The sequence below is a fragment of the Populus nigra genome, chromosome 16 (assembly GCF_951802175.1).
Source record: "Populus nigra chromosome 16, ddPopNigr1.1, whole genome shotgun sequence".
NCBI classification, from domain to species: domain Eukaryota; kingdom Viridiplantae; phylum Streptophyta; class Magnoliopsida; order Malpighiales; family Salicaceae; genus Populus; species Populus nigra.
Genome location: NC_084867.1, coordinates 4,996,841 through 5,051,258, shown reverse-complemented (window position 1 = coordinate 5,051,258; position 54,418 = coordinate 4,996,841). Strand labels below are relative to the sequence as shown.

The 54,418-nt window shown below is 31.7% G+C and overlaps 3 protein-coding genes across 8 annotated transcripts; all 3 read left to right on the top strand.

Moving 5' to 3' along the window:
* Window positions 1–3,275: 3,275 nt before the first annotated feature.
* Window positions 3,276–9,005, top strand: LOC133675067 (plant intracellular Ras-group-related LRR protein 7). Of its 3 annotated transcripts, XM_062096344.1 has the most exons (11): window positions 3,276–3,420; window positions 3,545–3,677; window positions 4,303–4,372; window positions 4,511–4,557; window positions 5,062–5,170; window positions 5,335–5,420; window positions 5,772–5,862; window positions 7,045–7,130; window positions 7,959–8,045; window positions 8,164–8,304; window positions 8,821–9,005. In XM_062096344.1, exons 2-10 carry the CDS (start codon window positions 3,579–3,581, stop codon window positions 8,272–8,274), a joined length of 786 nt encoding a protein of 261 aa, XP_061952328.1. In that variant the 5' UTR covers window positions 3,276–3,420; window positions 3,545–3,578; the 3' UTR covers window positions 8,275–8,304; window positions 8,821–9,005. The 3 variants fall into 3 exon arrangements, with proteins under 3 accessions (XP_061952328.1, XP_061952327.1, XP_061952326.1); XM_062096343.1 differs by having other exon boundaries at window positions 3,287–3,677; XM_062096342.1 differs by lacking the exons at window positions 3,276–3,420; window positions 3,545–3,677 and having other exon boundaries at window positions 3,727–4,372.
* A 3,952-nt stretch (window positions 9,006–12,957) lies between these two features.
* LOC133675058 (D-aminoacyl-tRNA deacylase) lies at window positions 12,958–18,105 on the top strand. Of its 2 annotated transcripts, XM_062096330.1 has the most exons (10): window positions 12,958–13,156; window positions 13,264–13,444; window positions 13,575–13,717; window positions 15,780–15,843; window positions 15,981–16,033; window positions 16,318–16,373; window positions 16,835–16,909; window positions 17,081–17,269; window positions 17,696–17,790; window positions 17,874–18,105. In XM_062096330.1, the coding sequence occupies exons 1-9, from the start codon at window positions 13,055–13,057 to the stop codon at window positions 17,781–17,783; spliced, it is 951 nt and encodes a 316-aa protein (XP_061952314.1). In that variant the 5' UTR covers window positions 12,958–13,054; the 3' UTR covers window positions 17,784–17,790; window positions 17,874–18,105. The 2 variants fall into 2 exon arrangements, with proteins under 2 accessions (XP_061952314.1, XP_061952313.1); XM_062096329.1 differs by having other exon boundaries at window positions 12,959–13,156; window positions 17,696–18,105.
* Window positions 18,106–38,916: 20,811 nt separating this feature from the next.
* On the top strand, window positions 38,917–40,977 carry LOC133675011 (protein BREAKING OF ASYMMETRY IN THE STOMATAL LINEAGE). 3 transcript variants are annotated; one of them, XR_009835316.1, is made up of 5 exons: window positions 38,917–39,330; window positions 39,556–39,957; window positions 40,062–40,163; window positions 40,391–40,554; window positions 40,650–40,977. XR_009835316.1 is itself a non-coding variant. In XM_062096275.1 (5 exons), exons 1-5 carry the CDS (start codon window positions 39,243–39,245, stop codon window positions 40,756–40,758), a joined length of 822 nt encoding a protein of 273 aa, XP_061952259.1. In that variant the 5' UTR covers window positions 38,928–39,242; the 3' UTR covers window positions 40,759–40,977. The 3 variants fall into 3 exon arrangements, 2 of the variants coding, with proteins under 2 accessions (XP_061952260.1, XP_061952259.1); XM_062096275.1 differs by having other exon boundaries at window positions 38,928–39,330; window positions 39,556–39,914; XM_062096276.1 differs by lacking the exon at window positions 40,062–40,163 and having other exon boundaries at window positions 38,920–39,330; window positions 39,556–39,914.
* Window positions 40,978–54,418: the final 13,441 nt, after the last annotated feature.

Below are 54,418 nucleotides of genomic sequence, written 5' to 3'. Positions count from 1 at the left end.
AATTTTGTAAATTGTGAGATTATATGTAAATTGATGTATATGTAGGCTTAATTAGTTGTAATTGGGATATAACGTTGAATGATTGCATGCTTTACATATTAAAATAGGAGTTTTTGAAAGTTTGGGAATGGAATTTTGGAACACTAATATGGAAATGTAGAAGGAAAATGATGAAATGAAACAAAATTAAAAGAAAAACATGATTTCCTTGCTTGCTAAGTGATCGATGATGTTTGAGAGTTAGGAATTTTTCTAATTGGGGGATAAATTGTTGAATTGATTTGTATATTGTATGTTTGACATTGAAATTAACACGTTTGAGTAATGAATTGTGAAAGTTATAAATAATTATGAATTTAATAGAAATTGGTTGAATAATTAATTTAAATAACTTTGGAAAATTTGGGAAGTCAAGTGTAATTGTTTGGTTAATTTGTGTTATTTCTATGCTTTGCATGATTGATGAAAACTTTTAATGAAGTTAGATTAAATTAGCATGTGAAATAGAGAATTTGAGTATATAGGTTTGGATAGAATTGGCATGTTGAGCTGGATTCATTTGATATGACTAAGTTATAAGTATCTATGGGTTTGAATTAGACTATCAATGCTTGAATTAAAAGATAAAAGATTGAATTAATATTGTTTTTTTTTTTCTGTTAACATCAAAGTTTAGAAATTATATTTGTTATGAAATCTCGATATAAAAGGAAAATATAAATGTGCTGTATTTTATGGAAGAATAAAAAATCGAATGTTAATTACAAATTATAGTGAGAAATAACTGAATGGTAAATTATAACAATTTAAATGTGTTGGAATTAAATGTGGATAATCATGAGTATGAGATGCTTTGGTATGGACAAAATTGGTTAGTATGAATATGAACTTACAAGTTAAGATAGTGATTTATTGATAAAGATATCTATCTTTGAATTAGAAAGGATATCTGGAGCTGAGACTTTAATATATGGAGCTTATTTGATAAGAGGATCAAGTAGATGATTATCTTTTTTTTTTATTAATAGAAAAAACATTGTATTTAATTGTTTGTTGTGAGAATGAAATATGCAAATCTGTATTTAATGATTGTTGCTATGTAAATTCAAAGTGAATTATGTAATGTAAATTCAAAGTAAAATTATGTAATGTGAATTTATTATGAGATTTATGAATATAAGATAGTTATGTCGAACATGGATATAAATTCCTTATGAAGCATGCAATAGAATAACTTGATAAGAAAGGACACGAGGAAAAAAGAAAAAAAAATTAGTCACACAAGTAGGGCCTAATTTGATTAAATCAAGTTTTCAAAATAGCAGGGACTAAATAAATAAAATTGAGTTGGCTACATGAGCAAAGACTAATTTTAATAAATTAAACCGACTGTAAAAACAAGGGCTATTTTGTGGGATTAAACCAACTGCAATAGTTGATAATACCATAACTAAGGTGTATCATGAGTAAATGTATTGAATGGGTTCAGAGTTGAAGTAAAATATGAATTCATGGAATGTGGTTAATGGACTTATAGATGAGTAGCATTAATATAAACTAGATGTCGTGCACGTGCGATGCCGCGGGCTTGTGGCATGCATATGCATTTTCATGGGTTTGTAGAAAAAATCATTAAAAAAGAGAAATCATATGGAGAAAAACTGTTACCATTCACAATGTTTTCAAGGAAAAAACTACAAAGCTAAATTCTTAACCAGTTTAATATTAAAAAATAAAACCGGCAAAGAAAATTTTGGAAAAAACCATAACAAAAAAAAATGAAAGGAAAAAAAACCATGCAGGGAAATACTGTAGCAATTTATAGTGTTTCATGAGAAAATCTATAGTTGTAATTCTTAATCAACTCAATATTAAAAATAATAAAATCGATAAAAATAATTTTATAAAAAATCATGTGGGGGAACACTGTAGCAATCCATAATGTTTTTTTTTTAAAAAAACTAAGAAGCTAAATTCTTAACCAGCTCAATATGAAGAAAAAAAATTGACAAAGACAATTCTAAAAAAAACAAAAAAATAAAAAAAATCATGTGGGGAAACACTGTAGCAATTTAAAGTGTTTTAAAGAAAAAAACTACAAACCTAAATTCTCAACCAGCTCCACATTAAAAAAAAAATTAACAGCAATAATTCTGAAAAAAAAACACAAAAAATGAAAAAAAAAACAAGAAGACAATTTTGGGGAAAAAAAGCAAAAAAAAATTGAAAAAAAAACATGTGGAGGAAGTTAAAGCTAAATTCTCAACTAGCTCAGTATTAAAAAAAAATTTCGACAAAGATAATTTTGAAAAAACATGTGGGAAAATATTGTAACAATTCACAGTGTTTTTTTTTAAAAAACTACGAAGCAAAATTGTCAACTAGCTCAATATAAAAAAATAAAATCGATAAAAATCATTTTGGAAGAAAAAAAGAAAAAAATCATATAGAGAAATATTATGATAATCTATAATATTTTAAAGAAAAAAATTATAAAACTAAATTTTTAACCAGTTTAATATTAAAAAAATTGATAAAGATAATTTGAAATAAAAACAGAAAAAAAAATAATTTCAGGAGGGAAAAAGAAAAAATACAAGTAAAACAAAAAAAAAGTGTGGAGAAAGATAAAGGGATAAAAATGATTGTGTAAGAATTAAAAAAGGTTAGACCAATCGCATGTTCGAGAGTTTTGGGAGAGATAAAAAGAAAGAATGTTGTTTCATGTACTTGGTTGGTTCTGAGAGGCCCAAGACAACAATATTATAATAAAAATAATGGATTGCACGAACCTTCCAAGAAGTTGTTTTAATAATTATAAAAAAATCACCCTGACTTGACAATTATAAAAAAATCAAGATGAAATGACAGAAAAGTCCACAGATGCAGGCCTCATAAAATAGATTTCAAGAATAATTTAGATGTTTTAATTTTCAAATTAAAATGAATTTTTTAAAAAAAATCCTAGAAGCATGAATTTTGTTTTTAAAGACTGTTTACTAATTTTATTGTATAATAAAAATATAAACAGAAAAATACAAGATAACTGAGATATTTTTAATTAATATAATGATCTGTTGAAAAAACCGTAGTACATCTCAAGTTAATTATATAGTTTTATTTTAGAACGATAAAATAATTATTTCACTTATAAATCTAAAATACGAGTGTATACACATAGGAGAACACCCCCCTTTCTTTCTTTTTTTAGCTTTTGTTTTAATTTTAATAATAGTTTTAAACATCCTAAAACAAAAGGTAGACAAACTTTTAGGATTAAGTGAGAGTAATATAATCAAGAGAAAAAAGAAAAAGCAAAAGAGGAGAAAAAAGAGAGTCAACAGCAACGCGGTTTAGCTAGAGGGGAGGAGAGGAGACGGGAGAGGGCGGGGGTGGCTCTGTCGGTCATCTAAGATTGTGGTTTCCTTTCTAATACTCATGCTCTTACCATCTCTTCTTCTGCAAACATTTTATTTGAATTGGCTTCCACCCTTCTACCTAAACCTAAAAAACCTAATCCTTTTTCTTTTTTTTTAAACATAAGCATAAGCTGATCATCATTGACGATAACGAAGAAGATGGGTTGCTGTGCAAGCCAAAACGTGGATTCTAAAGCTTCTAGGATTGCCCGCTGGCGATCTACCGGCATTGTTGCTTTTCGCGACGCTAAATTGAAGGCAATCACATATATATATATATATATATATATATATATATATATATTATATTTATTGTTTCCTTCTTGTTTGTTAAGGTTAAATAAATAAGTAAATAACAAGGATATTGGGTTTCGTTTGATTAAAAAATTAAGAACAAGCAACTCAACGTAGTAATCAGGTGTTTATCTGCAGAATGAAATGAATGGTTATTTCTGTTTTGATGATATTATTATGACATGGCTAATTTGCTGAATACGATGATTAAAGCTAAGTGGTTTCGACTTATGATGTTTACTTGGTTGGGTGTTACTTCGATTAATTTTAAAGCATTTACTTGATAGAAAAGAAATGATGATTGATTTTTTTTCCCCTTGCCATCACTACCTCTTGGAGCGCACATGCTTGTATAAGTAAACATGTATACCATGCATATGACTAATCTAATAAATTCGCATCCGAATTTCTTACTCAATGTTTTCATTTCATGATTCGTTCTTTTAGCATTTCTTTCTGTACTGTAAGTAAATCGTTTAGAAGTTACCAACTTTTTCTACCGCAGAAGGTGAGTGCTGATAGTTTAGATATCAGCAGTATAAACGCAGTTGTTCATATGCCTTTTCATTCTCTATTTTTTCACCAACAGGCTTTTCCTGACGAGGTTCTTGATCTTGACAAAGCGGTCCGCACCCTTGATTTAACACACAATAAATTGGGTAATAGCTTTTGTTGGCTTTTCTCAAATCCGTTTTGTCAGATGATATGGATTTGTAGTGGCAAAAAAAAAAAAAAAAACCTGCAGTTTTGCCTCACCTGTGTTATTGTAAGACTTGATGGCCATGTTTTCACTGCAGTTGACATTCCAATGGAGATCAGCAAATTGATAAACCTGCAACGCCTGGTAAGAATTATAAAATTTTAGCTTTAACTGCCTTTAATTTTTTTTTTTTTGAGAACTTGTATTGTAAATACAAACTTGCATAAAAGCCCTTGTATGTTATCTTAAAGCTTTAATTTTTCAAATTTGTTTTTAAATTGAAATTTATGGGATATGGCATTCTCCTTTTTACCTTTCCCCTCCTGTGGGCTGAATCTGCAACTTTTTGCATTTTAAATAGGAATGTGTACTGCTTACCACAAAGGCCAATGGTTTTTGTGTCCTGATTTATGGTGGACTACCAAAGTCTATAGGGCCATAACCATGAAGAAAGTGTTGTTTCATTTATTTAATTTTCATACACCCAGAGAGTTTACTCATGAATTGATGCTTGAACAGATCAATTATTTTTCTAGCAGTTGTGTCATCCATAGTCATAGTGTCACAAGTATATGGAAGTACTTGTTAGCATATAGCTAATCTTATGGAATGCCTGGATTACCCATCAAAGCAACTTTCTCTTTTCAGGTTTTAGCTGATAATCTTGTTGAGCGATTGCCAATGAATTTGGGGAAACTGCAGTCACTAAAAGTTATGACGCTTGATGGGAATCGAATTGCTTCCTTACCTGATGAATGTAATGTTCTTCTCTAAATAAGTAAGATGATTTATTATTATTTCTTAAATCTATTTCCTTTACCTTTGTGCTTGAATCTGACAGTCTTCATGGCGTTATCTGCACACTTCCTACTGTCCTTGTTTCTTGTGTAAAACCTAAATTGATGAATATTTCCTGTTTAGTGGGTCAGCTGGTGAGGCTTGAGAGGCTTTCCATCTCAGATAACATTCTAACATGCTTGCCTGAGACGATTGGGAGTTTGCGCAATGTAAGTGGCTCTATTTGGTTGTTGATATTGAATTAAGCTATGAAATGATTTGAGATTGCATAAAATTTACCAAGTATGAGAATAAGGAAATTTTAATGTAGAAGGTCTATACTTAGATTTTCAAAAGAACGCACCTAAACATTTCTCAAAACAAATAAAATAGAATTCATGACAGAAGTTAGAGGATGCAAATAGTTAAGAGAGGTGAAAGTCTGCCTTGTGGGCAGTTAGAAATTGACCAAAATACTTCCCCTATTACTTCATAAGAATATGGCACTACTGGTTTTCAGCATGATGCATTTATCTTATCTCTTTAACTTCCATGACAAAAGTTAATGTTTGATGATGCAGTTATCACTTTTAAATGTGTCAAATAACAAGTTAAAGACTCTTCCAGAATCAATTGGGAGTTGTTTTTCTCTAGAAGAATTACAAGCAAATGGTATGCTAATATCTATTTTTTTCTTTTTAATCTTTTTCCCTGTTGATATTTATGCACAAAAAAATTACTGTAATTGAATATGATGTGAAGCATTCCATAAACCTTTTTTTTGTTACCTGTTTTTCATTCATGGATAATGAAACTCTTCAACTTTCCTATTTGAAGAGGATTGTCGGTACAAACATCAGTAGAGGCAGCTGGTTGTCACTGATATGGCAGCTGCAAAAAGGTCCAACATCAGTAGCTTTCATGATAATTGTTACAAATATGAAAATTTAATGGCATAGGCCCTAGATTTGGATAATGCCTGTTGAAATGATTCAGTTGCTGGAAATTCCATGTAAATTTGATGCTCTAAACTCACTGATAATCTGATTCTACTGTACTAGGATTTTTGTTCATCACTCTTATGCTGTTTCCTTTTTTTTGTTTCCTTCGCAACAATTGTGATGGATTTCTCAAAAGTTAACTCGTAAATTATGTTTAGAAATCAAATTGATTGTCTTAAAACTAATTGGATAAACTCTCCTTCTTGGTTCTCCCTTCAAATAATTCGGAAAAGGTTAAGGTGTCTGGTGGTTGGAATAAATCTTTGTTTTATGTTCATGCCTAGAAATTGATCTAAATGTTTGTAGTAGATAAATGCTTCTAGAACTGCAGCGCTGGATATTACTAGGAATGAAGCATAAATCTTGGTAATTTTTAAGCACCTTCTTGGATTACATAACAGGTAAATTGTACAGATTAAGTTATTGATAGTGTTTGTATTAACATTAGGCTCATATACACAACTTTATGCTCCAAGAGGTTTTGTCAAGATACATAAATAGCTGCATGCATTTATTATGAGGGCAACTTGTATAGTTCCATGAAGTGTCATTTTGATGGGCATTAGTTTGATGCTTTTTCATATATTAATCTTGCACATGGATTTTTTTTTTCACCAATCCAATTCTTATTTTGAACCACTTGTACGGTTGTTTGGAGTGTCATTATATGGCCGCCATGAGTTGGATGAGATCTGAATACATTTTACTTGTTTTCTTGCACATGGATTTGATTTTGTTTGCCTATTTAGAAATAATACGAGTAGCTCGTTCTGTTTTAGTGCTTCTAGATATCAATAATCCTACCATTACTCCTCAGAGTTCTCACAGCTTATTATCTTGGCCAATTTTGCAGATAATCTCATTGAAGATCTTCCTGCATCTGTTTGCAATCTCATTCACTTGAAGTCGCTTTCCCTGAACAATAATAGTGTGGGCCAGGTAATATTTAGTTCAAATCTTGTCTAACTTCTCTGAAACTGTACATAGTGGTAGATGTGGTAATTTGATACTGCCAGCCTCTGCCAGTCATGATGGCCCACTTCCAGAATGCCTTCCAGTTTACTAGTATAATGGTCATATTGGGCGTACCAATTGTATTTAATTTTTTTCTCTGTAATGGAAATGATAACTAGTATTGTAGAGTGTTGCTAACTAGGTTTCAATTGTAATTCAGGAGAGTTTGTTGATTATATATTTTCATTGTGCATGCCATTTCTTTCTTTTTTTAATTGCTTCCAGTTTCTTCTATATTTATTTCCCTGTCAATTGAAAGCAAATAGCTGTTTTGCTGATGTTCCTTCTTCTTGAATCCTTAACCTTTCTTTTTTAACCTTGACAATGTTCTCTTCATTCCTTTTTTCTTCTAATCTGAGAAGCAATTTCATTTTCCCCTGATTTATAATTTATAAAACTTGCAAAAGTTCTCACTCAAACCTTCAGGCTGTGGTTTAGGAAATAATAGTTGTTTAGTGGCTGTGTATCAAATTGGATTAACTGTTTTGAGCTTAATTATTTATTTATCCAGATTAGTTAGATTGAATATAATGATTTGAACACTAACTATTTTCTGGCCAGCAGCACTAGTTTCTTTCCTTCTCTTCACAGACTCATCCATTTTTTATGTTCATATTTTGGTTTATGCATGCATTCTACCAGTTGAGTGTATGCTTGTGACTTGCGAGTTAGTACTATGATAATTTGAATCATCAATGTAGGTCTTATTTGTCAGACAAGACTATATACAATTTTGTATTCCATGGTTGACAGATTCCTCCAAATCTTTTGAAAGACTGTAAGGCTCTCCAGAGTATTTCTTTGCATGACAATCCAATTTCTATGGATCAATTTCAGCAGGCAAGACACAGATTCAGCTCTCTACTGCATGGTTGATTTTTGTTTTTTTTCAGTTTAGCAGCAGGGTTAGTATTGTGTTTTTCTTTTGTATTTGAAATGTTCAAAAAATTACTTGTAGATGGAAGGATTTCAAGAATTTGAAGGCAGAAGGAAGAGGAAGTTTGACAAACAAATAGATTCAAACGTAATGATTGGTTCAAAAGGCCTTGATGAGGGTGTTGATCTATGATTACTATTGCCTTGATACTCCAACAACATAGTAAGTTTCACACCATAACCTTTTTATGACATGAAGTTTTTTCTTTTAATTGCCCCCCCACACCAAAAAAAATAAAAATATCAATGCTTGGTACAGTGACCGAGTGAAATAGAGTTACACTTCTCGAAGAACAAACATTTTACCAACTGGTGAATTCTGCAAATGTCATGTTCCTGCACCCCCTTCATACCCTTAACCTTCCCTCACATGTCTTGTTAAGTTAAAATTGGATTAACGTATTTCATTTTTGTGGCTACATGGGATGAGATCATCAATATCTATCGGTTGATTGTCTGCAAGACCTTTTCTTTAGGTGCATGACAAAGTAGAAATTATTTGGTATTGAACAAAATCAAAACATACATGATCACAGCACACATGCGCGCACACAAGCAAGTGTTTGAATGTGCACATTTGCTGTTCCATTTTGATGCGACGCTTCCTCTGTAAAAACATTCCAGAATATGCTTTCTCTTGAATTGTTTTTAGCAAATTAATGTACTTTCTCCTGAACAGAATGGACGTGGGACATCTTTAAGGGCTAAAGCAAGGGAAACAAGGGTGTTGAATCGTGATGGTTGTAGTTTTAGAGTAGCTATCTCCTTTTACAGCCTGAATATTTTGTCACCTATGGAATATAACATATCGATGTAAATGTCTTCTCTTTTCTTTTTGAATAGTTAATTATGGGTGTTTTGGTAGTTGATGCATCTCGTTTCATTTTGTTTTTAAGACCTTAAAGTGCAACCTGAATTCATTTTTTAGATGCAAACTGGTCCAGTATGTGATTAAAAGAACAAGAGTAGACGAGGGTTTTCAAAACTATTTAATTCTCAGAAATATTTGCTCATCTAAATTTGCACTGTTTATTGTTTTTGGCCTCAGAAAGTAAAGGGATGTCAACAAAAAGGGAATTAAAAAATATATTCAAAGGAGTAATCTCTTAATTGAATATTTGTCCGTGTGACAGAATCCAGTCAATCATATCTGATTGTTGATGATGATGATGATGATGATGATGATGATGATGATGATGCTAAAGTAGTTTGCTAGGGTTCTCATGAACTACAAATCCCTTTAAAAAGTTCTTGGTTCAGCAAATAAAAAACGGGACCGAGCGTGCTTTTCCCAGATTCTCAATTCTAGTGGGTTTCAGCTGATTATGATGTTCTTTTCCTCTTTCTCATGGACATAAATTATCTATGCTACTTCATTACCACCATAAGCTAAAAGGAAACTGAAATTTACGTTAGCTCAATTAATTATCCTCTTACACTAACCTGTTTATCCCTTTGTCATAGCCAATTCTTTCCTTTTAGATATTTGAATTTTCTATTGTTTTACACTTTGGTTTGAAGTTATATTTCTATAGTTTTTTGTGCTAAATTTATTTTGATTTGTTTTATCTTGCTTAATGTGTTGATAAATATTATGATATTAAATTAACAATTTATTTTATGAAGTAGAGTTTCCACTATTTGTTAACAAATAAATTGAGAGACGAAAAAAAATTTATATATAAAAGCTTATAGCAATTAAGCATTAAAATAATAATTGTATATTTAAAAAGCAGCATTAAAATAATAATTGTATATTTAAAAAGCAACGCGTCAATTAGAACCACCACACACTTTAGGTGGTGCGTGCGGTGGTTTTCAATGGTAAAAAATAGATTTCAACCGTCTTAGTTTGTTCATTGCCATTTTTTTTCCATTATAAAAGCCGCGTGTTCTCTAAATGTGGCTGGTGATCCTTTTTCTTTTTCTTCATTTATTTATCTTTTCTATTCTGGTAAATACATTATGGTCCTCATTGTTATAATTATTTCATATTCAAACCTTTTAATTTTGATTATTGTTTTTTAGTCATTTTTCCTTTTATTAAAGTTTTGTTTGTTTTCAATTCAAATTTTGGAGTTTAGTTTGTATATTTAAGGTATTTCAATTCGGTCCTTCTACTTTAATTTTTTTATTTTTTTCTTTGCCTTTTTGTTAAAGTTTTTATGGCTTTTAATTTTATCTTTCAAATTAGTTTATGATTTTTGTTTTTTCAATGATAATAATGATTTCAATTTAGTCTCTTTTCTTTTGATTTCTTATTGTTTTCCTTGGTTCTTTTGTTGAAATTTTTATAGTTTTCAATTCTATCATTCAAATCAAGTTTATGGATTTTATTTTTTTTCAATATTATATTATTATTGTAATAGTAATGATGATGATGATGATGATAATTCAAAAAATAGTAATGCAAATAATAATATTATTAATGATAACAATAACAAAAATTAAATTAGTAATGATGATAATGATGATGATATGAGAAAGAAGAAGAAGAAGAAATAGTGATGATAATAAAAATATTAATAATATCTATTGTAATGATATAGATAATAACAATAGTAATAATAATAGTAATAGTAATAGTGATGATGATTGTAGTAATGATTGTTAAAATAATATTAATAATAATAGGAATGCTACTATTATTACTAATAATAATAATGTTAGCAATAGTTGTAGTGGTGGTGATGATTATGATGATGATGATGATAATAATAATAATGGTTATAAATAATAGTAATAGTGATGGCATTACTTATTAATAATATAGTAGTGGTAGTGATTTTGATCCTCATTTTTTAAATTGTTATTTTTTAAAATTCTTTTGTATTATTATAATTTTTTTTAATTTCATCATTTAATATTTATTTTTTTGGGATTGTTTTCATGATTTTTTTTAGATTAGATGCTTCAAGTTTAATTACCCAAGTCATGAGTTTAAAAAGTTAACATATTTTTTTTTTAAAAAAAACTTTATAATAATTTTTTAATCAATTTATTCCAGTAACATAATTTGAACCACGATTTTGAAAAAATATTATGTGTTGGCTTAACTCTAATTAGAGTTTTTACATATTTTTCATAAATGATTTTTTATACATGTATTTTACTTATTTTCAATACTTGAATAATATTTTTTATTCAAAAAAATAATCCAGCCTCGTGTGGAGAAAGGCAAACACAAAGGCTAGTATACTCTATATAAAAAATTAACAATACACACGCAAGACTATAAAATATTGCAAATACTAATATATAAATTCTAATTAAAAAAGAAATTAAAACATTAATATAGTTTATCAAAAAAAAATTTATCTTGTTTTTTCATTATATACCTATTCATACATAAAAAAACACTTAAATAATCTAAAATAAATATCTCAAACTGAATCTATCTATATATAATAATTTATTAATATTTTATTTTGACTATCAAAACTCTAAAGAACTTAGAAAAAAATAATTAAAATTTAAAAAATTATATCAAATTATTAAATTAATAAATAATTTAAATTTACAAATTTAAAAGAGATAAAATTTAATTCATTTTATTTTTTATATAATAAATATTATTTTAAAGTAAGCGAACATTAAAAAAAGTTTTAATATTAATTTTTCATTTTCATATAGTAAATAAAAAAGAGCCTTTAAAATAATATAAAATATGTTTGAGAGAATGATAATAATTATTTTTTTAAAGTGTTTTTTACTTGAAAATATATTAAAATAATATTTATTTTATTTTTTTAAAATTATTTTTAATATCAGTACATCAAAATAATCTAAAAATATAAAAATAATTAATCTAAAAATAAAAAATAAAAAAATCTAAACTTTTTTAAAATACAAAAATAAGTTTTAAGAATTCAATTTGAACTTTGCATTTTTAAAAAGTGGAAAAAGATAAAACTCAATAAATAGTTACGCGGAAACCAGGTGCCCATTCCTGTGGTCTCCAAAGAATTCGTGTGCCGCGAAGAAACTGTTAACTAAATTTTTAAAGTTTATTATTAGGAGTTATTATAATAAATGTATATAAACTTTTAACTAAATATTAACCATTAAGAGTATGTCTGTCATGATTTTTAAATTATGACTTTTAAATTTGATTTATAATCTAAAAATTTATTTTTCATAAATAATTTTAAAAAGTTTAAATTATTTTAAATTAGAAGTATGTTTAATAAAAAATGACTTGAAACAACTTTTTTAAAGAAAAATATTGTATAAGTTATATTTTATAAATTAAAAATAAAATAATTTAATTTTTAATTAAATCAAATATTTAACTCATTTTTATAATTTTTTTATTGAAATCAAAACTATAATCTATTCATGAAAAAAAAACTGATACACATGTCTTTTTTTTATTTGGAACAAAATTTAATTAGAATATTTAATTTAAATTAAATTAATAAATAATTTAAATTTATAAATTTAAATGAGATAAAATTTAATTTATTTTGTTTTTTATATAATATTTAATATTTTTATTTTATTATTTCTTAATTTTAATGAATATTAAAAAAATTAAAATTAATTTTTTATTTTTGTGTAGTAAATAGAAAGGAGTCTTTAAAGTAATACTAGAAGATATTTGAGAGTATAATAATAATTATTTTTTTAAAAATATTGAAATATATCAAAATAATATTTTTTTTTGGTTTTTTAAAAATTATTTTTAATATTAGTATATTAAAATAATTTGAATTAAAAAAATTAATTTTTTTAAAAATATTTTTAAAATAAAAAATAAGGTTTAAGAATTCAATTTGATCTTTGCCTTTGTAAAAAGTGGAAAAAGAAAAAACTCAATAAATAGTCACGCGGAAACCAGATGCCCAGTCCTGTGTTCTCCAAAGAATTCGTCTGCCGCGAAGAAACTGTTCTCAAAGGAAAGAGAAAAGAGAATGGTGATCCTGTTGGTGGCGACCACCTCAGATCCAGCATCCATAGGCCCCGCCTCGGCTCTTCTAGCCATGCCCGGTTGGCACACTGGCCCCTCCTTGCAGGTCAGCAATTCTCACCCTCTGCTTTTCTTGCTTTATTTTCTTTCAACAAAATTAATTAAAGTTTAAACAGAGACTGACTGACATGAATTCTATGGCGTGTTTGTTAGGATGCCGTAAGTTTTGTAAACAAGGAAGTGAGGCTAATAAAAGTGGATAACAGTCTTGTTAAGGAGGATCACTTAGATAAACGTTGGGAGGAGGCAACCGGCGAGTTAGTCGATGAGATCATTTTTCTTAGCAAGCATGCTGCTTCTTCTAGTCGGCCATCTCTTACGGTCCATCCAATTGGTATATTAATTAACATTCATTTTATTGTACTACTGTTTGGTTCTTTGTTTGTTAGCCTTATGGATTCAAAGGGGAAACAATAATGCAATGAAGAATGTAATGTTTGTTCGGATTTGCATTCTTGGCTTAGGTACTCCACATATTGGTGAAGGAGAGGTTCTTGTTGCTGGTGGGAAGCCAGGATGGGCAGCACCTCCAAATCCTCGGATAGGACCATGGTTGAGGCTCTTGAGGACTATTGCTGAATCACATAAACTAACTCCTGAATTCGAGGTAATGAGTTAATTAACATTTGATGTTAAGATACATTTGTATAACCGTGATTGTAGAATCCCGCGATGCGTGTGTTGTGTTGATAATACATATAAATTGGAAATTCTTCATTTGATTGTTTGCGATTTGTGTGTTGTGTTCATTTGATAATCCTAACAGGTTTGGATTCTTGATTTTCATTTTGAGTTACTTATGCTGAATTAACCCTTAAGGACTAGAGATAGTAATAACTTGTGCAATATAGTTGAAGCCTATTTTTCACCATTAGAAACCACCGCACGCCCCACCTAAAGTGTGCGGTGGTTTCAATTGACGCGTAGCTTTTTAAATATACAATTATTATTTTAATGCTTAATTGCTATGAGCTTTTTGTGGAAAAGAGCTATGTTTCTTCTTATATACAAATTTTTGTTCGTCTCTCAATTTATTTGTTAACAAATAGTGGAAACTCTATTTCATAAAATAAATTGTTAATTTAATATCATAATATTTATCAACACATTAAGCAAGATAAAACAAATCAAAATAAATTTAGCACAAAAAACTATAGAAATATAACTTCAAACCAAAGTGTAAAACAATAGAAAATTCAAATATCTAAAAGGAAAGAATTGGCTATGACAAAGGGATAAACAGGTTAGTGTAAGAGGATAATTAATTGAGCTAACGTAAATTTCAGTTTCCTTTTAGCTTATGGTGTTAATGAAGTAGCATAGATAATTATGTCCATGAGAAAGAGGAAAAGAACATCATAATCAGCTGAAACCCACTAGAATTGAGAATCTGGGAAAAGCACGCTCGGTCCCGTTTTTTATTAGCTGAACCTAGCACACTTTTTGAATGGATTTGTAGTTCATGAGCACCCTAGCAGAGATAGTAATAAGTTGTGCAATATAGTTGCTTATGGGCAATCTCAAAGTAAATGATGTGTAACTTCTCAATTAGATCTGAACAGAAATTTCCAACTTATTTTAATCTTATATCTTCTCCTCAAATATTTAGCTGTCAAAATACAACTCTCTTGAACCTCTTAAAAGACTCCTGGGATATCTTTAGATCATAAATTCATTTACATCTAACTGTCAGTGCCCATAAATTCTTCCCTAGATACAGCAATACTAGTGGAGGATTTATTGTATCTAAGTTCCAGTCATGTCGTAATTAATCTCTTCTAAATCTTAAATCCAATTGATCACCGTCCCCCACACACTATAGCTAGCTGTTGTTGCCTTTTTCATTTGAAGTTAAGGAGAAGAAATCATGAAATTCACTTTAAAGGTTGATTGCCCATGCCAAACATTATAGTAGATCAGGATTCTATTATTTCTATTAATATAGACATCCAAACCATTTGTAATAGTGTTCCATAAGCTAGCACCTTGAGAACTCTTAACTCTGGAACACCAGCCTCCAGTACCTTCCCTGCTTTTGGCAACTACAAGTCTCCTCCAAAAACTATCATGCTTTACTGAGTACCTGTCCAATCAGGAGCACTCAAGCATCCTAATCAAAAGGAGTACACTGCTCTCACCAATTTACCAAGTAGCACTTAAATTCCTCTTCCATTCTCTTCCTCAAGAAATCCCTTCGAAGCTTTTCTGATTCCTGAACAGCTGAATCTGGAATGGGAAATGAAGAAAAACAATGTAGGCAAACATGGTTGCGTGCTCAGAATGCAAGTAATTTTCTACACCTCCAGGGATACTGCCTCTTCCACATGCTCCTGCTTCTTTACTGAAGCTAAATAATATAATCTTGCACTGAAATTGCCTTGGAATGCACATCTAAAGGAAGCCCAAGATGACTCAATGGGAAGAGATTCAACCATAGCCTAGAGGAACTTTCTGATAATTGTTGCATTTAGTTTAATCTCAAACTGCATTTATTGATTAATTCTTTTTCATTAACTAGTTTATGTTCTAGTTTAATCATAATCATGAGTATTAGTATTAGTGGGTACAAAAAAATCTCTTTATTGTGGCTGTGCGTATCCTTTTCTTCCCCCTTTCACCAAAAGAGTTGAAACATACTGACTTTTTTCAATTTTTCTATCATGTTTTAGGTTACATTAGAAGCCACACATCATGGGCCATTAACTAATTCGCCAACCATGTTTGTGGAGATTGGTAAGCTTCTACCACTGATTAGGTCGGCTTTATTCATTATGGGATTGTTATTTTTGGTTTTACAATCCATTGACCTTTTGTGTTGTAGATTTTTCCTGGTTTAGTTAATTGTTGATTTCCTTTTCCATTTTTACTAGGTAGCACAGAAGAATACTGGAGGAGGCAGGATGCTGCACAGGCCATTGCATTGGTGGGTATTTGTTGGTCAGAATAAGCTATATTTTATATGCAGTGGCCTTGTTATAGTTATATTGCATGCTTTCAAGACATTACTTACCTGCTGAGTTCACTTTTTTGTTTGCATTTGATTGGAAAGTTTTAACTTTGAATCATTCATAGTATCACAATCCAGTTCTCTCTTTCATTTGCCTATGAATGAGCAATAAAGCAGCATGACTAGTTTATGTTTGAGTTTTGAAGTGATAATGAAGAATTTTACCCAGTTTAGTGATATAATTTGTTTGGTGCTTGAAGTTAGTCTGGGAAGGATTGGGTCTTGGAGGAGGAATTGCTGAGGGAGACTGGGGCAGGTACATAACTCATTATTCTCAAGCAGCAAGATATGGAATGAATAGATAATTCCATAGTTTTAAAGTAATGAATTGCAACTTATTTTTCTTAAGCAACAAGATATGGAGCGGGTAGATGACTTTCCATTTTTTTTAAATCAAAGGGAATTTGTTTCTCCTCGTACTCATGATTGTTAGGCATGAATAATCTGGGAATACTTTTCTGGTTTCCCTCAGGTTTTTCTGCATGTGTCATGAATGATTTCCATGTTATATTACAGCAAGTGAATGCAAGTGTTTGAAGCTTGCTTAACATTTCTTCATGTGATGACCCTCTCTTGGTTTGGAAAGGGAAAGGGTAAAAGAAAAAAACTTTATACCAAAAGATAGATAGATGAAGGGGGAAATAGAGCAGTTATTATGTCCCAAAACCCTTCAAATTTACACTATCATTTGCAAAATTGATACTTTTATCGATTCAGGAATGGTGGTAGCAACAAAATTCTTCTTGGAATAGGTGGCGGGCATTATGCGCCCCGGCACACGGACATTGTTCTGTAAGTTTCCATCTTGGCATCTTTTTTCTGTTTATCTATACGGCCGAGTAATTATTTTGTACCTTACATCATCGCAGTAATTATGCTCCTGAATTGAGGGTATTGTTTTTTTGAATGGAAATGGATGGCTGTTTATCAAGATGACATTTTTTTTTAATGTTCCATTTTCAGAAAAGATGGTGTTTGGGTAGGCCATTTGCTTTCTGGATACTCCTTGCCGATGGAAGATCCTGGTCAATCAAAAACACAACTAAATACTGAGGCTGTGCACGGAACTTGGAAAGAAGCAATCAAAGTTGCATTTGAGGCTACTAAATCAGCTTTCCCTGGGGGAGAAATTCTAGCACATCTTGATCACAAGTTTGTCATTCCATGAACGAATTTTCATTTGTGATTAGTGTCATATCCTCCGAAAACCACTTTTACCTTAATTGCTTTGATCATTGCGATCTATAGAGTATGCAGACCTGCAGTTTGTGTGTGAACACAATGTTAATCTAGAAATGACTGAAAAAGAGTTTGTCAAGAGGCATGGCCTTGTTTGACAGTTTTGAAAAACGCTCAGTCTGCATTTGTTTAATTTTAAATAAAATGAAGTTGACAAGAGTTGTATATGTTGTTTATCTTTGTGCAAATTTGAATATGTTGGATTTCCAGTAAAATCCATATTTTTCCCCTCAAAGCACAATGAGCTTCTTGCATCTTATGCTTTGTGATGCTTATTTTCTTTATTCTTTTCCAAAAACTGTATCTTCCTAATGCTATCGATTTTATTGGTGAATGCAGGAGTTTTAAGAGCTGGCAGAGGAATGTCGTCACAACTTTCTTGCTGGAGCAGAACATAAAGATTGGGAAAGCCAGTGACTTCTCTTAATTACTGTGTCAGTACTATTGAATAAAAACCAATTATATTTGAAAGGATTCACACTTTGTTTCAATTCTCTTGTGTAACGATCTTAGCCAGGGAGAGGATGAAGAAGAAGATTTCTTTTCAGATATATATTGGGGGATGAATACGAATGGATGGCTGGATCTCATCACATCACTTGCAATGCACACCTTAGCAAGATATAGTCTTATTTAAATTCAAAGTTATTAGAGTATTATCTTTCAAATTTGAGTTTGAATTTGTATGAATTTCTCTATTAGCTAAATAGAATTCCGGGGTTATGAAAAGATTCAGTGTTTACTTTTAATTTTGTGAAGCTTGGACTACCTCAAACCAGTACTGAAAACTTCTCATTTTACTAATTTATGTTGAGAATCAGCAAGCATTATCAATATATCCATTAGAGTATCATTTTTTGAGAAGAATACGTGAGCATCATATCCATATCCATTGGAGGCATCAATTAGAGGTTTAAAACTAACAACAGCAGAATTTATGAGTATCATCAAAGTATCTATTAGAGGTATTAATTAGACTAATTATAAGATTTAAAATTAACAAGATCTAAGAGTAATTGATTGGTTTAATTCAAGATATTTAGATTAAAAAGTTGTAAATTTATTAGATTGGATTTTTGTGTATTGTTTGTGTTATAATTAAAGATATAGGTAGAATTTTGTTGCGATTTTAGTTGGGATGAAAATTAAACATTTCAAGTTTTTCATCTGTATATAATAAGCCTAGTAATTTATTCATACCAAAGAGCAATATTTTTGAAGTTAGGTTTAAAATTTACTAGCAAACAAGGAAAGTAAAAAGAAACAAACTATAAAAAAAGGATTGTATTCCTTATGATTTGTGGATTTTTACAAAACAATATACCAATTAGGATTCCTTACTTTTTAAGAATACCAATTAGGCAAAAATCATTCTTTTACAAGGATTTCTTATGTAGCAACAACTTTGGCAATATTAGAGTCGGCAGCTTTGACAACATTGGAAGTCCTATTTTTTGCAAGGAAAAAAAGTCGGAAGCTTGGGAGTATTGTTTTGCAAAGAATTTCTAATTTTCAAGGATACCAAGATGGGTAGCTTGCGGATTGGACAAGGAAAGTCAATATTAAGCTTATTTTTGTAATATATATTTTTACACTAATAAGTATAAATTTTGATTTGAATGTTGGATTGAGCTGAAATTTTACTAAAAGATTTTATGTCTTGTTTTTTTTAATGGTAAAAATTTCATTGCAATCAGGTTTGGAAAGGCCTTGCAAAAATTACATTTAATTTCCTAATTGGTTTATGATTATTTTTCTTATTCTATTTAGAACTCTTTTGTTATTTTTTCAATTTTGTTTAAGATGTTTTATCTGGTATAAATAAGGTTATTTAACTTGTATTTAAGATTTTTTTTTTTCAGATTGCTTATTATTCATAAATAATATTTTGTGTGGCAAGATTGCTCATTCTCTTGGTTTTTCATTGAACTATTCATGACTTATTAAAGATTAATTGTTTTTGTGGTGTTCTTCCTTATACTTTCAGTTCTTGATTCTTTATAATCAATGAGTTAAGGTATTTTATCTAATAATTTTCTTAGTTTAAGTAATCATTGGGTTGAGTTTTTTATCAATCTGATTTTAACTTTCTTGAGTTGTATTCTTTCATATTTATAGGTTTTAGGGTTTTTATCTTCTAGGTTCACATCAATTGGTATTAGAGCAAGATTCTAAAATCATGTTTTATCTATCCATTTTAAAATTTTTGCATTGTTTGCTTGTTGTTTCTCAATTATTGAATTGTTGCGGCTAATATAAAAAAACTAAAAGTTTCAGTTAAGTTTTCCTACTACCAAATCAGTATATTAAAAAAAGAAGTAAATTTGAAATCGCAAGTGTTTGTTAGTGATGCAAAATTGAAATTTACAATTCTTGAATTTGAGACTTGAGAAAATTGCAATATAGATTCCGCTGAATTGGTTGGTTTTATTACTGGGTGTTGTTTGTTGAAATATTGATTTCGGGTTTCATAATAATTTTTGTTTCAGTGTGTAATTATTTGTTTGCAAATGAATTCAGATTGTTGGAGTTTATACTAGTTTTCAGGTTTTATAGAGTCAATTTTTGAATTTCATTGATGTTTTTGTAATCATAATTGTAATCGTATTCGTTTTTGTTTTCATATTTGTTTTTGTTTTCATCTTTATTTTTGTTATCATTTTCTTAATTGTTGTGTTTTGAATTCTATCGGTTGAGCGTTATGAAATTGAGATTTTTGGTTGGTTCTGATTGGTTCCCTAAAGAACTAAAGTGGCGAACAAGAGAGGTAAAAGATAAAAAGGTGAGACTTTTATCATGAAAAACTAAAAATTTGAGTGAAACATGAGTGAAGTGACATGTATTGAGTGTAAGTATACGAGGGAGTGTGAGGATATTTCTTGTTTCTAACATAAAATTTCAGATTTGATGATGTCTTCTAAAAACGAGTCATTAGCTAAGAAAGAGAAGAACACTTTCTCATTTTATAGGCTATGTAACAAGAATTTAAGCACATGAGTGCGGTATTCAATAATATGAGGAATTAGCTAGATAGTAATGAAGCCATGCTTACTAACTTGCAAGAGAGACTATTCCAAAAGGTTCATAATACAAAGAGATAAGAGAATCTGAGGATCCAAACCGTGAATGCTGACAATAAAGAAACTTGTATGAGATTTGTCAAGGCAAGTAAGCATGAATAATTTACAATACTTATTAAAAGAAAACTACTTGATGAATGGAAAGTTGCAAACCAATGCCAAAAAAGATGCAAAATGATTAGATGGTGATTCAAAGACATTAAATTCTAAAACTAAGAGTGAGAAGGTTGAAAACTTATTGGGTTTTTATGAATTATTGGAAAAGAGATAGGAAAGAATCTAGAGAAAACACTTGATACAACAACAATTTCATACCAAAACCTAAATCTTTCAATACAGGATAAAAGAGAAATCAAGCACGAACATTAAGAGGAGAGTAACAATGGTCTCTATGAAGTTGAAGATTGCAATGCAAAACAAGAGATAAGTTCTGAGAGTTGTGATGATTTTGAAGTTCTTTCACTAGACAATAAAAATAAAATAACAAATGAAATTGAAGAGGATAACAAGAATAATTACTATGAAGCGAATCATTGCAATATGAATTTGAAAGGCTTATATGAACATGATGAAAATAGCAATGAGAGTCACTTGTTTTGAAGTATATAGAAGGTGCACTAGTTAATGACCGTAACGTAATGTATCTTTCAATTGGTCTTAAGGAACAATGTGAGAGTTTGTTGGAGAGCTTTGAGATGAGAGAAAATGGTTTTTTAATTGAGGAGCTTGGGATGAGAGAAAATGGTAAGTTAGTTGAAATAAGAGCAAATATATTGAGAATGTTTTTTATACTTGTTGCTATCCAATTTTTGACCCATGTTTTGATAAAATTTTTGAAAAATCCAAAAATAACAAAAAAACAACAAAAATCCAAAAAATATATTTTTAATATATTTGCATCGTTTTTAGCATTTTCAGCATCATCTCAAAAGAATTTAAATTTTCAAAGATCTTGGGAATGCGTTTGACTTTTAACGCGTTATTTTTAAAATCACCGATTTTTCTCATTCGAGACGATGTTGATAAGAAAAATTCAAAAAAACAAGAAAAATAAAATTTACAAAAAAAAAGTTGAGGGACCAATTTTGAGATCCAGACACCATTTTGCCTATAAATAGTAACCTTCAACACACAAAAAGAAGGGGGGGGTGGCGGAATTTTGAACATTTGAGGAGGCAACACAAAAATCCCTAAAACCCATAATCCTCTCTTCTTCTTAACCGAAGCTGTTGCTCAAGTCCCCGGACCTAAAGAAAACAAAACAGAACCAGCCGCCCCCCTTCCCATTTAGCAAAAACCAGAGAGAACAGGGGCGGCCGTAAGCCTCCCTTTCCCTGTTCACAAAGGCCAGCCGCCCCCCTTCCATTTTCAAACCCTCAGCCACAACCTCTCTCCTTCTCCAAGAAACAGCCGTTTCCCCTCAGCATTTCCCTCTCCAAGACAGCCTCTCCACCCCAACAATAGCCACGAACCAGCTCCCCATCACTCTCTTCATCTGACCCCAAGCAGCAACAACCCACACCGCCTCTCCATCTTCGCCGATCTCTTCACTTCACAACCCGAAAGAAACCCACTATTGACATCGAAGCCTTCCCCTCAACAGTGTCTTCTTCACCTTCGGTCTCTTCAACAACAACGACCACAGACCAGCCAAGATCGGTCATCTCCTTCAACCGGTTGGCAGCAGACCTAGCTCACTGCCTCCAACAGTGACATCCCTCTCTCGGCTGAGCCTCTATTGAGCTCCTTCACTGTTAACTGCAATAGTGCCATCCTCACGGATGACAACAACCATTAGATCGGCCATCGGCATAAGAGAAACAAACAGAGAAGAGAGGAGGCAGAGAAATGGGGCAGATCTAAAAAAGAAAAGAAAAACTAAAGTAGATTTCAAAAACAAAGGAAATAAAAACTAAAATCAACTGGTTATTGCGGTTTTGTTGTTTCTGCAGGTCACCGCAGACGTAGGGAGACAGAGAAGAGGAAGACGTTCCTGATCCACCTGTTTTGCCACCTTCATTGGCGGCGGCGCATGAACCAACACACCGCCAGTGGCTATTAAATCAACTGGATGCATAGAACAACGCGTCACTACTGTTCCTGCAGTTGCAGAAGGCCTTCCTTGTAATTTCTGGAGTTTTAAGGGCTATTTTGTAAATTTTAAATTATTTAATGTAATTTTTGTTTAGTTTTGATTTTTTATAATTTATAGTGTGGATGTACCAAAAAAAAAAAAGAAAAGAAAAGAAGAAAAGAAAATATAGTGAAAATGTATGTGTGTGTTTGTATTTGTTTTATGGATGTTTTTTTTATGATAAAATTGCAAAGAATAAAGAAGAATTTAATATTTTGATTTGCTCATGGTCAAGAATTATTAACTTATACGTAAGTTGTATTTCTAATATTCGATGAAAAGATAAAATTTTTAAAACTTCTTTAACATGTCAAAGCCATGAAGCAGCTTATCTTAGGTAGGGTGCGTTAGGGGTGCTAATACCTTCCTTAACCACAACCAGTTCCTTACCCGCGAATCTCGGACAAGACCAGTACATCCGGGTTTCCTAGTAGCCCTCAATTAAATACTAGATGATGACTCCAACGAATCAAATCAAGCAATGAACAAACGAAAGATTGCCAGCCGATGCCGCACGAGTGATGTGCGACAATACTAATAATCCTATGTAAAATAGTGTTTTAGTTTCTTTGTTGTAGGATTGTGAGGATGTATTACCTATAAATGGTGTTCTTATTGTTAATTTGAGAACGAATCATTTTGATGAGAGGGAAAATGATGAGAATCAACAAGTATCACCAAAGGATCTATTAGATGTGCCACTTGGGCCAATTACAAGGTCTAAAACTAAGAAGATCCAAAAGGAATTAATTGTGATTATTCAAGATATTTGGGTTAACAAGTTATAAATATACTAGACTGGACATTCATGTACTGCTTAGGCCATATATGAAACTACAAGTAGAACTTTGCTTTTATTCCAGATGAGATGGAAACTAGAAATACCTAGCTTTCAATCTATAAATGTTAGGCCTAGTGACTCATTTAGATGAGAGAGACTGACATGTTTGAAGTCACGCTTAAAAACTGCTAGAAAACAAAGAAAAATGAAAAAGGAACATTTTCCATATGATTTGTAGATTTTTTCAAGAAAATAATTTAATTACATGTGCAATTCTTATTTTGCAAGGATTCCTTACTTTTGAAGGATACCAATTTGACAACAATCCTTATTTTGCAAGGATTTCTTATGCAGTAACAATTATTTTTCTACAAGGAAAGATTTCAGCAACTTTGGCAGCATTGGAAGTTCTAATTTTTACAAGGAAACAAATTTGAAAGGCAAGGAATTTTTAATTTTCAAGGATACCAAGTTAGTGGCTTGCGGATTTGACAAGGAGAGACGATTTTATACTTATTTTTTCTCATACAAAATTTTAATTTAACAAGCATAACTTTAAATTCGACCATTTGATCAATTTTAGATTTTACTAAAAGATTCCATAAGCCTTTTTTCTATATTTTTTTAAATTTCATAGTAATTAGAGTTCAGAAATGTGAACCCTTGGATAAAGAAAAACATTTATAAGGACAAAGAAGTAAATATTATGTTAATTTATAAATTGAATATTCACACAAAGAGATGATAATGGATTAAAGGAATTTGGAATAAAAGGTGTATGTGATGTAAACAAATGAAAATATGAAAATGGCTGAAAAATAAAAAAAAATATAGAATTGTGAATAAAATTTAAATGGAAGTGATGTAAGAGGAAAGAAAGGTACTGAAATATCATTTAATGAAATTCAAAATATCCTAGCTTAAAATTTACAGTAACAGGTGTTGAAAGTTGAGAAAAAATTAACTAGAAAAACAAAAGGATATGTTGGAGGGACATAATAGGAATTTCATAAATTATTATTTATATATGTGTGTGTGTGGCTGGCTATTTGAAGAAAATAGGAGAGAAAAGAAAAACATGCTAAATACCTTTACAAAACCTTAGGAAAACAAAAAAAGAAAGAAAATCTTGAAAGTTGGAAGAATCAAAACCAAAAACATCAAATTGTGAAGGAAAATCAAGTGGGAGATAGTGATTTTGAAGGGTAAAGTGCAACAAAAGAAAGGAAAAGAAGGAGGGAAGAAGAAAGTGTTAAAAGCTTAGGTTTTAGTGCAATTTTCCTCTTTTTTCCTGTGCTTAGTAGGTAATGATTCCTTTTACTATGTGAAGCTTTGATTTTTTAATAAGATATGAGATTGATTAATTAAAATTGTATTATGAAAGTCAGGGTTTTCTAAGAAAAATTATTTATGATGGTATTCTTTGTTTGGAATGGTAATTTTGATCATAAAAAACTTTGGATAAGTGTTGATTTTTGCTAAATTTTGGAAGAACCATATTTTTTTCCATGTTTTGGGATCAAGCAAAAAAAGGGGACTTTAGGAAATTTGGGTAAATGATTTGTACTTGTAGAAATGGTGTGTTAGCAAGAATTCAGATAGATATAGTGATTTAAAATGAAATTTGTGAATTTATCTAGGTATCGTGAAAATAGTCAAGTAGGAATAAAACTTTGAGATAAATTGTGATGAGATAAGACTTGAATTGTGTTTCAATTATATTAGGTGTAATTAAGGTTAATAAAACTATGGCATGGTGAAGTCAAAATACATGAATGAGATAAAAAAAAGTATGGCCATTGTGGTTGGTTAAATGAAGAAATTTGGAGGCTTTGATAGTTGGTATTTAATTATAAGAAATAGTAAAACAATCGAGAGATTGTGTAATTATGTGTTTTGAATAATTTTAATTGGAAGAAATGATGAAGAGTCCATATATGGAAATTTTCATAAAGAATCAAGTTATGGTTCTTGAGGTTATGGGAATTTATTGTAATGAATTAATTCTATTTTTGATAGGGGACACTTCGGCAGCTTGACCATAGGGCGGAGCTAATGCTGGGACATCACACATTGTAGGTAGGTGCCGAATACCTATATTTTATAATTTTTACATTAGAATTGTTAGATTTACTTCCTTTTGTTTCTTATATTGGTATGGAAAATCACTAAAAAAGTGGGAAAACAAAGAAAGAAAGGAAATGAATGGGAATAACTTGGTTAACTACTCCTGATTTGGAGGCTAATGATGTCAAAAGGTTCTTTGACATCGACATTATCAAATGTTAAGTGAAAGTATTCATATAAGACTTTATTAGCTATTCTGGAATTCGAAAAGCTAATGCTATTAATGAGTTACATTGATATCGACATTCACTCGAACTTGATTAGTTGGTCTCGGTAAAGGAGATTACATTGATATTGACATGCATTCGAACTTGATTAGTCGGTCCAGGTAAAGGAGACTAATGATTCTAACAAGGTTCATTAGCATTGGCATAAAAATCTAAAGGATTAGAAATAAAAAAGGGATTTGATTAGCTTTTTCAAACAATGGAGAAAGCTAACGATGTCAAGGTGGATACCTTGCCTTCAACATGTTCCTTGAAATGTATGATTAGCTAATTAGGGAAACGGTAGATAATGATGCTAGTGAGCTGATGTCAACATTTTCTTGATTTCCTATTCATTAGGCAATGGCTAATGATATCAATTTCAAATTCATATCGACATTAAGAAAATTATCCAGGTTATGAATATCTAATAGTATGATGATGTTAATATGGGAAGTTAAATAAAAAAATAATTAATGTATTATAAGTAATGTTTTATCTTCGAGTTGAAATAAAGGAAAAAAAGATTTAGTAATATTTTCAGTGTATTAGTTATTATTAGTTATGTAAATGATTATATTTGAATGTAGTATTTTTCAGGACCATCTCGCTTGTGTCATACATAATCTTACCTTATCTTATTTTTGTAAATATAGACTAAGTATGTAAATATAGACTAAGATTGGATTATTGATGTACAAATATAATTGTTCCTCTTTACATTTGTATTCCTATAAATTCTCATACACATGTTAGTTTATATTTTCCTTTTAAACTTTCATAATTGCTATTGTGTAATATCATATAGATTAATGTGATGAGTACAATTGATGTGATTTAGATCCATGATGATTAGATTGGAAATTGAGAATATGAATAGAAGTGAAACAGGTCTAGTTGATAACTTAGGAACTCCCGGTATAGAGAAGACTGCTGAAATTTTGATAAAAATTACGGTAAAACTTAAAAAGAAATTTTTTAAGTTTATGGTTAGATATATCTAGTTTGTCATCAAATAATGATAATATTGATTCAAAAGTGTATTTAAAAGTTAGGCTGTTAAATTTTTGTATTAGAGCTATGGTTATGGTCTAGTGGACTAAGGTTTTAATATCGAATGTGAAATATGTTGTACGACTGTTTGAACCAGGAAGGGGGCTAGTACTAACCCATCCCCAGCTTGAGGAAGGGAGCTACGTATTCACTATGAGGATGATTAAAGGGAAGATCCATTACTTGTTGCATCAATTTATTCATAGCGGAGTGAATAAGTAGGACATCAGGATGATTCTACTTCCTTACGAGAAGAGATGCCATATCTAGAGGGCTCAGATGGACATGGGTAGATAGATAGACCCTTGACACAAGTTATTAAACTTGCATTGTTCATAGACCTTGCAATATTAGAGTAGGTTGATAGAGTTGTGATGGAAGGGATGGTTGGGCTTCTAGCACAACACTTAGAAGGCATAAAATAGTCACCGTAGTATATTGGGTGTAAGGGATATAGGAGATGGGTTGGGTGATATACTCAGGGAAAGAGGATGGATGCTGAGATTGTAAGGAATTTGTTAGGTTGGGTGACATACTCGGGGATGGAGGATGCTAGGATCGTAGGGCATTTGTTAAGGAAGGTGGAAAGAGTGATGACCTAAATGCTAGTACCAGAGGAATCACGGGTTGAATCTATGACCCAACTATTAGCAGACAATGCCCACTCTTGGTGGGAGATGGTTAGGGAGAAAAGATCCAGAAAGTTATTAATATGGAGGGACTTTAGAGAAAAACTCAAGGAGTGTTATTATTTTAGGTAATATAGAAAATACAAGGGACAAAAGTTTTTATATCTAAAACAAGGGGATATGACTAGTCATCTTGGAGTATGATTAAAGGTTTCAGGACCTCTTTATTTTTGCTTCTTCATACCTTTCTACTAAGCGCTATTGTATAAAGAGACTACATGATAGGCTTAGACAAGAACTGAAGATGGTATTGATAGCTATGCTGTTTCAGATAGTACAAGACTTAGTATGGGTTGCTCAGGCTATGGAGAGAGTGATTCAGGATGATCAAAGATAGGGAATTGAGCAAGAACAATTATCATAGTTAAAAAGAAAAGATATGATGTATTCTACTAGTTCACCTCTATTTCCAAAAAAAAAAGAAGGAAAGGAGGATAGTCATCTAGACAATTTCAAAAGAAATGAGGAAATTTCACTATAGGTGGGAGTTCAGTGGGGCTACACAAGTGAGTCGTAGAGGATCTTTTTGTAGTCAGGGTCGTTCAAGGTCTACTGTTACGGTAAGGTCTACTAAGTAGAGGGGACCCATGTATCCCTTATGCATTAGGTACAATTAGAAACACCAAACACCATGCGGATTGCTCAACTACACTAGATAGATGTTACATTTGTAGGGGCGAGGAACACTAATGAAGGGATTGCCAGTATTTAGGGAAAGGTTGTTATTATTGTGGTGAGATAAGTAATAGGAAAAAAGAGTATCCTCGTCGTGTTATAAAGGCTATGTAGGGCCAGAGAGCTGCTGTATAGAGTCAGTAAGAGTCTATTATTGTGGATAGATCTGAAAGACCCACCCACTCAGCCTGGAGCAAGTGTTAACAAAAGTCGACCTAGATCCTAGAAGGGGAGAACCCAGGGTAGAGTATATTATATGACTTAGAAGGATGTGAGAGCTGTATCAGATGTGATAATATGTACATTAATGTTAGAATCTTTGTAAGTACATGCCTTGTTTAATCCATGGGCTAGTCATTCTTTCGTATTAAATCGGATTGTGGATAAACTACATTAATACCTTAAAAAATGAAAAGAAAACGAGTAACTATTAGTACACTGGTAGGGGGGAATATAGATAGTAATGATGTTTAGAAGGGCTAAAATTGTATATTGGGCAGTGTGAGTTGAAGGTAGATTTAATACCTTTAAAATTGTATGATTTTGATCTAATTATGGGTATAGATTGGTTAAGTATGCATCATGCATAAATATATTTTTTCACCAAAACAGTGATTATCTATAGAGTAAACGGTAAAAGAATAGTATTTTGATGAGATAAGAGAGTAATACCTAACTATGTGATTTCAATCATGACGATTGAAAAGCTAATAAAAAAGGGATGTCTTGCCTGCTTAGTCCATGTGAGTGAACTAGAAAAGGATAACATGAAGCTGACTAATATTCCTATTATAAGAGACTTTCAAGACATATTCCTAAATGAATTGCCTAGACTGCCTTTAGTTAGAGAGACTAAAGTCTCAATTAAAATTCTTCTAGGAATCCCTCATATAATGTTGTCGTCATATAGGATGTCACCTATTGAGTCGAATGAACTAAAAATCCCACTTTAAGTATTACTGGATAAAGGATTTACTCAGCCTAAAAACTCACATTAGGAAGCTCTAGTATTGTTTATAAAGGAAAAGGATGGTACCCTGGGGTTTTGTAAAGATTATGGATAATTGAATAAAATGACCATAAAGAATAGATAATTGCTTCCTCGGATTGATGATTTGTTCAATCAACATAAGAGAGCACATGTATTTTCAAAGATAGATTTGCGATCAGGGTATTATGGGCATTATGAATTTTTATTGATGCCATTTGGACTAATAAATGCTCTATCAATGTTTATGGACCTAATGAATTGAGTCTTTAAACCCTATTTGGACAAGTTTGTAGTGGTGTTTATTGATGACATCTTGATATACTCACCCTCTTAGGTAGAGCATGAGCAACATTTGAGAATTGTATTTGAGATTTTAAGAAGAAATAAATTGTATTATATACTGAGTAAATGTGAGTTTTGGTTTAATGAAGTAGTATTCTTAGAACATGTTATCACAAAAAAGTATTTATGTGGATCCTAAAAAGTACTTAAAGTGGGAAAAGCCTACGAATATTACTAAAATTCATAGTTTTCTACGATATTATATGAGGTTTATAAAGGGATTTTCCACTATAACTACTCCGATGACTTGGCTGACTAGGAAATAAGTTATGTTTATATGGTCCAAGGAATGTGAAGGAAGCTTCCAAGAATTGAATAAAAGATTGGATTTAGCTCCAATATTGATGCTTTGAGAAGGGCATGAGGGATTTGTAGTTTATAATGATGCTCCCTAGGTTGTGTGCTTATATAACATGGCAAGGTAACTGTCTATGCTTCCAGACGGTTGAAAACACGTGAAGTGAATTACCCTATACATGATTTGGAACTAGTGGCAATGGTGCTTTCTTTTAGACCTGGAGAAGATATTTGTATGGGACCTAGGTATATATTTTCACAAATCATAAAAGTTTTAGTTATTTGCAATCATAAAAAAAAGTTAAATCTGAGGCTGAAAAGGTGGATGAAATTAATAAAAGATTATGATTGTATCATTGAATATCATCCTAGAAGAGCAAATATGGTGGTTGATGCCTTGAGTTGAAAGAATAAAACAGTGATTGAAGGCTTATTAGTTGTGTATAAGACAAAACTTCTTGAATTGTCTAAGATGGAAGCACATTTAATGGTAGAGATGAATGAGTCATTATTGGCAAAACATGTGGTATAATTGATTTCAAAAAAGAAAATTTTGAAAGCTTAGAAAAAAGGATGATGAGTTAGAAAAGACAAGAATAGGGATGAAGTCAAATCAAAATACACCTTTTGTTATATTGGAAGATGAGAAGACCTTAAAAGAGGAAATCTTGGGTGAGGCACATAAGTCCAAACTCACAATTCACCCTGAAAGTACACATATGTAAAGGGATTTAAAGGAATATTATTAGTGACCTAAGATGAAAAGAGAAATAGATCAATATATGGCAAAATACGTTGTTTGTTAGAAGTAAAGGTTGAACATCAACGACCTACAAGCTCTTTCGATTCCAAAGTGGAAATGAGAAAATATCACTATGGACTTTATAACTGGGTTACAAAAGAGTAAGAAGGGAAATAGTGTGATTTGGGTGATCATGGATAGATTGACTAAATCTGCCTTGTTTTTATTGATATGGTAATGATGCGTCAACGACCTACAAGCTCTTTCGATTCCAAAGTGGAAATGAGAAAATATCACTATGGACTTTATAACTGGGTTACAAAAGAGTAAGAAGGGAAATAGTGTGATTTGGGTGATCATGGATAGATTGACTCAATTTTCCTTGCTTTTATTGATGAAGATACAAGATTCTATGGATAAATTGGCTCAAATGTATGTTGATGAATTGATTAGACTTCATGGTGTTCTAGTATCAATAATCTTTGATAAAGACCCATGATTTACATTGAGGTTATGGCCAAGCATATTGTAACATCCTAATATTTATTTGTATATTTCTCGCATTTACCCCCCAGTGTAGGTTTGATCCTAACCATGGTTATTTTTCAAGAAAAACATGGGACTATCAAAGATGACCTTTTCTTATTTCAAATGCATGCATTCAGAATTGGTAAGCTTTGCTTTCTTTCATGCGAATATGCAAAATGGTTTCTCATTATTCATTTAGTTAAAACTCATCTTTGAAGTCATCTCATGGTGTTTGGGTTGTTGTTCAAGTTTTTTCTTTTTATAGGTGATCGCTTGAATTTCCAGAACTTGTTTGTTAGAACAAATACCAATTTGGCTTTTGCTTTTGTACTAAGACTTTGATTTCTCAAAAATCCATATGAAAACATGAGATCATGTATAGTTTTTGGAGAAAAAATAAAAAAACTAAAGAATTCTTGGTGCAATGATTTTGTGAGTAAAGGGTGAGCTCGTGTAGGTGTATTATTTGCATGAAACAAAAAAAAATAAAGGCACATCATGAACACAGAAAAACACATGATCTTATTAAAAAGAAAAAGTTCATTTGATAGAGAAAGTCTTGTGATATTATGATCCAAATTGCCAACAAGATAAAACAGGTCAAAACAGACATGATAAAATAAAAGTCAATAATAGAGGCAGACTTCATCTTTCCATTCTAGTACAGTCCCTCTCTAGCTAGCATCTTTATGAAAGCTCTTGTAGGTATGTCATCGATGATGTGGATAAAATATTGTGGTAAAACTTTATCCTCTATGGATACCCATTTAAATTTGAGTCCCTCAAGAATTCATGTTGACTTTTTTACACCCTTCTTTTACCATCGACGCTTTCAAATTTCTCAAGCATTCCACCTCTAGTGTATTTACCAATCCACTACCTGAAACATGATTGGGTAGGGGGTTTGTACTCATATTAGGTATAAGCTTATTTTTGAAGGCACTACACATACGAATGTTATGTCCTCCAGTACCAGCATGGTACTCGCAGGTGAGGTCAGGTTTGTACCAATTAGGGTAAGGTGGTTGTTGAGGTGCCAGGGGTTCAAGAGCTACATGCCTGATGTTTAATAACTTCTAGTACATCTTATTTAGGGGTAGCAGTAACGAAGATAGTTGTTCCTGGACCTTTTAGTACTTCTTCTTTTTAAAAAAATTAGTTTGGTTTTTGGCTTGGAGGTTTTGGGGCTCAAATTTTCTAGTCGGAAATGGGGAGTTGATGTTGATAATTTGGGATGGAGTGTGATAGTTTTGGAATTGGTTTATCCTACCCCTGTAACTACCTTCAACATTGTCGACCTCCTTCCTCTTCCCTTCGAAGCCTCTTTTTTTGATGGGCGTAAAAATTCTACCACTCTTGACTCCTTACTCTATGCGCTTAGCTACTACCAATCGTTAGTGAATTGTTGTGTCGAACTACCCATCACATGCTTGTAATACGACACGTTGAGCATGTTGGCAAATAAAGTAACCATTTCTTTATCCTATAGTAAGGGATGCATCTGAGTAACTAGATCTCTCCATCTCTAGGCATATTCTCTTATGCTTTTTTTGTCCTTTTTTTTTCCAGATTAAACAAGCTGGTTCTGTCAGGAGCAATGTCCTTATTATATTTGTACTGCTTGACAAATGCATCTACCAAATCTTTTTATTTGCGGATCTTGGTGTTGTCTAGTCTCATGTACCAACTTAATGCTGCTCCACTCAAACTATTCTGAAAAAAGTGTATTAGTAGCTTCTAATCATGTACTTCTTCTGTCATTTTATTATAGTAGGATTTGAGATGGAAAATGGAGCATTGTGTTCCGGTATATTTGATGAATTTAAGAATTTAGAACTTCTTTGGTACTACCACATTTGAGATAATAAATATTTGTGCGGCCTGTACTGGGTCAAACAAGTCTGCCCCCTCAATAGCCATGGCTTTGTCTTATAAGACTCATTGACAAATGCATTTATAACTGTAAGGATGACGCTGGTGCTTCTAACTGCAAAAACACTGGATTATATTGGGGAACTTGACCATGTTCTCCCATTTTTTCTTCGAGAAGGGTTATTGTCAAGGCTTGAACAAAGGTGATGGGTCGGTTGAAAGGACCTTTACAAGATACATTTCTAAGTGCTTGCTAGAGCAAGCTAGTGAGGCAAATTATGCTAACTTTTAGAGACTCCATCTCTTTTTGAAAATGAGCATCATGATGAGCATGCTTTTCATCTTCCATATTTCCCAGTTAAAGTCGGGTGTTGTAGACTCTTTAGGGCCTATATTTCAACGCGATGCATGTATGTATGTAATTTACAATGCATGAATGTACATGTATGGATGCAAATGTGCATGCATGCACATGAGGTATGGATAACGAAAACCCATAGTCTGATCATCACAAACTCTTTTTAGGAAAGCCATGGTTTTAGCTTAAAAAATCCTGTAGAGTTTAGGATTAATGATAAGGTCTGTCTTGATGCAAAATGAATTACTAAGGAGTTCGTACCCTAAAGGCAGGTTCTAAGCCTACATGATGGGTAGGCTTTCTACCTGGTTTCAAAAAGGTCTATGAACTACCTAGTGATTACCTTATGTGAAGATAGTATAAGGGTTTACAACGAATGGTTGGGGCACAGTATGATCGTCATTACCGATTAAACACTTAGTTCATAGTTGGATGTTTTACGAATCTGAACCCCAACTGAAAGTCTTGAGGCATACTGCTTCTCCCCACCTAATTTAAAAATGGGTTTATTCGCAAAATTAAAATGCATGATGGCATTAATCCATACCTAATGCACTTATGCATGAATAGGAAGTAAAAATATTAAAGCAGTGAAAATGCATGTTAAAACATACCAAAACAGACAAACAATCGAACAAGCAAATCTTAGTCTAACCAGACAAGGTGTTCTCTAGTGGAGTCGACATCCTGTCGCGGGGCGATGTTGAATGACATCAAGCGACAACGATGGGCCGTGCTTCTAAGAGTGTGTTGTGTTGGAAAGGAAAGAGTTTTATGTTTGATCATAAAATTATGATTATAAGGTTCAGGAGTTGCCACATAATATTATGGTTACTGAGAAACTTATGGTTTGCGAGAGTTCAGGTAAAGGACTAGTTGTGTAAGGAAAAGACGCATTACTCCTAGTGTACCCTAGATAAGGCTTAGACTACCTCAAAGCAGTTCAAAAAACATTTCGCTTTTTTACCAATTTATATTCAATAAAAACCCTTAATTAAGTTCTACCAATCCATTTAGCAATTAATCTGCCGAATTTTCTTTCCAAATATCTTCATGCTTGTTACATCTTTCCAAAGAATATATATAGATTAAAGCTTGAAATTGAAGAAACGAGGCCTGTTTAGCCTATCATGAGATGTCTGCGCCATGGAGTAAAAATATTCTCTCTGTTCTTTGAACCTAAACTAGCTAAATTGATGAAGAATAAGCTTCTTTTTTCTTCTGCAAAGCATGTGTGTTGTTGACGATGGTGGTTATAAATTGACTTTTTATGTTCTTTTAACTTAAACTAGCTATTTTCTACAGCCTCAATCTTTGACAAAAAGAGATTTGAAGGAGGAGGAGAAGTTTCGTCTCAAAACAATGATATATTACTTGGGCGCTGTAATGGAGAAATTTTCAAAAGCTTTTTTTTTTTGTTTTTTTACTAATTATATAGTTATGAAAAAAGAAAATCATAGAAAAGATAACCAGTAAAATCATGGAGAATAAAACGTATTTTTTTCAAACCATTTTTTATGATTCATGTAATATTTCCTTTTATGAACCAAAAAAATATTTTTTTATAAGAAGTATAGTTCATTGAACTTGTAAAAGAAATGAAAAAAAGATATTAACAATAAATATAATAACTTGAACTTTATTTTTAAAGAATATTAATGATCACAAACATATAAAAAAATATGCATAGGAGGTTCACATAGAATAATTAATTACTAATATCATTAAAGGGCAAGGATATTATTCAAAAATAAACGTTGAGTTAATCGATGTCTAATAAAAAAATATCTTGAATATATTTTATTTTATTTTAATCATAATTAGTTTTTTTAATTAAACTTTCATAAAAAATAGAAAAAAATAATCATGAAATATTGTAAAAAGAATGCTTCCTAATATCATAAAAAATATGGTAATTTCATTTGAAAAAAATCAAAATTGAATGGTATTTAATGGAAATTGTTTTTTAAATACTTTTAATTAAATGGGTTTTTCATTAAAAAAAAATAAGAGCCTTTAAAACAAAGCGCACAAGTCCCTCATGCCTAACTCATTTTTTTTTAGAACAACTAAATAACATGTTTTCTATAGTTTGACTTTGACCATTCTAGGTGGTTAGAAAATTAGGATTCCGACTAAAAAGATAAAAAAAAAACCTATTTTAAACTCTTTTTAAATCTAAAAACACTTAATGAACATCAAAAAGTTCAAAACCCTCTATAAACATCAAAAATCAATTTATGATCATAAATTAACATTAAATTGATTGAAAAAAAAATCAACCTAATTCACAAAAAGTTCTCGAGCTTCATTTTACTTTCTTCGACAATATAAATACTAAAAAACACCTCAATAAAACTATTCTTGTTAATAAAATTCATGAACACCAAGATTAATTTTTTTTTTGTTTATGTAATGGTTCAATCAACAATGTTTTCTCTCATCTCTCATTTTGAAGCAACTCTCTCTTATTTTTCAAATTCAATGACTAAAAATGAAATTTAAAAAATTGAATGGACTGAAAAGGAATTCAAAGGAAAGTAGGTGGATCAAAGAGAATTTATTTTGTACCAATTTGCAATTGATCACTTGGTTTTCCCAAGTTTTAAACTTTGATCTTCTATTTTTTTTTTAATTTGGTAATTCTATAATAAATAATAAGGAATTGGAAATTAATTGGGTCACTCACGTGATGCACATGAGCGAGACATGAAATGATAAATGCATTTAGCCTCTGTCAATGTCTGTTAAAGAAGGGAGGCAAACTTGGACGTTATTTTTTAGCGTCAATTTATTGTAGGTTGTGGCTGTAATAAATTATGTTGGAATTGAAGACACTTGTTTTTGTTTCTGTAAGAATTTGAAATTCAAAATAATTTTTTTATATTTTTAGATTATTTTGTTGTGTTGATATTAAAAATAAATTTTTAAAAAATATTAATAAATTTTTAAATAAAAATATTTTTTAAAAAACAAAATCATTGTTACAAGTAAGCTGCAAAATCAGCAAATCAATTAACAAGAGTTAACTAAACAGAACATCAATATTCGAGGGACTGAGTTAATATGGACAATCGGTTGGTGGGTGACTCAATTGTGGATGGCCAAGTGGCAAATTTTTATCCCTTCCCCAAAAAATGATAATAATATTCTAAACTCAACGTGGTCACTCTCAATTGGTTGTATTTGATGCCATAATCGGATACAATGTGACATTGTTAAATTACTGATCTGCTACGAGGCATTACATTTTTGTTTTCCAATTATTTATATATATGTTCTACTCTCCATTTATTGGCTGTGAATTCTGACTTCATCTCCCAATCTTTTGTATTGGTTGAGCCTTTTGTAACATATATATATATATATATATATATATATATATATAAAATGTGTGTGTGAGGTCTCTCAAATATTATAAGAAAAAATTATAAAATAAAATTATTTAGGAGTTTCTAAAATCTCGTTAGATAGATCTAGAGTTATTTAGGGATTTATTACCTGAAGATCCAATCTTTTTCGGCTTTGAATAATTTTTTAAAGACTGGGTTATCGCAGATCACAAGTTGTTCAATTGTTTGTCCTTCAACTGTAATGCACACGAATCACCCATGAGAAATCTTCTGAATCCCTATTTAGGAGAGAGAGATTGCTATGTCTAAAGTGATAACTCTAATTTTGTGTTTTTATAGTTTTACTGTTTAATAGACAACCTCTAAAAAATAAGAGGCATAACTTACTATTTATAGAGAAATCTAAAAGACCTATAAATTGATAAAATATCAATTTTTTCCTTGAATAATATCCATATATTAAATCAGGAAGATTTTAGAAATTAACTCAATTAAGTCCTTACTAGATTTTTCTAGATCTAGAAATATAATTCTTGTATTAATTATATTTTAGTTTTTAATTTCTAAAATATATTTTAATCAAGTTATACTTAATTAAATCATCTCATTTTAATTATGACTAATGATTTTTAATGTGTGTGGCTTATTAGGTTCCTAATATGTTGGTCCAAATATAAAATATAATTCTAATTAAATAGATTAAATAATTTAATTTATTATCAATTATACAATTGAATAATTTATATTTGAAGATCAGGTGTATCGTCTAGCAACATGTCATGATCCCCAAAATATTAGAAAAGTCATTAGTGGTTTGACTTAACCTTTTAGTGATTGGTTTCTTAGTGTAATTAATATCATTTTATCAATAATATTTTGATTTAACATTAAAGCATGACGTATGTTTGTTATGTTAAATTATGTTTGTTCTTTACATAATAATCATTGATTGTTTGAATAAGATTTAAAACTCTTTTCAAATCTCATTTCATCTTAGCCAATGATTTCTTAGTCAATACTATTTGAAAACAAATGAAACATTTTCTCTAATTCACTTAGGATAATGAATCTTCTTCTAATCACTTAAGTATCTTTATATAATTCATGTTATTTCTAGTATATGTCCTTTCATTATCTCGATTAAAGTATAACATTCTCTATATAAGATCACTTATACAACCGTCACATGAGCTTTTCCATAAACAAAGGTGATTTCTCCGTATAAAATTCTTATGTGGGTCAGTTCACTATACATGTCTTATGACAAGCACCTACATATTAGTTGTAGGTATATCTTATATCTCAACTTGTAATAATAGCTACTTCATTTCATAAAAGAAAGAACATAATATGTACCCGTCTTTACGACTCTATTGAATGTCCAGTATTTAAGGGAGTATCAATCAAAAATATTTTAGAAACAATGATTTGATGTAATAGGAAACCCATAATTATAATAATTTTATAATTTCTTTTTGTAAAACATTTTTCTCCATGAACTTTATTTTTACTCTAGATTTATTAATCTAATATTATATGAATATTAAAGATAAATTAAGCTTTTATTAATAATAAATATATATTTACATGAATATAATAATATTATATGTAACCAACTGATTGGTTATAAGACATATTAAATATATACATGTGTTAAATATATACATGTGTCTGTAGAATATTGCAAAACTCTTTAATAGGTTTGTCGTGTTGGTGTTTATGTTAAAAATAAATATTAACATGTTAATTATTAAAAATAATAATTATTACAAGAAAATATAAGAAGGAATTGGAAATTGATCGGGTGCAATAGAATCAATCATATTAAAAAAAAAAATCTTGATTGACACAAGAATTAAACAAATAGTCTACCTATTAATCAAGTGACCAGGATTCACACTCTAACAAGTAAAAACGGACAAAATAGTAAGAGTTCGAACATGTACAAGGAATAAAAAAAACTTAATTTTATTTAGAGAGAGAATCCTCAATATATAGCTAATTAAGAATCATAAATTAGCTTAGTATTCATTTAATTTAAGGTTTTAATGTTAGAAAAGTCTTCTTATCTTATACTAGTATCTATATTATTATTTAAGGTTTTAATTTTAGAAAAGGTTATGAAGAAATTTAATTTTAATGTAAAATAAAATAAAATAAAAATCTATTTCCATTCTTAAAAGAAGAAGAAGAAGAAGAAATCAACGGTCAAGTTTTTGATGGCATCGAAATTTATGGGACATAAATTGTAAAAGAAGAGGCAGTCTCAGATCATTTGGTACAACGTTAAGATTTTTGGTAGCTAAACTAATTAAAACCCACCTGTCAAGAATCTGAGTGTTCTCTCAAGGACCAGAAAATAACAGCTAATGCCAAAGTCTTGATTTTGCCAACTATGTCATTATCTCCTTCAATCTCTCTCTCTCTCTCTCTGTCTTTTTACCATATCTAGAATCATAACCGTCTCAAGGTCATAATTGTTTCACACTGCCTCAGTGCCTGTCACTCCCTAATTTATTCGTGCACTTCTTCTACTTTTTTCAAATTCAAAAGCCTCCATTTCCCTCTCCTCTCCCAATTTCCTCTTGTCTACTGTTTTTTTTCTTGAAAAGAGGATAGAGCATTTTCGTAACTGTCAAAAAAAAATAAAATAAAAAAATGTCCACACCATTGACTATGACCAGGCTTGTTAGATGGAGAGTGAGGGACTGGGCGTCCTGTTTCTTGGCTTGCAGGTTTTCTTTAGGTACCCACAAGAATTCTATTTGAGCTTGATCAATTATTTTTTTTTTAAATAAAAAATAATAAAATTCGGGCACATGGGTTGTGTAGAGATACTCGTTTTTTTTCATTGTAGCAATTTTCATGCCAAAACTATCAGCTTTAGCGTTGTGTTGATTTCTCTTTCTGTTTGCTGTTCTTTAGCGTTTCCTAATATTTGTGAGTTCTGTATGTTTTTGTTTCCTTACAGATGATGAACAGGAAACGTTTCCCAATTCATCATCTAAACTGCCAATCAGAAACATGGTTTTTGGCGTGAAAAAAGACAATACTAGAGGTGGCAATAAAAGAAACAAAAAATTATCGAAAAAAAATAAAAAATTCAGACAGGTAAATCCTGGTTCAACACAGGCTACTGTTGACAGTAGTGTTTCAGTGCAAAATTGTAATAGCAGGGACTCATGCCGGCCCCACTTGCAAGATGAGGAATACATTGTTTTTTGTTTTGGAGAGGATGGTGGTTTTGATGTTGTGAAAGAATGCAAGTCGCCAGAAACATTTCTTCATTTCACTGCTAATAATACAAGTCCAAGGTCTGTCAATCGAAAGGTGAGCACTGGGCAACCATTTCTTCATTTTCTGTTCTGCAAAGGTTAGATATTGAGCTAACAAGGCAAGTATAATTGATTCAGTGCAAAATTACAACTGAAAGATTCAATATTTATGTTCTTCGATCTTTTTACTATGCCAAAACAGCTTCACTGTGTAGAGGTTTCAGAAACAGTTAGGAAGAGCAGCCATCAGAGGAAGTCAATTGTTGTAAATGGACATGAGACAGAGATGAATCCTGTCAAAAACGTAAAAACACTCTCTCTTTTTCAATAGTTAAAACAAAATTTACATGCCAAGATTGGACAACTGAAGTAATCACGTAGAAAATTACATGACATGCTACATATTTTCTATTGGAATAATACGTAGGACTGATTGCTATGAATTTAACAACAATGAAACTTGTTGGCTTTGTGAAGTGGATGAAATGGGTTAGAGCATCAAATTTAATTTTTTCTTTTATTTCTCAATAGGAGGAGGAAGCAGCTGACAGCCATTCGGGTCTAGACCCACCTTGTAATGCTAGAACAAGGTGGTGCCATATCGGAGAGATTGACAATTGCGGGACGGTATCTGCTAAATCTAGTGACTCAAATCAATCAGATGGAAGCAGTACAGGATCTTTTTCCTTTCCAGTGTGAGCTAACTAAACTTGCATCTTGTTTATTTTCAACTTGGATCGTATAATTTTTGGATACTAACTTTGTTAAATGATCAATTAAAATGATGCAGAATGCATTGGGAGTTGATAGGCAGTCCTGTGCAAATGCCAAAATCAGAGAGCCTTCATGCAAGGAAGCACAAGCCCCCCTGTGCTCGTTTTCAATGTTGTAGATTCTGAAACTTGTCCTCCCTCTCCCTCTCAGTTTTTCTTCTTCTGGATATACTACTAGGTCTACATTAAATAATTATTATTAATTCTCGATTTTCTTAATCACAGTAGCTATCAATGCTTGCATGCGAGGACTTGGTTCATTTGTATTTGATTAAGTATTTGGAGAGGTTTTTGTAAGCACCAAAGTTGAGGATCAACTAGAGTTTCCCATCTAATTGTGAGGAAGTTGAAGGTTATTGCAAGCCTTTGACAGAAGCATAAAGGCAGGAACCTAAATAATGCTATAGAGATAGAACATGAGAGAATAAACAAATGTTTTTCTTATTAAACATATAATTTTAATTGGATTCGACTATAATAGCATGGATTGGTTTTTAGGACCTTGAACTTTCGTCGCTTCCTCTCCAGTATGCAGTTCATGATATCAAGGGATAAATTTGTGCATGCGACATGACAATTCGATGAGCAGGGCAAGATATATTCTAATTTTTCTTTTGCCAACAAGCTATTTCTCCAATGCTTTTTATCCTATACTTCATTTACAGGTTCCACATCATAAAAGTTGACAATAACCTCTCCATTGTATCCCAGCCATTTAACAGAGCATAAAGATCTCTTATACTGTAACACAAACACGGTACAAAAATATGAAAAGACCGTACAAATACATCAGATTTCTCCCCTGTAACCACCAGACCCGAAATAATCCGTCCTGGAGATGGCGAGTTGCTGGCCTCTCCGATGCTCCAACTTGGGGCACTCACGGATGCGGTGACCGAGACTACCACAATAAGCACTCCCTTCAACTCCACTTGCAGCAGTAATTGTGTCTCCATCTTCCATTGGATCATTTAACTCACCCAAAACAGGAGGAACCGCTGCTTCGCTTCTTGCAAGAGGTGCTTCAGATCAAGAAGTGTTGTCTCACTCTGGTTTTTGTTTATAAAAGTTGTTGCAATTCCAGCCTTACCACATCTTCCTCTTCGCCCAATCCTATGTGCATAGTTCTCCATTTCAGCAGGCATGTCATAGTTAATTAAGTGTTGAATGTCAGGAAAATCCAAGCCTTTTGAGGCGACATCAGTTGCAACCAAACATCTTTCTTGCCTTCTTTAAATGATGAAATAGCATACTCTCTTCCTGGCCTTTGCCTCAATGAATAGCCACAACAGCCTCAAGTCCCTTCAGGAGAAGATACTCGTGAATGTCACCCACACCAGCCTCGTTCTCACAAAATACTAATACAGGAGGTGGTGTTTTCTGTAGGCATTCAAGAAGGTAAACAATCTTTGCCTCTTGTTTTACTTACTCAGCCTCCTGATTATTCTCCACATGCCGCATGTCCTCCATCACTTCCCATGTCGTTAAAAGGCTGTCTTATGAACAATAAAAAGGGTGCTGCTCATCGCGCTGAATTCAATAAAACAAACTTGCGACCATGTCCTTACTGGCTTTCTCAAATGAAAAGTACCAAGTCTGGTGGAGAAAAATCCAAAATTTTAACATTATTTTCATTAACAGTTAAATCAGTAATAACTGTTGCCAGAATGTCCTATTTGAAGTTAACAGCAAATACACAGAGCAGCAAATATGAAAAGTTTAAGAGGTTTGAGAAGTCTTCCCGGATAGAGGTCTATATCGTTGAGTTTCTTGAAACATATTCAGAAATTCTAAAGATATCATTAGATATATTTAAAATTATTTATTTATAGATTAAATTTCAATTTTGAATAATTACTTCAAGATTAAATTATTGTAAAATTATAAGTTGTTTAAGTATTCAATTTCTAATGATAATTCATATTAACTATCAATAAAAAATTTCTTAAACCCTCTTAGAAGAGAGAAATTATTACATCTTTGAGTATAACTATTTTCTTTTGTCTTTCAATGTTTTTGTACTATACTATTTTACTATCATGTAATGCCAGAAAAAAAGATGTATAACAATTTATTTATAGAAAAACCTAAAAAATCTAAACGAAAAAAAATATTAATTTACCCCTTATATATATATATATATTATTTTAGGATAATTTTAAAAATTTACTCAATCAAATCCCTACTTGATTTTTTCTAGGTCTAGAACTGTAATCTCTTATATTAATTATATTTTAGTCCTTAATTTCTAAAAATTATTTACAATCAAGTCACACTTGATTAATCATCTTATTTTAATTTATGACGAATGGTTCTCATATGTGTGACCCATTAGATCCCTTAATAAGTTGATCTAAATATAAATCATAATCCTAAATAAAATAGGATTAAATAAATTAAATAATTTAATTTATTATCAATTCAATAATTAATTAATTTATATTTAAAAATCAAATATAATATTTAGCAACCTGTCATAATCCCTTAAATATTAAAAAAATCTTAAGTAGTTTAATTTAACTTTTTAGTAACTAATTTTCAAATTGCATCGCATTCCTTTCAGACATTCTTCTTACAGGAAGCAGCGGTTCCGTCCTGTCAATAATGGCTCTGTAGATGTGATTCCTTTGGCCAATTCACGAACTGACACGAGTGTCCTCTTAACAGTTTAATGACCGTCTTTAGGTGAATGGTCGATAAGTATCTGACTATACACCAGTATATTATCAAAGAACACCAAGATAAACTTCCTTAGGTGCTCCTCGAAAACTTCATTTGTTAGACTCTGAATTGTGATTGGAGCATTGGTTAACCTGAAAGGCATAACCAAAAATTCATAGTGGCCACTGTATGTCCTGAAGACTGTCTTAAATTCTTTCCCTGGAGCCATTAAGATCTAATGATAACCAGATTCGAGGTCGATCTTGTAAAAGATCATAACCCTTACCAATTCTTCTAGCAGCACTTCAATCATTGAGATACGATACTTATCTTTGATAGTAAGCCTGTTCAAAGCTCTATAATTTACACATAACCTCTATGTAGAGTCTTTTATCTTGACGAGAATCATTGGGGGAAGCAAATGGGTTGTTGCTTGTTTTAATGACTCAAGCATTCAACATCTCCTTCACTATTCCCTCTAGAGTGTCTTTCTATAGGCATGAGTATCTGTAAGGCCTCATATTTACTACTTCACTCCCTTCCCTCAAAGGAATCCTGTAATCATGGGTTCTTGGTGGTGGTAGCCTTTTAAGTTCCTGAAATAAGTCTTGGTAGGCTTCCAAGAGACTTTGCAGGTGGGCATCCTTAATACTTTGAAGTTGAGGTAAAGTTGTCAAGATGCCAGTGGAATAGTCATCATTCTCCTTTACTATCTTTAGGCAACATAAATGATAACCGGCTACTTGCTTATGGCTTCCAACTAGAGAGCTTAACTGCTCCAGTTCAATGGTTTGAAACTTGGGTAGATTCTTCATTTGAGTAATACTTTTTGTCCCTGCCAATCGAATAACATCCATATGTGTTTGTAGTTGCATGAAATATCTCTTAGCATAGATAGCCATTGTATACCTAACATCATCTCACAATTACTCGGCTTAATGATAAACACATCTGTTATGAAACTTATTCCCTGCATCTTCCACCTGAGTCTCTTACATATGAACTTGCAAATCATCTTCTTGTTATTAGCTATTTGCACAATCATTGACTTAATAGCATTTAACTAAAATTGTAGTTTAAGGGCTACAATAATGTTTAGGAAGTTATGGGTACTTCTAGAATCAATCAAAATGCACTTTGTCATCCTTTCTATCCTTTCTATCCAAGGTATCAACGGAGGCGTGTGGGGTAAATTATCTTATATTTATTTTCTTTTCCGGAACCTCATCCTTTGTGATTCTTTCCTCCTCTTCTACTACACTTAGTAAATACAACCTTTTATTTTGACAACTGTGTCCAGGAATGAACTTTTCATCACATCAGAAACACAACCCTTTCAGCTTTCTCTCATCGAACTCTTGGTTTTTGATAGTTTTATGGGTTTAATGAAGGTTTTATTGGTGTTGTTGGTAGGGGTATTGGTTCAGTGGGCAGGGTATGATTTTGTTATGGTTGTATGAAGGGTTATAATGTTCATCGTGGGATTTAGTGGGGGGGGGGAAGATGTGATCTAGTTAGGTTGACTGGTGAGTGATATAAAAGATCTCCTAGTGAAGCTTGGAGATTTCATGTAGGCTAGAGTATTGGCTTGTAATTTGGTTAGATCACTATAATGTTTAAGGGTCTTAGGCTCAAACATTTTCATTGTGTTTTTTAATTCTAACTCCAGGCCTCCTAGAAAGATAACCAAAGCCTTATTCCATAATATATCAAAGTCCTAGATATATTCTTCTAGGTCTCTAAGTTGCTTTAATTCCATCAACTCTTCTAAAGGATCTCATTACCCCTCAAACCTGTAACAAATAACTTCCACATATTCTTCCTAAGTCGCCTTTTGGCTCCCCAAACTCCTCAGAAAGTTTTGATGTGAGTAAAAAGTAACACCATCTAGATAATATGATGCTATTTATAGTTTTTCAGAGTCGACAATGTCTTCAATCTTGAAATATTGTGTGCATTTTTATAACCACCCGTGCACATCTTCTTCGTTGAATGTTGCAAAAAAGTGTTTGGGTTTGTGTACCTTATGGGTTAGGATTCTGTCTTCATGTAGCACCTTGTTTCTGGAATCTGTTCCTTCCAGGCTTAAGGTGTGTTTCTTCTTGCCTTGGCTAGAACTACCTGGAATTTGATAGAGTCTTTGCAAGATGAATTCTATATGTTGTGCCATGGTTCCTATCATGTTTCTGATATCACTAATTTGAGCCATTTGGTTTTCAATGGTTTGATCTAGCTTCAAATTTTATCCCTTCAGCAGGTCCATCAATTACTCGTACTTTTAGCCACTCTCTTGCTTGACTGCTATAGTGGAATCCTCGATATGTTTGAAATCTGCTGCCCTTGTGTATGGTACCATGGTTGAAGTCCATAGATAGTCTGCTCACTTATTACATGTGAGATGCTTATGATGTCCATTTGGATCTGATCTAGCGATGGAAATGGATGAGTTAGCTTATAGGAATAGGGAGAAGAGTAGTAACTCTTAATGTTCAACCATGGATGTTGAGGGAGGTGGTTAGTAGGACAAATAAGTTTGTTATATTTCTTGAATTCTAGGAGTGTCATTTACTTTTCATTTCTTTTCCTGCCTTTCCTCGACAAGTTTGTTACATATATATATATATAGCTGAAATCACCTTTTTAGAATTATCTCCTAGAACTTATAGGAAATAAAGTAACTTTTCCCAACAAAACGGTGCATAAATCAACTAAAAGAAAACATTAGAAGCTAATTGAAACAGTGCATTTTAAAGACATAAATGAAACGGTGCATTGAAAACTGTAATGATCATGTTAGTTTGAATTTGAAATACTAATTTCTTCTTATTCTTCTTCTTCTGCTAGTAACACAAGCCTTGAATGAACTCTTGAGGTGGTGTATCTTTCCTTCTCCTTTTCCTATAAATTATTGTATTTTTTGTTGACATCTTCTCTTTGTTTTCACATATCCTAAAATATGTGCACTTCTACACTATTCAATGTAATATTATTTTTAGTTTCGAGAAGACATAACTCGTTCATACTCTTTGCATTTCTATACAAGTTCCTCTCTCATTTTACTCTTTAACAACGTTGTTGGTATAATATATATGGCTACAGTGTCTATGTAAAATGAAAATATTCGTTGTTACTCATTTTACTCGCTCATATTCATTTTATAAAAGCTCAATTAGATCCCTAAAGACTTAAAAAAATTAATTTGGTCCTTAAAAATTTTCAATTCTTCATTTTTCATCCATGTAGTTTTAGGCATTCAGGTTTAAGTCCTAAAACTTTATTTTTCTGACATTTTAGCCCCCAACATATTGAGAAAATATTAATTGAGTCATTGAAATTTTACAAAAGAATTTTTGCAAACATTCAATTTTTTTCTTATAACAAAATAATTTGGTTATCAAACTTTTTAAAATAGTTAAATGCTATACCTAAAATTTTTTAGTTCTCATTTTAAACCTTTATAGCATTTGGTGTTTACGTTTCAGTCTTGAAACTTTTCAACTATTCAATCTACAAAAGTTTAATTTGGTCCATAAAGTTTTTTTAACAAACATCAATTTGCTCCCTAGTTTTAGGTGTTTACATTTTGATACTAAAACTTCAAAACATTTTCATAAAACTCTAATTTGGTCTAGAAAGTTGAGAAAAATTAATTTGATCCCTAAAGTTTTTGAATTCTTCTTTTTTTATCCCTTTAATTTTAGTTGTTTATATTTCAGTCCTAAAACTTTATATTTTTTTTCAATTTTCAATTTCCAGATATTAAGAAAATATTGATTGAGTCCTTGAAGTTTTGCAAACACTCAATTTTGTCCTTAAATTAATTTGGTTCCCAAAGTTTTTTTAAAAGTTCAATTTGAATTTTTGAGTTCTTCATTTTTCATCCTTGTAATTTAGGTGTTTACATTTTTGTCCTAAAACTTCTAAACACATACAATTTACAAAAATTCAATTTTGTCCTCATCTATTTCAAAAAACCTCAATTTAGTCCCTAAATTTTTTGAATTGTTTGTTTTTCATCCCTTTAGTTTTAGGTGTTTATGTTTTCGGTCTAAAAGCTTTATTTTTCTCATGTTTTAATCCATTGATGGTGAGACAATATAATTTAGTTATTCAAATCATGCAAAAATTTAATTTTGTCCCTAAAGTTTTTTAAATTTTATATTATGGTATCCTTATTTTAAAGTACAGTTTGTGTTTATTGATTAATTCATCACAAAATGTTTACTATAGGATCAACACCAACAAGCCAAAAAAAACTTGTCAAAGGTTGACAAGACCACCCATCCCTCACAAACTCTCAAAGAGGGAATGAATACCGTAACTCATATATGTATGTATATGGTGACTGTAATCTCAAAATATCCTTGGGTGGAGGCCATGGTTTCTTGGTTAATCCTTTCGTCCCTAGAGGTGATGCGATCCTACATACGAAATCAAATGATCTATTTGGTCTATTCTAAGGCCTAAAATGAAATGGATCCAAAAGAAGTTTAATAGGCTAAGTCAAGAGGCATGGATTAAAAAGATTCAAATCTACTAATTTGAACTTTTTTCTATTTTTAGGTCATATCTGAAGCTAAATGATAATTTTAGATGTGATTCTAATTGGTTTGGGAACTAGATGTCTGTACCTTTCCAACGATATATGGTAGGCTTGCTAATTTATTCGGATGAGAGATAATGACGTCATTAAAGTTGGGCCTATAATCTGCCAGCAAAGTGTGAAAACAAAAAAAAGATATTGTTTCCTTAAGAGTTATGGATTCCATTCACTACAAGGAGTTCTTATACGGCAGCCTTTGGGTTAGTTATTTAACATGGACTCCATATCAAACAAGAAGAATTAACTGGTTATAAATTAATTTTTATTTTACAAGTCATTAGGCTTTTGTTCAACAATGATTCTTCAACAATTATTTTTCTTGGGTATTTTTCACTATCATGTGTGAAAAAAGGGTGAAAAATGATTTTAGACTTTTTTTTAATTTTTTTTATTATTTCTAAACCTTATACGAAGAAAGGGTGTATATCTGATCAATTAGTTTTAGGGTTTTATTTTCAAAAGTATAACTCTTTATAAGGTCAAAATATTAAGACTTGATAATATTATTGCTACCAAATTTATTTATCTTGTGTGAGAGAGATGATTTTCAGTTTTGAAAAAACCACAAGAAAATGAGTTGAGAGGTAAAAGGCGTAGTGAGAACAATTGAGTGAAAAGCCTTGCATTATGTGAAACACGAGAGTTGTGAGGATATATTTTTATTGCTAGTAATCAATCTTTACAGATTCAAAAATGTCTAAAAATCATGAGTCCGCGACACCAAAAGCATATAAGACCTTTTAGATGCAAGCTTTCACTCAACAACTTGAGTTTCTGACTAGGGTGATGAATGTAAACCCTGGTTTAAAAACAAATATTATGGTACAAATATATGTTTATGGTTGACTGCCTTATGTTGTTGAAGTTTTTTAAATTTACTCCTTTAATGTAAATGAATAAAATTTTAATTAAGGAAGCTTGATTAAATGTAGGGATGAAATTGAAAGAGTGGATAACTAATAACACTAATTAAACTAAAGAAAAGTGTGGGATTCCATGTGAAAATACAAGAAACATAGGATCATAAGAGTAAATAAGAAAAAGTTATTGTTATATAAGCATGAATGGTGTTCTTCAAGAACACTTTAGTGTCTATCAACAAAGAAAAAGAGGAGAAAAAATTGTAAGGAAAAACAAATAAATTCATCCTAAAAACAAAAAAGAGAGATTGATTCAGTAATCAAGTGTGTTAGAAAGAGATTTGTATAAGAAAAATTAGTAAATTCAAGGTCTAAACCCTTGAATATTTAGGTTAAGGGATTATTGGAGAGGAGGAAGAAAAGTGAGGATAAGGATTTTTTTTCAAGCTTTCAACCTTTCTTTTTCTTTGAGTTGGGAGGTAAGAAACTTCTCCAAAACTGTTGATTGAGAAAGTTTTGTGTGTAGTGTTAAATTGAAAACTTTAGGGTGTAGGGATGTTTGAAATTCTATTTTAGAGTGTTAGATTATATGTTTTGATTGTTGAATTATGTTAATTTATGTAAAAAATAATTGGGTAACAACTCAATATGAACGAATTGAAGAAAAAATTATTCTTCCTATTAGACAAGGATTTCAACCAAATAGGAGAAAAATAGTGTTTGAATTTTTTAATGCAATTGATGGATTAATTATGTAGAATTATGTCAATTGAATGAATAAGACATGGTAAAATGATTGGATCAATTGAAAGAAAAATAGAATATTTATGCGTAAGGAAGGAGAAATTTCAGCTAAGACACAAAAAATAATAATTAAAATAGTTAATTTACCATGAAATGTGGTTATTAACATGTTAAATAAATTATTGATTGATGAATAAATGATTAATTTTAAAGAAATTCAAAATGGAATATTATTCCAATGTCTATGTATAATTTCATAAAAAATAAAAGATTTATGAGTTCTCATCTTTGAGTTGAAAAATTGGTTATGATGGTGAAATAGAAATTTGGATTATATGTTGATGAGGATTTAAAATTTATACAATGTACATGTTATTATAGGTGAGATCACGGGTATCATTCAACAGCAGAGGATGGTTAGCAGAGCGCAAGTTCCAGGTTGGTGTTAGACTCCATAACATTTTTAATTATTTATTCAAAATTAAGCATGTTATTGAAATCTCATTTAATTTCAAATTCATGTTCTAGAATAACATGTCGAGCTAGTTATCACAGTTTAGGGACTAGTGCTTGGTTTGGGCATGTCGAGCTAGTTCATCTGATTTAACTAAAGCCTGGTTTGGGCATGTCGACCTAGTTATTCTGATTTAGAGACTAGCGCCCGATTTGGAAATGTCGAGCTAGTTATCTTGGTATAGGGACTAGCACCTGGATTGGAGCAATGTAAATAACTACCCTCGATAAGGTTGTTTAATAAGATTGATTTGAAAATTGGTTATCATTAACTTAAGATGAAAGAAGGGGATGAAGAAAAAAATAACTTTAAGACTAAATATGAATTGTTATCCATGTTGTTTAGTCTGACTATTGCATGTAGTAATTTAATGAGATTGATGAATCATATATTGTGTGTATTCATGGGTAGCTTTGTTGTTGATTACTTTGATGATATTTATAGTAAGAATTTAGGTGAGCATATTAAGAATTTATGATTTTTGTTTAATATGTTACAAAAGAAATCGTTATATGTTAATTTAATACGTGATCATCAATGATTTGTTGTTTCTTATAAATATATTTAACTTGCAACCTTTTTTTTGCTTACAAGCTACGTCTCTTGGACATGAGCTGAGTCCAATGGAGCTATTTGTAGAGATGCACATGCGGAGTCAAGACCACCAAAAGGGGATGCAACAGTTTATGAACAACCGTGCTTAACACTTTGTGGTATATTTATTCAATAATTTTATTTTGTAAGTTATTATTTTCTTGAATTGAATATGATGATTTTTTTTAAATTTTTTTTCAAGAGACCTATAATAGCCAGTTGAGGGAGAGAAATCGGGACGATCCTTCGACCCATCCGAATTTCGATGCGGATTTGTGGATGAAGGTAGGATCTTCTGGTGGACTCGATAAAAATCGGGTCTACGGGCTCTCCAACACTACGGTCGAAAACTTGTAGACGACCCGTAGTGTTTAAACCGTTGGAAGCTCTCTATCAGTATCGAGCACCCAGTCTGAGGAGTTCATGGCCTTGAAACAACAATATGAACGACTCTCGACGGATTATGATTAGCTCCGTCAAATGGTCATGGACATTAGATCAAGGATGGGTGATGATACATGTGCAGCCCCTTTTTGGTTGTACGGTCCCGGGAACAACCAGCCTCCTCCTCCTCCTCCGCCACCACTATTCTAATTTAATTTTGTTTTTGAAACACATTAAATTTGTAATGAATATTTGGATGAATTTTATTTAAAATTATTTTTATAGTTTTAATGTTTAATACAATTTTATTTGGTTAATTGGTTTTTTTTAACTATTAATCAATATAATATTTGAAAAAACTTATTTATTCTAAATAATTTTTTTTAAAAATATTTTTAAATAAATGCCGATAGACTTCCAGACGGAATATGTCCGTTGGTATTAGATAGAGATTTCAAAAAAATTTACGCCCCATGCCACAATCACTGACAGCCAGTTCGTTGGTGATTTACCGTTAACATAGCCGACAACCTTTATCCGTCGATATTTTACAGAGAGTTCTAAAATATTTACGGGCCATGCCATAGTCACCAATAGACTGGCCGTCAGTGATTTATCATTGGAAATACAGATAGAATATGTCCGTTGGTAAAGTTCAAGCGTGAGAATATTTTTTTTAGCGCGCCTTTCCCTATTTGTAAGACCGTAGGTGTTTGTTTTTTTTTCCCGACAGACTTACTGATGGAAATGAGAATTACCGACGAATAATATTCCGACAGACGTATTTCGTCGGTGAGATCGTCAAAAAATATTTTACCGATGAATTGTGTGCCTCACACCAATGAAATCATTCTATCGGTAAAACTGTTTAATCGTGTAGTGATCCTTTATTCAAAAACTCAATATTTTTATTTTTGAGCATAATAGATTTTGGTAGTGATGATCTCATCATCCAAGCTTCCGATCCCTTGCTATTTGAATTACGAGGAGTAAGAATGAAAAATGCAGGGCCATAGCTTTGAGGGCATAATATGATTACTGATTCACACGACATGTTGTGATTGAAGTTTGTTTTTCTTCCTTGGTGATAGGATACAAGATATTGACAGATCATATTGACAGATTGTAACAGATTGCATAGCTATAATCTAGGCATTTGAATGTATCTCTTAGCTAACGTCTAGGCTATCATTTAGGCAAGTAATATGCTATTGTATAACTAATTGCAGATTTGCATGGCTTTGTATAATAACTATAAATACACAGAATCCAACCTTAAAGGGTTGAGCCATTCTTCTACAATATTTTCTTTACTCTTTCATGGTATCAGAGCAAGACTGCGTATTCTCAAATTAATTCTCTTCTCACACAATGACCACTCCTACATCTTCCTCCTCTGTCTCTGTCGTCTCCTCTAGTCTTCCCATCTCTCTTGCTGCTTTGACAAACAACTTTTCTACTCACCTCAATACTGATAATTATTTGCTTTAGCGTGATCAAATCACTCCTCTCCTTATCTGCAATGATCTCTATGGTCATATTGATGGCACTGATCCGTCTCCTTCAAAAACCATCCTTATTGATGGCACTGCTTCTCCAAATCCAGAATATGCTCGCTGGTTCAAGATAGATCAACTTGTTGTAGGGGGTATTAAGAATACGCTTTCTTCAACCGCTTGCGCGGAGGTCCTAGGTAAAAATGTCGCCAAGGATGTTTGGGACACACTTGAAACACTCTTTCATCAGCAGACTCTATCTCGTGCTGATATCTTGCATGACACTCTTCTTAACACTTACAAAAATGATCTGTCCATTGAAGCTTATCTTGCCAAAATTAAAGGTATAGCAGATCAACTTGCTGCCATTAACCAACCTGTTCCAGATAGTGAATTAGTTAAAAGAACCCTGCGTGGTCTTCCTCATACACTAGAATATCTGCCATTTGCTCAAGGCATCGCCAATCGGCATACTCTGATCTCCTTCACAGAGCTTCGTGCACGACTTCTTGTTCATGAACAAGAACTTGAGCGTATTCGTGGACGTGCAACTCCACCGTTGGCTCCACTTTCACATCATGCTTTGGTCGCCCAACAACATTATCAATCCTTCCGCAATACTAATCATGGCAATTTTCGTCGCCCAAATCGACCAAAGCAGGGTATTGTTTCTCAGAATTTTAATGCTTCGTCTGCAAGCATACTTGGTCAGTATCCTACTCCTCCCTCTCCACCTCTTGCTGATTTCTCTAATAAGTCTTTCAGTAACAGTTTGCATCATGGTAAACATCGGTTCAATACTGGATACAATACTGGCAATCGTTCTCAATTTGGCAGATCACATTATCGTGGTCGCTGTCAAATATGCAAACAAGAGGGTCATTCTGCATCCAATTGCACTTATCGTTATATTCATCCTGATTCAACCACCACTGATAATATATCTACTCAGTTCGCTGGTATTCATGTCTCTGATTCATCAGCACCAACAGAGCATTCTCCTGATTGTGTATCGCCTCTCTGGCTTGGAGATACAAGTGCCACGAATCACATGGCCTCTCATTCTGATCTAGTGCAACAACCTCTTCCTTTCAATGGTACCTCAGGTGTGTATGTCGGTAATGGTGACTCTCTTCATATTTCACATGTTGGTAACTCTTCAATCCATCTGGGCACTAAGTCGCTTTCTTTGAATGATATTCTAGTGGTTCCACAATTAAAGGAAAATCTTGTCTCCATTGCTAAACTTACCAAAGATAACAACTGTGTTTTTGCTTGTTTTCCATGGGGCTATGTTATAAAGGATTTGGCAACCGGAGCGATTCTTTTGAAGGGGCCAGTTAAAGACAATCTCTATCCAATACCAGCTCATGCACTCTCTACTTCTCTTCGCAAATTTTCCTGCAATAATGCAACCTTTATTGCTCACACTGCTAAGGCTGCTTCGTGTTCAACATGGCACCGCCGGCTTGGACATCCTGGTTCAAAAATCCTGCAGCAGTTAGTTACTGATAAATTAATTTGTACTTCTGATAAATTTTCCTCTATGATGTTTTGTGATGCTTGTCAAGCTGGGAAAAACAAACATTTATCGTTTCATTTATCCAATAGAATTTCCACTCGTGTTTTGGAATTGGTGCATTGTGATATTTGGGGTCCCTCTCCTACGGTTACTACATCTGGCCATCGCTACTACATTATTTTTGTTGATGATTACAGCAGATACTGTTGGCTTTATCCTATAAGGCATCGCTCCGATAGTCTTGCCTGTTTCACCAATTTTAAAAACTTGGGTGAAAATCAATTTAATCAACGTTTACAACTATTTCAATGTGATGGTGCTAAAGAACTAGTTGAAGGAATTTTTCGTTCATTTCTGGATGCCAATGGCATTTCTCTACGGGTTTCTTGCCCTTATACTTCTCAACAG

Excerpts from the sequence above, each read along its gene's own strand:
- LOC133675058 (XM_062096330.1), top strand. The coding sequence starts at position 13,055 with ATGGTGATCCTGTTGGTGGCGACCACCTCAGATCCAGCATCCATAGGC. Across the intron at positions 13,157-13,263 it reads ACACTGGCCCCTCCTTGCAG|GATGCCGTAAGTTTTGTAAA; the intron begins GTCAGCAATTCT and ends CGTGTTTGTTAG. Across the intron at positions 16,034-16,317 it reads CTGCACAGGCCATTGCATTG|TTAGTCTGGGAAGGATTGGG; the intron begins GTGGGTATTTGT and ends TGGTGCTTGAAG.
- LOC133675067 (XM_062096342.1), top strand. The coding sequence starts at position 4,144 with ATGATTCGTTCTTTTAGCATTTCTTTCTGTACTGTAAGTAAATCGTTT. Across the intron at positions 5,863-7,044 it reads AGAAGAATTACAAGCAAATG|ATAATCTCATTGAAGATCTT; the intron begins GTATGCTAATAT and ends CCAATTTTGCAG. Across the intron at positions 8,046-8,163 it reads CTATGGATCAATTTCAGCAG|ATGGAAGGATTTCAAGAATT; the intron begins GCAAGACACAGA and ends AATTACTTGTAG.
- LOC133675011 (XM_062096275.1), top strand. The coding sequence starts at position 39,243 with ATGTCCACACCATTGACTATGACCAGGCTTGTTAGATGGAGAGTGAGG. Across the intron at positions 40,164-40,390 it reads AGATGAATCCTGTCAAAAAC|GAGGAGGAAGCAGCTGACAG; the intron begins GTAAAAACACTC and ends ATTTCTCAATAG. Across the intron at positions 40,555-40,649 it reads GGATCTTTTTCCTTTCCAGT|AATGCATTGGGAGTTGATAG; the intron begins GTGAGCTAACTA and ends AAAATGATGCAG.